Below are 72,089 nucleotides of genomic sequence, written 5' to 3'. Positions count from 1 at the left end.
CAACGGCGACGCCACACCATAACTGTGATTAAGTGTATCAGTCTCCGTTCCTTCGGTAGACATACATGTGCATGGGAGGTAAAAATGTTCATGTAATTCATTAAGCCATAATCAGGCACTGAATATATAACTGCATGATTTGTTATAATTCAATTCTTTTGTTTCTAATTGGTCAAGCACTGAATATCTAACTGTGGACTTGGCAATAACACAGCGGCGGCCTGGGCAGGGGCAAGGCCGCAGCCTCAGCAGGACAGCCACGGCGGTAGCTTGAGGCCTGAACAGGGGCACAACTGGAGCCAGGCAGGGCACCGGCGGTAGCCTGGGCAGGAACATGTTGGCGCTAGATTGACGAGAGATACACGACGAAAATATATGTACGAGGAGGTACATGAATACTTCTACATGTAAGATGTTGAGTTGGAGTACATGAAAAAACCTCTTGCAAGAAAAACCGGGTCCAACCTATTAAACAGTCAAGGGTTGTATTTTGAACGGTTTAAGAAATTAAGGGATGAAACTTGAACCAACTCAAATATAAGGGTTGGAAAGTGAACTTTGAGACAAGTTCAAGGGTGTAAATTGGACTTCTCTCTCAAGAAACAATGATCGTCCCGAACTGGCCAAGCACCACTTCCTACGACGCCAGCTGGCAAATCAATCCGTCGCCTCCTCTCTTCATTTTCTTTCCGCTCTCTCTCCCCAAATCCGTGGCTTGACCGCGTTCATCCTTTCCATTAATTCCTCTCTCTCCCGAACTCGAAACATTGGTGGCATTGCCATGGTGGAGTGGCATTCCATAGGACTTAGAGCATCTCCAACAGGCGCGGCAAAACGCGCGACGACAAAAAAAACCGCCAGTTGGCGCGCGCGAGCGCCCGCGCGAACCCCCAGCGGAAGCAGGAAAAATGCGCGCACGGTAAAAAATTTGCCGCGCCCGCGCTTTTGCGTCATCCCGCATGGGAAAGTTGCCGCGTCCGCTGCCGCACGCACTATAAAGGAGAAGCGACGCGCGGACACCAACCGCTGAAGTTTCCGCGTGTCTCCACCTCTGTCTCTCTCCCTCTATCCACCGCGTGTCCACCTCCCGCGCCGACGCTCTGCCTCTGCCGGCAAGATGCCTCCGCGCCGCCGCTCTGCCTCCGGCTACCGCGGCGTCCGCGCGCGGCCGAGCAGCCGCTTCGATGCGGAGATCCGCTCCGGCGAGGAGTGGATCCGACTCAGAACCTTCGACACCGCCTACGACATCGTCGCCTGGCGCCTCGGTCGGCCCCGCCGCCAAATGAATTTCAACGATGGTTGGACGCGCGAGCAGGTGGAGATGCTCGCGCCGCCATCGCCGGTCGTCACGACCGAGCAGCGGCGCCGCGCCCGCGAGCTCGAGCAGCGCCTGCACGTGGCGGAGCAGGACGAGCGCCTGCGCCTCGAGTGGGCGCGCGCGTTCCCGGAGGACGTCGCTGCCATGGAGGCATTTTACGAGCAGAAGAAGGAGGACAAGGCGAAGACGGCGGCGAAGAAGAAGGCCGACCGCGACAGGCGCCGCGCTGAGTCGGTGGCGAGGAAGGCGGAGAGGGCGGAGAAGGCGGCGCGGAGGGCGAAGAGGGTGGAGGAGAAGAAAAGAGGCGCCGGGCCGTCGACGAACGTGCCCACCTCCTCCTCCTCCTTTGAGTGGACGACCACTCTGGTCTCCGACACGACTCCGACTAGCGGATCGTCGGACTTCGATTGGGAGGACTCCGAGTAGTTTAGTTTAGTTTAAATAAAATGTCGGTATTTGTCAAACTTTTAATATATTTCATAATTTTCAGTTAAATTTTCGTAATTTTAGTTGATTTGGTTGCTCCGTTTCAAACGATATACGAAACTAGCCGTTCGCGTGGCGCCGCGCGCTGTATTTTAGCTCGTCCGACGGAGGTCCAATTTTACCGCCCGCGCACGCGCTGCATTTTGGCGCGTCCAGCGGGGCAAAGTTCGGCCAAACGCGCGGTAAACATTTACAGCGCGTCGGAAGGGAGGTATAGCGCGCCGAAATATTGCGCCCCTGTTGGAGATGCTCTTATAGAGGGATTTATAGGACTTGTTTGGTTCTAAATTTCTTTCTTAACAATACAAGGAATTAGTAGAGTTTAGGCTGTTTTAGTACTTAGCGTGGGTTTAGGCTGCAGATTTTTTTTCTTTTGTTTTTGAACTTGAGACATCTTAGCTCTGATACCATTAAAAATTGGTGCACTAGTCAATTGAACCAAAAGTCGAACTGATGGAAAGAGACTAGACAATGTATTTATATTCAATAGATATATGATTGTTCATAGAAAGAGAGTTTTGAATATTTGTCATGTGCCCCTGTGTATTTTTGAGAGGAATTAGTTTTGCCTTTGTGCTGGAACATGTGTAAGATCGTCCAATTAGGTCACAACTAATCACGCCAAGAAATTTTGTAATCCCCACGAACATTCGTGCTCAAGAAAGGAAAAGCACTCGGTTCTAGATGTGTAGACCATCTCATGGTTCATAACCTTACAAGGAAAGCACACATGTTGTGTTTCACAAATGTTTGTGTCTAGCTTGTAATCCTAAAACCTAGACATCACACCAAAAATTCCTAACAGTTGGGTGTGATAAAACGCTACTGTAATACCCCAAATTTCAATAAAAAGAAAGTTAGAGAATTTCAGAAAGCAAAATTTCAAACCAACAAAAACTTTTTAATATTGCATATAGTACCATGCATAGGACTTGTGCATTTGAGTGATATGCCATGATGATTGTTATTACTTGTATTTGATATGCTCTAAAACCCTGAAGATCACCAACCAAATAAATCAAAGAGGAAGAAAATCCAATAATTGAAAAACCCTAAAAACCCTAACATATGCCCTATGGCATTTTTATAAATTTTGACCCTAGACCTATTTGGTCTTCACCACTAGTTGAATAATGTTACTAAACACTTATTACAACTTTTGGAATCAAAGAATCACAATTCAAATGAAATTCAAACACAAATCCCACTCACATATGATAATGGTCAATTTTGACAATTCTAGTCTGATCACCACTTTGAGCCCTTGCCATTCATTTTTCCCAAACCAACTCTTGCTAACTCTTTGCATCATTTCAAAGTCAACATCAAGGTGAACAACTTTGGTGAAGAGCACCATGCCAAATTCATCTTTGATCATGAGCAAGACTCATCCAAAGTTCAACTTTCTCACATATGCAATATTCTCCACTTAGCCAATTTTGCAAATGTTTGAATTCTAAAAATTCCACCACCACCTCAAAACCTCTCTGGTCATTTACAACTTATATCAACACTCACTTTTCAAACACATGCACCATTTGAATTAATTCAAATTTAGACATTTTTCACAATTTCCAAATATGGCACTATTTACACACTATAGCAAATAGTGATCTAAGCCAACAAATCTACTCTAACCTGCATCATTTGGTCCCCTGGTGACATAGGCATCCCAAATGGGCCTGCCGAAGATGGTACCCGGGGTTTACTGAAGGCCCAATACCCGAAGAATAAGAAGATTCGGGAGCCCAAGATTTACTAAGGAAAGATAGAGTTGTAATAGGAAGTGTTGTTTGTAATCTGGCGGGATGAGTTAGAAACCGTCCCGGACTCTGTAAACTTGTATAGCACGAATCCCTCGGCTCCACCTCCTATATAAAGGGGGAGTCGAGGGACGAAGAATCAATCGAATCATTGTCTGCAAACCTTAGTTTTCATAATCGTCGAGTACTTTTCGGCTGAAACCTTCGAGATCTACTTACCCTCTACTTCCAACTAAACCCTAGCCTACAATCCATATGCATTGACAAGTTGATACCTTGTCAATTGGCGCCGTCTGTGGGAACTAGAGGCGTAAGGAGCTGATCTCGATGGCACGCTCAAGATCTTCGACATCGTCAACCGCAAGCAACACAATGGATCGAGGTAAACAGATCGCTGCTGGTCTTGTCGATTTTGTTCCTCACCCACCCTCCCGTTTGGATGCATATGCGTATCTGGCGGAGCCCATGGAGATGACGTTCGGAAGGTTTCACTTTCGCGTCGAGAAGGAAGGATCGTATCGTGTCGAGATTCCGATTTCGTCGGGATCGTCGGTGGTCGATTCAGATTTTTCAAGCTATGCATCGTCAACCGAGTCAGGAGAAGAAGAAACCTCGGCGACACGTTACGTCAGCACCAGAACAAGAGAGAAACTCGCCAAGATCTTCAACGACATGTCGTTTGAGTCATCTGCGGACTCATATATAAGCGATGGCTCAAGCGATGTCGACAGTTACGACTTTATCGACAAATCTCTCACAGTGGGCAAGGTCTTCATCAATCTCAACGATGATGTCACCAAACCCAACGTAGATCTGAGTACAAAGTATCATCAGATTTACGCCATTGAAGATCAAGAGGAGACATCCGAGGCTTTCGACAGTCTGGGAAATCCATACGTCGATCCCTCCAATCTGCGGCAAGGCCTGGGCAACAAATACGTCGGGCCAGAGCCGCGAGATAGAGTTCAACTTTCACAAGCAGCGTGGGACAGAGCCGCGAGAGCTATGAACGGCACAGAACCAATGGCTACCACAGCCACACCAGAAGAATTGCAAGCATATCAATATAGGCTCGCACGAGCTGCCAGGGAATTGGAAAAACAGACAGCTGAATTGAACAGGAGGAAGGAGGCAGCTTCTGCATCCAGCAGGAGAAGGGCAGATCTAAGTCGACAATCTAGAACTACGGGTGATAGCCACCGGGAGGCGCGGAACAGAGCAAGATCAAGGCTGCAACATATACCCGAAGCAGAAAGAGAGCACTTGGTCCAAAACCTCGACATGTCCTTTATGTCGATAGATACAAGAGGAAATATCATCCCTAAGACACCAGAGGCTGGGTATATGGCGACACATGCTTTTATCCTTGCATCTAAACCACCTCCAGGTGATCCAAGGGAAACACTATACAATATGGCGGTAGCAGGAGTTGGAGCTATGGGGACAGCGTTTGTATCAACGCCTCCCGAAGGAGCGGCAAGACAAAATAGTCCACGACCCGCAGCAGCAACAGCGGCAGCACCTGAAGGACCAAGTGGAGCAAGAGACACAGCAGCACAAGCAAGAGTCGACAGAGCGCGGCAGAGCAGAAGGGATCATCGGCAATCTCCGGAGCTGACCGACGAAGATATGTGTGGCTTGCCATGCTTCACGAGGAGAGTCCGGAAAACTCGAGTCCCCTCAGGATTCAAGTTACCCGATAATTTCAAGAAGTTCGACGGCCTTCTATTTCCATAGGACTGGCTAGTCGACTATCTAGAGACGGTGAAGCTGACAGGAGGAACTAGGGCAACAGCCATGCAAAGCATCCAGGTGCATTTGAGTGGAGCCGCACGATCTTGGATAAAGAAACTCGCTCCAGGATCCATCGACAGCTGGGAAAGTTTCGAGGATGTGTTCGTCAAGAACTTCAGGTCCACGTGCAAAAAACCCGCGTCGTTAGAGGAGTTGAGAGCGTGTCGACAAAAGCCAGATGAGCCAATGAGGAAGTACATCCAGAGGTGGAATATCATCAAAAATTCGGCAGAAAATATATCTGACGAGAGAGCAATAGATGCGTTTGTCGTAGGAGTCAGGCGTGGAGATTTTGTCGAGGACTTGGGAAGGACCAATCCAAAGACAGTATCCGCGTTAATGGAGATAGCAAATAAATGGGCAGATGGAGAAGACGCTGTCCACAACAAACGACACAGGTCGCCAGAGGAGGACCGCGGTCGAAACTATCAACCGAGGCGAAGATTTCCTCGGCAGTACCAGAATTACGACGCTCCAGGACAAATTTCGGCAGGTTTTCGGACAAACACAGGAGGAAGCAACAGAGATGATTACCAAAGAAGCAGTGAACAGCGAGGTGATAACATGGATGATTCACGCAACAGGCAAAATAGCGGGCCTAGGTTCCCAAGACCTTTTGTCTCCCCTGAGGAGATGATGAATGGACCGTGCCAGATGCATTTTTTCCTCGACAAAGAACGGTAAAAGACAGTCAGGGCACTTGCAGAAAGATTGTCGAAATTTTCAAGCAATGTTGCGGTATGCAGAGAACGCTAATGCGCGGGCAGCACAAAGAAATCCTCGAGAACCCAGAAGCGAGATTCACTTGCCGCCTCCTCCCGTGATTACAGATGACAATCGGCATCAGCTCAGAATAGCGGCAGCACCTCCACCACCACCTTATGTTGATCCTAACTCCAACGGAGCAGTGTCGATGATTCAGAAAGGAAGGCCGTCTAATAGAGCTCAGAAAGTAATCTCACGACAGGTGTTTATGGCAGAGAAAATGCCTCCACCAACAGTTGAGTACCTTAATTGGTCAGGACAAGATATCGGCTTCACAATAGCAGATCATCCGCAGCAAGTTCCTCGACCAGGGCAGTCAGCACTTATTCTGCCAGCAGTTATCGCGGGATTTGATGTCTCTCGAGTGTTCATAGACGGCGGCAGCAGCTTAAACCTTATGTATGCAGATACATTGAGGAAGATGAACATATCCTTAGCAAACTTGAAACCAACAGACACAAGGTTCCACGGCATCACACCGGAGAAACCAAGTTATCCATTGGGAAAGATCAATCTCGACGTTCAGTTTGGGACCCGAGAAAATTATAGAATCGAGAGGCTCGAGTTTGAAGTCGTGGATTTTCCGTCGCAATATCACGCTCTGTTGGGACGACCAGCATATGCTAGATTTATGGCAGTGCCACACTATACATACTTATTGTGGAGGTTGCCTGGACCAAAGGGACCAATCACAGTTAAAGGAAGCTTTGCCTTAGCCGATAAATGCGACAAGGATTTCCACCGGTTGTCAGAAACTTTCGGGATGCAAGCTGAGTACTTGGCGTCAAAAAGCATGACTGATTACGACGCATCGCCAGACGTTGGAAGGCCAAACAAAGAATCAACTTTCAGTACCGAGAAAAATTCAAAAGAGGTGCAGATTCATCCGACAGATCCAAAAAAGACGACATCTATCGCAAACGACATGGATATCGCATAGGAAAGCGCGCTTGTTGAGTTCCTCCGTGAGCACTGGAAAATCTTCGCATGGTGTCCAGCCGACATGCCAGGAGTACCCAGGGAACTTGCCGAGCACCACCTAAACTTGGATCCACTAGCGAGACCAATCAAACAACCTTTACGGCGTTTTTCGGAACCAAACCGCAAAGCCATGCTGTCAGAAATCAATCGACTACAAGAAGCTGGTTTTATCAAAGAGATATTCACAGAAGCCACATGGGTAGCAAATCCTGTGCTGGTGCCGAAGAAAAACACTAAGGTCCTTCGCATGTGCGTCGACTTTACGTGTCTCAATAAACATTGTCCAAAGGATCACTTTCCCCTCCCGAGGATCGATCAAATTATCGACTCCACGGCTGGATGTGAACGTCTTTCCTTCCTGGATGCATATTCTGGTTATAACCAGATCAGATTGAAAGAAGAAGATGAAGTAAAGACCGCGTTTATTACACCTTACGGCGTGTTTTGCTACAGAACAATGCCCTTTGGTCTAAAAAATGCGGGAGCAACATATCAAAGGATGATGCAGAAGTGTTTGGCGACACAGATTGGGAAGAACGTGCAAGTATACATTGATGATGTCGTCATAACATCAAAAAAGGGGGCAACGCTGATCGAGGATCTCAAGGAAACCTTCGACAACCTTGATAAGTTCTGCCTCAAACTGAACCCGACGAAGTGTTCCTTTGGCGTCCCAGCAGGAGAACTTTTGGGGTTTCTAGTCTCAGCAAGAGGGATTGAAGCAAATCCCGACAAAATACAGGCTATCGTAACAATGAGGAAGCCAACAAAGTTGAAGGAGATACAACAGCTAACGGGGCGAGTCGCAGCTCTGAGCAGATTCGTCGCTAGGCTGGGAGAAAAAGCACTGCCGTTCTACGCTTTGATAAAACAAGGAGATAAATTCCAGTGGAACGAAGAAGCCGACAGAGCTTTCGAGGATTTGAAGCGCACAATTTCGACACCGCCAATTCTGGTGGCACCAAAAGAAAGGGAACCTCTCCTGCTATATATCGCAGCCACGCCCCAAGTGGTGAGCACGGTGCTAGTTGTCGAAAGGGAAGAAGAAGGAAAACTCCACGGCGTGCAGAGGCCAGTATACTTCGTCAGCGAAGTTTTATCGCCATCAAAACAAAGGTATCCGCAGTACCAAAAGATAGCATATGGAGTGTTCACGACAGCACGAAAATTGTGCCACTATTTTTCGGCACATCCAATCATAGTGGTCAATGAAGCTCCCTTGTCAAATATACTGAACAACCCAGAAGCTACGGGTCGTGTCTCCCTTTGGGGAATAGAACTTTCCCCTCGGGACATCACGTATGAAAAAAGAAAAGCAATAAAATCGCAAATACTGCCGGACTTCATCGCAGAGTGGATGGAGTTGCAAAATACAGGACCTCCAGACTTATCGAGAACCTGGACCATGAACTTTGACGGGTCCAAGAGACTAGAAGGGGCTGGCGCAGGAGTAGTACTCATATCACCTGAAGGCGACAAGTTGAAGTACATCCTTCGGATGACGTTCCCTAACGCATCTAACAATGAAGCAGAATATGAGGCTCTCATACACGGGATGAAGATGGCGAAAGCCTGCGGTGCAACTCGACTAAAAATCTTTGGCGACTCACAGCTGGTGGCACAGCAAGTTATGAACCAATGTGACGCAGTCAATGATAGCATGATGGCATACAAGGAGGTATACAACGAACTCGAGAAGTTGTTCGATGGATGCGAAGTAAACCATATTAGCAGATTGAGCAACGACGAAGCCGATGTTCTTGCAAACATCGGGTCGCAATGCCTTGCAGTCCCGCCAGGTGTATTCTGGGAAGAAATAACAGAGAGATCCACTAAGTCGACAAAATCAAAAAAGAAGGAGAAGAAACCCTCGGGGGCTACCAAGGAAAAGCAAGAGGACGAAGAAGAAGATCAGGACCTGGTCATGGTGATACAGATACCGTGGATGCAGCCGTACATATCATACATCCTGAGGAAAGAAATACCCGACGATCCAGTTGAGGCAAGGCGAGTAATTTGACGCTCCAAAGCTTTTACGGTGGTCAAGGGAGAACTGTATAAGCGAAGTATTTCAGGCGTCTTGCAAAGATGCGTCACACCCGAAGAAGGAAGAATAATTCTGAAGGATGTACACGAAGGAATATGTGGCCACCACGCAAGTAGTCGAGCTATCGCAGCCAAGGTTTTTCGGGCAGGATTCTACTGGTTGACAGCAATCGAGGACGCTAAGGACATAGTAAGAACTTGCGACGCATGTCAAAGATTTGCCGCAAAACCTCACTCTCCAGCAGCAGAGCTAGCACCAATACCATTGTCATGGCCCTTTGCTCAATGGGGACTTGATATGGTGGGTAAGTTACACAAATCCTGGCCAGGAGGAAAGGAGTACATGCTAGTAGCTGTCGATAAGTTTACAAAGTGGATAGAAGCGAAGCCGATAAATTCACCAGATGGAGCATCCGTAGTAAAATTCGTAAAAGGCCTCGTCTTCAGATTTGGAGTGCCCCATAGCATCGTCACAGACAACGGCAGTAACTTCACATCCCATGAATTCAAAGATTATTGCGAAGAGGTGGGTATCAAGCTGAACTTTGCGTCAGTAGCACATCCTCAAACCAATGGGCAAGTCGAGAAAGCCAATGGTATCATCTGCAATGGCATCAAGAAGCGCTTGTTAGGACCACCGGAAAAAGCTCGACATACCTGGCCGTAAGAACTACCAAGCGTGTTGTGGACCATCCGAACAACACCAAACACAGCAACGCAGGAAACTCCGTTTTTTCTGGTTCATGGAGCAGAAGCAGTACTACCAATCGAGATAGAGCACAATTCTCCACGTGTCGCTGAATATGATGAAGAAACATCGAGAAGAGCGCTAGAGGACGACGTCGACGCACTTGATGAAGCTCGAGATGAAGTATTATCTCGGGTAACCAAATATCAACAGGACTTGAAGAATTACCACAGTCGACGTTTGCGGCCAAGATCTTTTCAGGTGGGCGACTTAGTTCTTCGGCTCACGCAAAAAAGTCATGAAAAACTCGAGTCACCGTGGCTTGGCCCTTACATCGTCATGGAAGTAATCGGAGGAGGAGCATACAGGATAAAGGACAAGAAGACAGGGGTGGAGGAGCCAAACCCCTGGAACGTGGCGCAACTTAGGCGGTTCTACGCCTAGAGTCGAAATATAGTCCTTGTAAAACTTCAATGTACTGAAACGCCCGCGAGTTTTCAGACGCACTCTTTTCCTTTTTCGGGGCACCGAGTGGGGCCGGAGAAGGTTTTTAATGAGGCGGGCTCGCGGTGCTGCAATATAATAAAGATAGTGACAATATAACTTTTCTTCTTTATCGACATGACCAAAGTCTTTGCTCCGACGAATTTCAATATAGTTCATCGACAAAAGAAAAACCTTGCCTTGGTATTCAAATACCTCGTGAGTCAATAAAAATACAAAATAGTACTCAATAAAAAGCTCGGGGGCTCATATTCGCCTTAAATATATAAATGCCTTGGTTCAAAACCTCGCAAATATACAAATATAGTAAAGAGTCACCGAAACACTCGGGGGCTAGACAAACAGAGAAATATAATGATTGCTTTACAATATAGTCATGGATTACAAAGAAGAAATATCTACAAGAAGAAAATAACTAGTCTTGATTCAGTATGTCATCAAGAGTAACTCTGTTTTCCTCAGGAGCAGCACCAAGAAAATCGGCATAATGGCCATCGGCAAAAAAGTCGGCATCCATCCGAAGCAGGTCCTCAATCATTTCTTCGGCTATGGGCGTAACCTTCGTGTTAATCCTGTCAACACCAACTCTCCGACGTTTTACCTTTTGGTGAACCTTCTCGACAACCTGGGTAAGGTCAAGCTTCGAGTGGCAGATCTGGAGCATGATAAGAGCAAATCTGGCGCCAGCTACTAGTTGAGCTTTGACAAAATCATGGATACTGCGAGCATCCTTGAACCTTTCCATCAATTCAGGAAGAGTTTTTGGTTGGACGTTCCGAGGAAACATGGAGTTGTAAACCATGGACAAGGTCTTGGTACAGAAGTCAAGGAAATCGCGAGTTTGAGAGGCGCGATCTTGAAATCTGACAATTTGGCGGGTCCTCTCTGGGGTAGCCCAAAACAAAGAACCATGGTCCAGGGAAAGATTAACAAGGAGGCTTGTCCTGGCATTTACCCTCTCTTCCTCGGCAGCAGCATCAGTAAAGGCACCTATCAAAACAAAGAAGTGGAAACCTTTAAGAAACAATAGCATGAAGATGAAAGATATCAGCGGATGAAACAGGCATACCCGACATATCTGCACTGGCTTCATTCATTAATTCGAGCATGAAATTTTCTCGAGTAGTTGCCTTTTCAGCCTCGGAAGCGGCAATTTCCTTAGCAGCCACGGCCTCGTGAGCTTGCTGAAGAGCAATTTTTTCAGCTTCAGATGACTTACGAGATTGCTCCATCATCACAAGTGTTTGTTTCTTCGCATACTGAAGTTGCTGCCGAAGTTCATCCAGCTCTTGCGACAAGGTATCGTCGACAGAGCGGTATCAGCAAAAGCTCTCCTCGCACGGGAAGAAGAAGGCGAAACATTGGAAGGAGCGGAAGATGGAGTATAGTTATCAAATATCAACTGAAATTTAAACAAGACAACATCAAACAACAAGCAAAGATAGAAGTTTTCATTAATCTCTTGGAATAATTACAAGGGCATTACAGTGGAGCTAAGGAAGTACGTGTCGCCAAATGACTACTTTGGCGACAGGAGCAAAAGAAACAGAAAGAAAAACAGAGGCATGCAACTAGACCTCCGGCCTTGACGAGCTAGGAGTCGACGATGGCTTAATCCCGAGATACGCCAAGATCTTCTTTGTGTTGGGCTTGGCCGCCTTAATCAGCGACTTCCACCTTGATCGCTCTATTTGCTCGGTGTCGCCAACTTTCATCCAGTCAATAGTCTGTCGACTGTCAGCAACCAACGCGACAGTGTTCTCAACGGCGACCTTCATATTTTCTTGGCGCATCTTCAGTCCAAGGTCTTCCGGTGTATTGAACATCTTGGCAAGGTTGAGGAAAGTCGCAGGCTCCTCCTTCTTCGGGAAGAAGTAGGGGAACAATGCCGACAATACTGCGTTAGCGTTCGATACACCTTCACGAATCTCGGACCCATGAAGCTCCAGATAGGAAAGTGCGTCAAGGACCGGATCATCGACAGGATTCGTCAGATCAAATTCCTGGTTTGTTTGGACTGTCAAGGAAACAAAGTATTAGTGAAAAGACAAGAAACAAAGATTCTCATAAAAATAGAAGGGAGCAGTAAAATTACCGAAAGTGCGGCGACTCTGAGTCTTCAGGCGCTTGAGGATTCCTTCTTCACGAGAAGCTTGCGCAGCTTTATGCTCATCTAAAGCAGCTGTAGCATCCTTAAGCTTTTTCTGCAGTTCCTCGACACCAGCAGCTTTCGCCTTGGCTTCATCAGCTTCGGCCTTGGCTTTGCTAGCAGCGAGGTCCGCTTTCTTGCGAGCCGCCTCACTTTGCTCAAGTTTTCGAGAAAGTGCGTCGGCGCGTTCGTTAGCCTCTGCAAGTTTCTCTGTCGAGATATGAAAAAAAGAGAGAAGAAAGATCAAAAATCGCGACAAGCAACAGGAGTAAAAAATCAAGGAAAAACAGCAAGTACAAAAGTCGTTACCTTCGGCTCTATTAGCATATTCACGGTACCCAATAAATTGGGAACCGATGCGGAGAAGATCCTTGATCATAGGCTGTTCAACGTGAACACAGAAAGAAAAACATCGGCATGAAAAAGAGAAAAGGTGTGAAAAAACAAAATAAGGAAAATATAGATGTCGACAAGCTTACATCATCTAGGAGCAGAGTCGACGAACTGCCCAACTGAGGGGCAGGTTCAACAATCTTTTCAACCCTTGCCCTTTTTGGTGAAGGAGCAAGGGGGCTTGATGGCGGAGTAGTGGTGACGACGTTTTGTTGAGGAGGCGACGTTTCTTCTCCTTCAACTAGCGTGTCTGAGACAAGTACAGTACGTGACGTGCTTGTCCGAGGAGCCACGTCAGTAGTTGGAACTTCTTCCTCGTCATCACTATTAATCAAAAAATCGGCAGCATAAAAAGCAAGACAAGATAAATATTTCGAGTACAAAAATAGAGAGAAATAAAGACGACTTACGAGCTGACGAGGGATTCAACATAAGGATCGTAAGCTGCCTTCGGATGAGAAGGAACAACTTCTTCAGCCTTAGAGGTGCCAGAATCTTCAACATCAGTCCTTTTCCTTTTGTTCTTTGGAGAAACAGCAGGAGGAAGGGATTGCGTCGATTCACTGGCTTCAGACTCAACTTCTTTTTCATGAGAAGCCGTAGATTTGTGAGAACCCGCGACTTCACTTTCACGAATAGAAGAACCTTGAGTATCTTCGGCAACGATGGCCTGTTCCTCGACTTCTCCACCCTCCGGAAGAGGAGGAAGGGAAGTCATAGTAGGATGGTTCTGTAAAAAATAGTGACCAGAAGGAAAATTAAAAGAGATGACAATATAATGAGATGCAGAGAAAATGCAAAACAAGGTAAAAACTCGGCAAGACAAAATACCTCGGGGAGTGGATTGGCGGCGCTGTACGGTTCCACGCGACAAGAGGAAGGAATTGGGTCTTTACCCAGGCGAGAAAGTCTTCGAATCAACTTCTCCAAGTCCTTGGGGGAAAGATCACCGGAGATTCTGTTGGCGTCATTTTTACCACAATACGTCCAAAGGGGATTTTTGCGAGCCTGAAGAGGCTGCACTCTAATCCTAAGGAAGTAGGCAGTGATTTGAACACCAGACAGCTCTTTGCCTCGAGTGTTTTGAAGCTGGCGAATACGAGACATGAGTGCCTCTGTCGCTTTTTTCTCTTCCTCGGAAGCTTCGGCATCCCAGGAGCGGCGGCGCTGAATTCTGGCACTTCCGTCGAAAGGAACTATGTTGTGCTCAACGGAGTTGGCGCTTTCTTCGTGAATGTAGAGCCACTTTTTGCGCCATCCTTGGACAGAATCAGGAAATTTGACGTCGAAATAGTCGACATCAGTACGAACACAGATAACAACGCCACCTATGTTATAAGTGACGTTGTGGGAGCCATTGCGGCGGAGGCAGAAAATGCGTTTCCACAGAGCCCAATTGGGAGGGATTCCGAGGAAGCATTCGCAAAGTGTGATGAAGATAGAAATGTGAAGGATGGAATTGGGGGTCAATTGGTGCAGTTGAATCCCATAAACAAAAAGAAGACCGCGGAGGAAATCGTGGATTGGGGTCGAGAGGCCGCGGATGAGATGATCAACAAAACTAACCCGATACTCCATTGGAGGCTTGGGGTAGCTTTCTTCGCTAGGAAAGCGGATGGCGTCCTCCTTCTTCATGAGGCCAAGCCTCTTCAGCATGTTGGTGTCTTGGTTGGAGATTTTGGATCTCTCCCACTCAAGATCCTCGGCGGCCATCTTGGATTCCGGAGTGCTGTGGCGAGTCAGACGCGCGCGCGGTGGCATCAACGGCAATGGCAGAGCAATGTGTGTGAGTGCGGAAGATCAGAGAAAGATTGGGCGCAGGAGAAGTTTTTGCGAAGAGGAACAGGTGAGCGGCGCAAGCGAGGGGATGAACGGAGGTTGAAGAAAGGTTTATATAAGAATTGGGTGAAGCAGTGTGCCGTTGGATGAAGAAATCGTGTGGTGAGAATAGACCCTCTAGATACAAGGGTAAAAAGGTATTTTTACTGAGATAGGCGTTACCGTACGTGCGCCAGAAAAAGCGGAGGACGTGTGTCCCCCACTTGCACGACGTGTCAACGTGGTGGAAGCAACGGACCCACAGGGCAGAAAAATCACGACTATTCGAGAAGGATGAAGTAGATTTGATTAAGGGAAGCATGTCGACAAGAAAAATAAAAGAAGATTGGTGACAAGAAGAATTATTCAATACTTCGGGAGCCTTTGATCAAAAACAAGTTTTTCCCCAAATGCTCGGGGGCTACTTCGATAAAAAGTAAAATTTCGACTATGGCAATATAGAAATTGCGGGAGCCTACAACCAAGCACAAGTTCTTGGCTGTAGCCTCGGGGGCTACTCCCATCGGGAGCGCTGTTCGCGCACCCGAGAGATAAAAAAGAGAGAAGAAGAAAAAGATCATATTGGGAAATAATGACAATATAGCGACAAGGTGGACTAAAATGTTGAGCCTACAACCAAGCACAAGTTCTTGGTTGTAGCCTCGGGGGCTACTCCCATCGGGAACGCTGTTCGCGTGCCCGATGAAATTAACAAAGGAAAAATAGAAAAGCAAGAGAGTATATTTCGAGTTATAGTTAACTCTACATATACTCCCATCGGGAGAGCAATATAAGTCATATTTGACTCGATAAAATGTGCCATTCCAACAGCCGGAAAAGCACTCGACAATATATTCTCAGAATGCCGAAGTTGCGATCAATTTCTGAATGCCGCAAAATTGCGAAGGTAAGACCCCAGATCCGTTCTGCTGGGCGCGGCATCGCCAAAGACTGCGCTCTGCTACTTTTATCCGTATCAACAGATACGAAGAAAAATCCTAACGGACGCGTTAGGTACCCGATAAATTCGACTGGGACTCGACAGAATGGTAAGACCTTAAGCGGCACCTGTCGAAGTTTACACCAGTATCCCGAGATCATGTCCAGGGACGTGATTTTGAAGTAGGTTTTTGCGGATTGCCACTAGAGCAGTTAACTAGTACCTGATCCGTCAGATGAACTAGCCCCAACTACCATTATCCCTGTACAATATAGAATTTTATGTGAAGAAGTATAAAAAAGTTAAAGCTTCCGAATAAAAATAAACAGTGGAGATTTTCCCTGACTCTACGATTCAAGCAAAATCTCGGGGGCTACTGACATAGGCATCCCAAATGGGCCTGCCAAAGATGGTACCCGGGGTTTACTGAAGGCCCAATACCCGAAGAATAAGAAGATTCGGGAGCCCAAGATTTACTAAGGAAAGATAGAGTTGTAATAGGAAGTGTTGTTTGTAATCTGGCGGGATGAGTTAGAAATCGTCCCGGACTCTGTAAACTTGTATAGCACGAATCCCTCGGCTCCACCTCCTATATAAAGGGGGAGTCGAGGGACGAAGAATCAATCGAATCATTGTCTGCAAACCTTAGTTTTCATAATCGTCGAGTACTTTTCGGCTGAAACCTTCGAGATCTACTTACCCTCTACTTCCAACTAAACCCTAGCCTACAATCCATAGGCATTGACAAGTTGATACCTTGTCACCTGGTCCCCTCTCACTCTCAATGCAGCATAGAAACCCTAGTGGTGCATGCATAGCATGCATGCACACACCATGCCGGCCATGGCCACCTTGCCGAGCCTCCCCTCTCTCCCTTGCTCTCCAACCCTGGCCCTGGTGCCCAAGTTCACCACCGTGCCTCCCTACACCACCTAGCAACCGCCATTGTCGAGGTAGACGCCGTAGCTCGCCGGAGATCGCGCGCCCAAAATCGCCCAGCATGCCGCTCGTGTCGCTCGTGGCGCGCCACAGACGCCCACTGGCCACGCGCCGCGCCACCACCTCGAGCACGCCCTGGACCCCCTGCGAGTACCTTGATCATCACCGTGACACCGCGACGCCGTTGGACACGCTCTCGACCATGACCCGCACCCGCCGTCGCCGGAGAAGCCAACCCTGGTCCGCCGCGGGCGCGACAGACACGGAAGCCACGCGACATAACCAGGCCCTCCCCGACCACGTTGTCGCCACCATTAGCTTCGCCTGGACGAGGAGAACCCGACAGCATCGTCGCCTAGCTCGATAGACCGCCGGAGACGCCGCGCCCTTGTCGAGTTCGCCGCAGAGCCTCAGGCACTCGCTCGCCTATAAAAGGAGGCATCGCCTCGTCGATTCCTTCACACCACCACTCCTCCCTCTCCTTCCTTGATCTCCCAGCCACCTCGCCGCTCCACATTGACCACCAGAGCCGCCCAATTTCTACCTCACTGCCGCACGCCGCCGTGGAAGCTCGCCGATGATTGGAGCCACCTCAGGCGACGCCACCTGTACCAGGAGAACCGCCGTCGTCCACATCTACCTCGAGCATACTGCCATCCCTTGCTGGAGCCGCCGTAAGCTCTCCCACCCCCTACCTGCGCCGCCGGCGAACTTCCCTCTCGCCGGGGACGACGAAGAACTTGAGCCGTTCGATTGGATTCTAATCCAACGCTCCCCTTTAAAACATACCGATTCGGGTTGTAATAGTCGCTGGCAGGCGGACCCCACCCTGTCAGGCAGCCCACGCGTCTGTGGACCATGGTGGGCTGGACTGGGCCGTTTTATTTCGAATCTGGCCCAGTTTCGTTTCCCGCCGGCCCTCTTAATTCAAACTCCTTTTAAACAATTCCAAATAATTTCAATACTGCCCAAACTTTGAAAATCAATAGATTCAAATTGGCTTAACCAAATTCAATGAATTTTATATTGTTGGAAAGCTAGTAAAATGATCTAACCAATGCCACTGGTCCCATGGCCAGATTCTTTGTAGAATTAATGTGATAAAAATAACAAGACATGGACTTTTCCCTTTTCAAATAATTCTTAAAAATCAACCAAAATAGATATTAAGTTAATTCCAACTCTAATAGCTCACATTTGACTTACACTAATTGTTTATGCAATAAAATGGTGTGGTCACTTTGTATGATCATGCCATAGTTTAATGAATGGATATTATGGCTAGTTTAGCTAGTTGATATTGTCCAAAACTATTAAAGTAAATTATGTGGAGTCTTACACTTCACTTAAACTTTTCTCACATGAATTCATGGGATGTTTGGACCCCTGGTCCCAAACTCTCTTATATGAATTACTGGAGATTTAAATCAAATGTAGTGTTATTTAAATAGTATGAGGTGATCTACCTCATTTAGATCATTTTCACAAATGATGATGATGAACATTTGACTTAGGTCAATACGAGTCCATACATGATTGTTTGAGAAATTAAATCTTAAGAAGATTTCAATGAGAGGAAATTATTTCTCAAGAACCCTATGGAAACTATCATTTACATATGAAATACAAAGAAGTGAATTCTACTTAACCCCCACAACCCACGCACCCTAGTGAATTTATTTGTGTGCATAGAGTAGTTTGTGTGTTATATGTGATGTATGGAATAGCCATTTAATTAGTGAGTAATTATACTCGTATTCAAATTTAGACGGTAGCACCGGAGAGTACGCCGAAGAAGAAGGTTGCTACCAAGAGGAAGAGGAGGGACAGTTTGAGAACTACCAAGGCAAGCTATTATTCTTGCAAAGTGCAAAGCCCCTTTGGGGCAAGGCACTCTTACCTTTTCTTACATGAGCCTATCCCAAGTTTTTACATTACAAGTTTTTACTTGTTTTCTAAATGAGTTACTTTTATAGTTAACTTTGGTCAAAGTACAAGTTGGTTACTAGAGTAGTGAGTTAGTCTCTTCCAAGCAAAGCAAGATAGCACCCCTCATGATTTAGAGCTAGTGCTAATGAAATAAAACTTGACTACTCTAGATGGGAACAATGTGAATTTGAAAGGAATTTGAAACCTTGGAATGATGATGCATTCCATTGAATGATTTTTGAAGGTGAATATGAACAAGAGAAGATGGTGATTTTTGATAAACAATGATGTTGGTTTGAATGCGATACCTTTCCAATTATTAAGTACCCCCACAATACCTGATTATGGGTAGGGCTTAACTGGAAGTTTATGCGTCTTAGTATGGGTTCCCTCTAAACAAGCGTCATCGGGGTTATGCCGAAAGCTGCCTCTACCACAAAAGAAATGATATGATATGATGCGAAATGAGGTGAATGTCCGGCCCAAGCCCTGTGCAGTTCCCAGGTTGACAGTTGGTCTTCACTGGGAGGCCAAGCTCATGGGGAGAGGTGCTCATACTAGGATTCGTAAGTGAAAGGTTATGGTTGATGATCCGCGTACTGTGTTACGATGATTCGGGGAAATCCCGACGGATGAAATCAAATGTTGTGGCACAAGTGTGCAACCTCTGCAGAGTGTAAACCTATTCGAATAGCCGCGTCCACGGTTACGGACGGTTGGAAAGGCCATACAGTTCCCAATGTCATATCTTTGAAAATGATGTTGAAAGATGATGGTGAAATGACTTGTGGTGAATTGAATTGAAATCACCACTCGAATGGTGGGAATGACACTAATGTTCCCACTTGAGTTAGTTAGCACTGGAATAAGCTTTTCTCAAACTTTGTGAACTAAAACTAGCTTTATGCAAATAAACTAGAGCTTAGCAAACCATACTAGAATGTCTAGCACTTACATTAGTATTAGTTTGCGAGTACTTAAAGTACTCACGGCTTTGTCCCTGGCTATTCAAATGGCCAGAGTATGAAGATGACCAAGGAGATGACCAGCAGGACGCCTACGACAACTAAGCGCCTTCCGACGTCAAGCGTTGGCCTGTGGACTAGAGAGTCCTTGTATCTTACGCTTCCGCTATGTTGAACTATGAACTTGTGTTTGTTCGTTGATCAATAGATCAACTATTCGTGTAATATGGAGCATGTGATTCCAAATTTGTAAGACTTATGGTTTGTAATGAATGATGACTGTGATACTTAACTATTATGCCTCGCAACAACAATATTCCTGGGATTGCGATGTATGACATAATAGGCATTCGGACTTAAAAATCCGGGTGTTGACAAGTTGGTATCAGAGCCATTGTTTGACCTTAGAAGACCTTAGCTAGAATGGGCGTTCTAAAAAACTTAACTTTGAAATCAAATGAAAGAAACTATTTGTGAAAATTTGCTACACTCTTGTCTTTGAGACTTTGCCAAAATTTGATGAATCATGTCTATCTTATTAGAATCAACTTAAAATTTTGCCACACTTTGCACTCTCTAACTTACTCATCCAATTCTCTTTCAGATGGAGCCGAATGAACCCATCAACACCAAGTTTTACCAGCTTGGGAACGGAGGAAGCTTGATCTTCGAGCACGACCTCAACGCCGTCTCTGACTTCCTTGGGCGCCCACACCCCGAGTTTCACGGGGTTCAGCTGGACGACACGCCCGGAGGAGAGTTGCAGTGGGTGATCACTGCTGACTTAAGGGGCAAGATGGAGCCTCCCACTTCGGAGAGGATCCTCTTCTCCTTCCGCGAGAGCAACTGGCTCGACGGACTCGCACGTGGCCTACAGGAGGCACTTGCGCGCCTCTGTGGACAGAACGTGGTGCGCATCCTCGCCTCTCGCTACGCCCACCTTGTGAGGCGTGATGCCGCAGGAGTGCCCATGGAGCTGCAGCCGCACCCGGAGTTGAGGCACCATGCTGAGCACCTGGACTTCATGCTCTACCAGACTCAGAAGGACCTCGACGCCTCCCGCGCTTACGCGAACCAGACCCATGCTCACATCACCGAGTAGGGTGAGGCGATCAAGCTACTCAACAACGACCGCAAGAGCCTTCGCCAGCAGCGTGCCAAGATCGCGTCACTTGAGGCCACTGTCAAGGCCCAGGAGGATCAGATTCGCCAGCTGGAGGATGACGATGGAGGCATCGACATTCAGGGAGGAGACGCCTTCCTGAGCGACGACAACGACTTTGAGGAGGACGAGAACACCGAGGAGGAGGACTACGAGTTCCTGGAGGCAGGACCCGACGACTATGTCCCGATCGATGTCGATGATGAGGAGTAGCTGCACTAGTTCCACTTATAGTAGGTGTGAGTTGTATCCCGTCCCTTGTATCGTAGCATGCGAATGGTTCTTAAAACCATTGGAGTATGTGTGTAGTTTGTACTATGTGTTGCATGAATGAATGAATGTTATGTTTGTCATGAAAAGATTACAAGTTTTCAAATTGTTTTCAAACTTAACCAAAATGAACCATAGAATGTTCCCTCTTATCTCATGATCTTCTATATCTTCAGATGGCCCCTCCCAATCGCACCAACGACGCGATGCTGCAACTACTGCAAACCATGCTTGCAGACCGGGAAACCGAAAGAGCCGAACGCCAAGCCAACCTCACCGCCTTGCAGAACATCGCCAACCAAGGCCATGGAAATCATGACCACCCCGGATCCAAGCTCAAGAACTTCCAAAACACCAACCCTCCGGTGTTTAGCAAGACCGAGGAGCCCCTCGACGCCGACGATTGGCTCCAGACTATGGAGAACGATCTTGAGGTAGCCGGAGTAGAAGCCAATGAGAAGGTTTTGTTCGCCACACACTATCTCGCTGGACCAGCCCGCGCTTGGTGGACAAGCACCCGTGCCATGAACGGAGGACAATTCATGACTTGGGAGGATTTTAAACTCAAGTTCAGCAAGTACCATGTACCCCCGGGTCTTATCAAGAAGATGAGGGATGAATTCCGTGAGCTGAAACAAGGTCGCATGACGGTGGTTGAATACCGCGACAAGTTTCTCACTTTGTCGAGGTATGCCCCTGATGAGACCGACACTGTTGAGAAGAGGAAGGAGAGATTCCCGAACGGACTGCATGATGAGATGCAGACTGTCCTCGTCAACATCCCTTTCGCCGACCTCGAAGCCCTTGTTGACTCCGCCATCCAGATGGAGGGCAAGTTAAACCAAGCCAATGAGAACCGCAAGCGCCGCATGGCGAATCAGAGTGGATCAAGCCACCCCCAAAAGTTTCGCCCTAGCTCAAGCGGAGGTTTCACTCCGAGAAACAACAAGCCCCAGATGCAGAACTCTCGCCCCGGTTATCAGAACCGGAGTGGAGGAAACTCCAAGCCAGGAGGCTACAACAACAACTACAACAACTACAACCGCGCCCCACCCCGAGCCCCTAACAACAACAACACCACCACCAACACCGCCCCCAGAACCGGAAGCAATGTCGTACCCGTTGCGAACAAGCAGGACAAGACCACTATCACTTGTTATGAGTGCGGTGTAGTGGGGCACTACTCCAACGAGTGTCCCAAGCGTCTTGCCAATCTCGCTGGCAACACCGCTGCACCTGCTCAGCAGCAACGCCGTGTCTCCACCGGCAAGAAGTTCGCCCCCAACAACCCCAACAACCGCAATGGCCGCCTCTACCACATGAACGCCGAAGAAGCCCAGGAAGCACCAGATGTTGTACTGGGTATGTTTTCTGTCAACCACATCCCTGCCAGAGTGTTGTTTGATTCCGGAGCATCTCATTCTTTTGTCACGGAAGACTTTGCATCAACAAGTAAAATTCAACCCCTCAGCTTGAAGCATGTTATGATAGTTCAAATCCCCGGATCAACCACCAAAGCCAGAAAATTTTGCAAAAATGTGCCAATCAAAATCCATGATGTAGATTTCTATGCCAATCTCATCATACTTGGAACCAAAGGTTTGGAAGTTGTCCTAGGAATGTACTGGATGTCCAAGCACAATGGATTGATAGACTGCGCCAAGAAAGCCATAACCATGACTAGCAGCACCGGTATCGTAGTTGAGCACGTCTCTGAAAAACTACCCAGAAAATTTACATGCAACCAAAGTGTATCCAAGCCAACTCTGGATCAAATCAGGGTCGTTTGTCGCTACCCTGATGTGTTTCCGGATGATCTACCCGGTATGCCCCCGGATCGGGATATCGAGTTTATCATCGAGTTAATCCCCGGAACTGGACCCATAGCCCAGAGAGCCTACAGCATGAACGCAACGGAGCTTGTGGAACTGAAGAAGCAAATAGATGACATGTTAGCCAAAGGTTTGATTCGACCAAGTGCATCCCCCTGGAGATCCCCCGTCTTGTTTGTCGACAAGAAAGATGGTGCAAATCGTTTATGCACGGACTATCGTAAGCTTAACGATGTCACCATCAAAAACAAATACCCCTTACCCAAGATCGAAGACTTGTTTGACCAACTCACCGGATCCAGAGTTTTCTCCAAGATTGATCTTAGAACTGGATACCACCAACTGAAGATCCGAGCCACCGACATTCCAAAAACTGCCTTTACCACCAGATATGGGTTGTATGAGTACAACGTCATGTCGTTTGGACTGACCAATGCCCCCGCTTATTTCATGAATCTCATGAACAAGATCTTCATGAACTTTTTGGACAAGTTTGTCGTTGTATTCATCGACGACATCCTCGTCTACTCCAAGTCCGAAGAGGAACATGAACAACATTTGGAGATTGTCCTAGAAACCCTTAGACAGCACAAGTTATATGCCAAGTTTAGCAAGTGTGAGTTTTGGCTGGAAGAAGTTGGATTCCTCGGACACATCTTGTCTGCAGGAGGAATTGCCGTAGATCCCGCCAAGATCAAAACTGTTATGGAATGGCAAGCCCCAACCACCCAAACTGAGGTCCGCGCTTTTCTTGGATTAGCCGGATACTACCGCAGATTTGTAGAAGGTTTTTCGAGCATCGTTCGACCAATGACCCAACTGCTAAAAAAGGACAGAAAGTTTGAGTGGACCGACAAATGCGAAGAGAGCTTTCAACAGCTCAAGAGTAGATTGACAACAGCCCCAATCCTGATCATGCCGGATATCGCAAAGCCCTTTGACGTATATTGCGACGCCTCCAAGACTGGACTTGGATGCGTGCTTATGCAAGAAGGCAAGGTTGTATCCTACCTTTCAAGACAACTCAAGCAACATGAACAGAACTACCCAACCCATGACCTCGAGCTTGCCGCCGTGGTCTTAGCCTTGAAAGTTTGGCGTCATTACCTCATGGGTAATCGATGCGAGATCTACTCCACCACAAAAGCCTCAAATACATATTCACCCAGAAAGAGCTGAACATGAGACAACGCCGATGGATCGAATTGATCAAGGATTACGACATGGAGATTCACTACCACCCCGGCAAGGCCAATGTGGTAGCGGATGCTTTGAGTCGACTGCCGTGCCAGTTGAACTCCATGCTCGCAACCGAACAGCCCAGCTTGCACCAAGAGTTTGAACAATTCAGACTTGAACTTGTTAGTGAAGGATTCCTAGCCAGCATAGAACTGCAACCCACCTTGGTGGGTCAAATCAAGGAAGCCCAGAAGGACAACGCTAGCATTGACGGAATCAAAAAATAGATAGCCGCAGGAAAAGCCCCCGGATTCACCGTAGACGAAGCCGGAGTGCTTTGGTACAAAGAACGTCTCTGCGTACCATCGGACTCTGACTTGAAACAAGCCATCCTGCAAGAAGCCCATGACACCCTTTATTCAATCCACCCCGGAGGTACCAAGATGTACCAGGACCTGAAAGAACAATTTTGGTGGCATGGAATGAAGAGAGAGATCGGTAGCTATATCGCTAAGTGTGACATCTGTCAGAGAGTCAAGGCAGAACACCAACGACCCGCCGGACTGTTACAACCCCTCCAGATTCCGGAATGGAAATGGGACTCCGTAGGAATGGACTTTATCACCGGACTGCCCAAATCCAGCAAAGGCAATGATTCAATATGGGTAGTGGTCGATAGATTGACCAAAGTCGCCCATTTCATCACCGTCAAAACCACCTATCAAGGCCCAAAGTTAGCTGAACTTTACATCTCCAGAATAGTCGCTTTGCACGGAACCCCCAAATCGATAGTGTCAGATAGAGGATCACAGTTCACCTCAAGGTTCTGGCAGAAAGTGCATGAAGGACTAGGCACTCGCCTAAATTTCAGCACTGCCTATCACCCTCAGACCGACGGACAGACTGAGAGAGTAAACCAGATACTGGAAGACATGCTTAGAGCATGCGTACTGGAATACGGATCCAAGTGGGAAGACTGCCTACCTTACGCAGAATTCTCCTACAACAATAGCTATCAAGCCAGCCTACAGATGGCCCCCTTTGAAGCCTTGTACGGAAGGAAGTGCCGTACCCCCCTGAACTGGTCAGAAGTCGGAGAGAGCCAAGTTTTCGGCCCAGATGTTCTTCGTGAAGCCGAAGAGAAAGTCCACAAGATCCGCGAGTACCTCAAAACGGCGCAATCCAGACAGAAGAGCTACGCCGACAAGAGACGTCGGGAGATGACCTTTGAGATCGGAGACTTCGTCTATCTCAAGGTATCCCCCTTGAAAGGAATGCAAAGGTTCCAACTGAAAGGAAAGCTTGCACCCCGCTATGTCGGACCTTTCCAAGTCCTCAGCTGCCGAGGTGAAGTATCTTATCAACTGGAGTTGCCTGAAGAAATGTCGGCTGTGCACGACGTGTTTCACATCTCACTTCTCCGGAAATGCCTTGAAGTCCCGGAGAAGACCGAAGTGTTCAAGAACATCAATCACCGATCGGTGGATATCAACAAGGATCTGACTTACCGCGAAGTGCCGATTCGCATCCTAGAAGAAGCTTACCGAACCACCCGCACCCGAAGCATTAAGTTTCTGAAGATCCAATGGAGCAATCATACCGAGGATGAAGCCACATGGGAACGCGAAGACTTCATGAAGAAGGAGTGCCCAGATCTCCTTAGTACCTAACTTTCTTTTCGATCTCGGGACGAGATCTTTTGTAAGGGGGAAGGGTTTGTAATACCCCAAATTTCAATAAAAAGAAAGTTAGAGAATTTCAGAAAGCAAAATTTCAAACCAACAAAAACTTTTTAATATTGCATATAGTACCATGCATAGGACTTGCGCATTTGAGTGATATGTCATGATGATTGTTATTACTTGTATTTGATATGCTCTAAAACCCTAATGTGATCATATGAAGATCACCAACCAAATAAATCAAAGAGGAAGAAAATCCAATAATTGAAAAACCCTAAAAACCCTAATATATGCCCTATGGCATTTTTATAAATTTTGACCCTAGACCTATTTGGTCTTCACCACTAGTTGAATAATGTTACTAAACACTTATTACAACTTTTGGAATCAAAGAATCACAATTCAAATGAAATTCAAACACAAATCCCACTCACATATGATAATGGTCAATTTTGACAATTCTAGTCTGATCACCACTTTGAGCCCTTGCCATTCATTTTTCCCAAACCAACTCTTGCTAACTCTTTGCATCATTTCAAAGTCAACATCAAGGTGAACAACTTTGGTGAAGAGCACCATGCCAAATTCATCTTTGATCATGAGCAAGGCTCATCCAAAGTTTCAACTTTCTCACATATGCAACATTCTCCACTTAGCCAATTTTGCAAATGTTTGAATTCTAAAAATTCCACCACCACCTCAAAACCTCTCTGGTCATTTACAACTTATATCAACACTCACTTTTCAAACACATGCACCATTTGAATTAATTCAAATTTAGACATTTTTCACAATTTCCAAATATGGCACTATTTACACACTATAGCAAATAGTGATCTAACCCAACAAATCTACTCTAACCTACATCATTTGGTCCCCTGGTCCCCTCTCACTCTCAATGCAGCATAGAAACCCTAGTGGTGCATGCATAGCATGCATGCACACACCATGCCGGCCATGGCCACCTTGCCGAGCCTCCCCTCTCTCCCTTGCTCTCCAACCCTGGCCCTGGTGCCCAAGTTCACCACCGTGCCTCCCTACACCACCTAGCAACCGCCATTGTCGAGGTAGACGCCGTAGCTCGCCGGAGATCGCGCGCCCAAAATCGCCCAGCATGCCGCTCGTGTCGCTCGTGGCGCGCCACAGACGCCCACTGGCCACGCGCCGCGCCACCACCTCGAGCACGCCCTGGACCCCCTGCGAGTACCTTGATCATCACCATGACACCGCGATGCCGTTGGACACGCTCTCGACCACGACCCGCACCCGCCGTCGCCGGAGAAGCCAACCCTGGTCCGCCGCGGGCGCGACAGACACGGAAGCCACGCGACATAACCAGGCCCTCCCCGACCACGCTGTCGCCACCATTAGCTTCGCCTGGACGAGGAGAACCCGACAGCATCGTCGCCTAGCTCGATAGACCGCCGGAGACGCCGCGCCCTTGTCGAGTTCGCCGCAGAGCCTCGGGCACTCGCTCGCCTATAAAAGGAGGCATCGCCTCGTCGATTCCTTCACACCACCACTCCTCCCTCTCCTTCCTTGATCTCCCAGCCACCTCGCCGCTCCACATTGACCACCAGAGCTGCCCAATTTCTACCTCACTGCCGCACGCCGCCACGGAAGCTCGCCGACGATTGGAGCCACCTCAGGCGACGCCACCTGTATCAGGAGAACCGCCGTCGTCCACATCTACCTCGAGCATACTGCCATCCCTTGCTGGAGCCGCCGTAAGCTCTCCCACCCCCTACCTGCGCCGCCGGCGAACTTCCCTCTCGCCGGGGACGACGATGAACTTGAGCCGTTCGATTGGATTCTAATCCAACGCTCCCCTTTAAAACATACCGATTCGGGTTGTAATAGTCGCTGGCAGGCGGACCCCACTCTGTCAGGCAGCCCACACGTCTGTGGACCGTGGTGGGCTGGACTGGGCTGTTTTATTTCGAATCTGGCCCAGTTTCGTTTCCCGCCGGCCCTCTTAATTCAAACTCCTTTTAAACAATTCCAAATAATTTCAATACTGCCCAAACTTTGAAAATCAATAGATTCAAATTGGCTTAACCAAATTCAATGAATTTTATATTGTTGGAAAGCTAGTAAAATGATCTAACCAATGCCACTGGTCCCATGGCCAGATACTTTGTAGAATTAATGTGATAAAAATAACAAGACAGGGACTTTTCCCTATTCAAATAATTCTTAAAAATCAACCAAAATAGATATTAAGTTAATTCCAACTCTAATAGCTCACATTTGACTTACACTAATTGTTTATGCAATAAAATGGTGTGGTCACTTTGTATGATCATGCCATAGTTTAATGAATGGATATTATGGCTAGTTTAGCTAGTTGATATTGTCCAAAACAATTAAAGTAAATTATGTGGAGTCTTACACTTCACTTAAACTTATCTCACATGAATTCATGGGATGTTTGGATCCCTGGTCCCAAACTCTCTTATATGAATTACTGGAGATTTAAATCAAATGTAGTGTTATTTAAATAGTATGAGGTGATCTACCTCATTTAAATCATTTTCACAAATGATGATGATGAACATTTGACTTAGGTCAATATGAGTTCATACATGATTGTTTGAGAAATTAAATCTTAAGAAGATTTCAATGAGAGGAAATTATTTCTCAAGAACCCTATGGAAACTATCATTTACATATGAAATACAAAGAAGTGAATTCTACTTAACCCCCACAACCCACGCACCCTAGTGAATTTATTTGTGTGCATAGAGTAGTTTGTGTGTTATATGTGATGTATGGAATAGCCATTGAATTAGTGAGTAATTATACTCGTATTCAAATTTAGACGGTAGCACCGGAGAGTACGCCGAAGAAGAAGGTTGCTACCAAGAGGAAGAGGAGGAACAGTTTGAGAACTACCAAGGCAAGCTATTATTCTTGCAAAGTGCAAAGCCCCTTTGGGGCAAGGCACCATGATTCTTACCTTTTCTTACATGAGTCTATCCCAAGTTTTTACGTTACAAGTTTTTACTTGTTTTCTAAATGAGTTACTTTTATAGTTAACTTTGGTCAAAGTACAAGTTGGTTACTAGAGTAGTGAGTTAGTCTCTTCCAAGCAAAGCAAGATAGCACCCCTCATGATTTAGAGCTAGTGCTAATGAAATAAAACTTGACTACTCTAAATGGGAACAATGTGAATTTGAAAGGAATTTGAAACCTTGGAATGATGATGCATTCCATTGAATGATTTTTGAAGGTGAATATGAACAAGAGAAGATGGTGATTTTTGATAAACAATGATGTTGGTTTGAATGCGATACCTTTCCAATTATTAAGTACCCCCATAATACCTGATTATGGGTAGGGCTTAACTGGAAGTTTATGCGTCTTAGTATGGGTTCCCTCTAAACAAGCGTCATCGGGGTTATGCCGAAAGCTGCCTCTACCACAAAAGAAATGATATGATATGATGCGAAATGAGGTGAATGTCCGGCCCAAGCCCTGTGCAGTTCCCAGGTTGACAGTTGGTCTTCACTGGGAGGCCAAGCTCATGGGGAGAGGTGCTCATACTAGGATTCGTAAGTGAAAGGTTATGGTTGATGATCCGCGTACTGTGTTACGATGATTCGGGGAAATCCCGACGGATGAAATCAAATGTTGTGGCACAAGTGTGCAACCTCTGCAGAGTGTAAACCTATTCGACGGTTACGGACGGTTGGAAAGGCCATACCGTTCCCAATGTCATATCTTTGAAAATGATGTTGAAAGATGATGGTGAAATGACTTGTGGTGAATTGAATTGAAATCACCACTCGAATGGTGGGAATGACACTAATGTTCCCACTTGAGTTAGTTAGCACTGGAATAAGCTTTTCTCAAACTTTGTGAACTAAAACTAGCTTTATGCAAATAAACTAGAGCTTAGCAAACCATACTAGAATGTCTAGCACTTACATTAGTATTAGTTTGCGAGTACTTAAAGTACTCACGGCTTTGTCCCTGACTATTCAAATGGCCAGAGTATGAAGATGACCAAGGAGATGACCAGCAGGACGCCTACGACAACTAAGCGCCTTCCGACGTCAAGCGTTGGCCTGTGGACTAGAGAGTCCTTGTATCTTACGCTTCCGCTATGTTGAACTATGAACTTGTGTTTGTTCGTTGATCAATAGATCAACTATTCGTGTAATATGGAGCATGTGATTCCAAATTTGTAAGACTTATGGTTTGTAATGAATGATGACTGTGATACTTAACTATTATGCCTCGCAACAATAATATTCCTGAGATTGCGATGTATGACATAATAGGCATTCGGACTTAAAAATCCGGGTGTTGACAGCTACCAGCCCTACTTGTCTCGTAGATCAACTTCATCGGTTGTGTTCCATACCATAAAAAACAAGTATGTGCACTACAGTTTTCTGAAAAAACATGTATGAGAAGTATATAAGGTCACAAAGAATTATTGGGGATAAGGTACTCTTTCTAGGACGAATAGCTACTAAGATCAGCTATTGATATGGACAAAGTAGTAACTCTAGATTTTGCGGAGTTTACATGCTTTTTCCCACATTTCCATTACACTATCCGGACAAGATCTCTTGAGCTGAATGTAGCCTCTGCTGCCCACCACATCATCTATTTTATTACAAGAAGCAATAAATCGAATGCAAGCATCTTTTAGTCCGGAACAACTATGCTGAAAGCCAATACAGTTGCAACAGACTCAGCATCGAGGTCTTTGCAGAGGATGTTTTCACACATAAGCTTCAGCCTTTCCATGGCATAACGATCCGCAGCCACAAGCAGGTGTCTTGTCATCTCTTTCTTATCGTCTCCCTCCAAGTCGTCATCCATCTTGGGAGGTAACGAATCGGTATAGATGAAGTGGAGCAAAACCTTGAAGATGGCAGGCTGCATATCATCAATGATGACCCGGTTTGAGTCCTTCTCCTTCATCGGCCCGTAGAGCAGAGCCTTGAAAACCGGCGACCGCATCGCTAGGACGAGCTTGTGGGCGGGGAGTTCCTCTCCTTGGACCTCGAACGTCACATCTGCGCCCTCCTTTGCATCTAGCAGCTTCCCGAGTTGCTCTGTGATGTCGGACGGTGGCACCTCGATATGGTCCTCCATAACATACGGCTCCTTGATGACGGTCGTGACGCATTTGAGAGTGAGACGGTCGTCAACAACATAGTCCGATGCTTCCACCGTGACCCTGTCTATGGTGCGCGAGACAAGGCAGTCTGAATTGGAAAAATTCTCCGTGAAGGCCACCAACGAAGAGAACCGTTTGGTCCTCCAGTCGAAGATGCTGATTGTGCAGGATACCCGCGCCCGTTCTTCGTTCGGGTCCATTTCGACCAGCTCCAGAATGAGTGTTATGGCGTCCTTGTTATCTTCCGTAGGTCCGTCACGTCCGTCCGGGTAATAGCGGATGCACCACTCATGGCCGCCAACAGTGAAGCATGACGACTGGATGTAGTGGCCGACGCCCATGCCCCTGTGAAGGCTGTGATCGAGTATCTTGAACAAGTGCTCGCCCTGCTCCGACTCCACTGTGCACGTCGATGCGCTCAGCAAGATCGACATTTCAATTCCTTGGTAAGAGATCTGAAAAGAGGTGTAGATCGATCCTTGAGGTGATTTCTTTCTCTCTTTCTTTTCAAGACAACCCCTCATATTTATATACTCCGTACTATATCTACGTAGTACCTGCGTTGATAGAATCGAATTAGGAATCACACATGATGTACTATACTTGGTACGGGAGTCTGTCGAACGGTCGGTGGCTGGCTCCGTAACCGAGTCGAGCACGATCAGGGCACGATCGTTTCCTCTGCATGCCATCCGTAGGACCGTCGAGACCTGCTTGCCGTTAATTAACTGGCGCGCTGCTCGTGTAACGGCCTCCTGACGGATTGTGTGGGTCCTCCCGGGGCGTGCAGCAGGATGTCGAGGAAGCGGTCGACGATCAGGAGGCGGACCTACAAAAAAATCTTGGACGGGCCAAGCTATAGCAGAGCATAAAAAACACTAATTCTAAACCATGTATTTTCAGAGGCAACTAGGCATTAGTCAATACTGATTAAGGCTTATTCTATGTATGACGTGAGCTTTCTTTCATGGCAGATCTGTGGAGACAGATAATCACAAAACCAAGCATGGGTGACTATGTGAAAAAACTAGATATGTTATCGTTTCATATTGGAAGCAGACTGCCCGTGCCAGTATCTCTGAGACAGGAATTGCTTGACATTGATGGAATCTCCTATCGGCTACAGCGGGAGATTCAGATACTGAAGGAATTTAATCTTGTACGATGTAAAAATTGCCTGGTAAATGATTTTTTTATCTTCATACTATTTTTTGCTTTAGTTCCTGATCATAATTTGACCTTCTTCATTTGACGCCTCAATCTTTTTTTTTTTGAATAACAACAGGAGAACTGTTATATTCATCGCAATAGAGGAGAAGGTCAAGACGACCGGTTGACCCAGTTTATGAGGAAAACCAGGCCGAAAAACCGTAGGGGCCAGAAAACCGCACAAACAACAGAGCCTCGTCGCCCACACGACACAAAGCCACCATTGCACAAAACAAACACATCCGTACCCGGAGGCGCCACTCCGGCTTCCCCTGCTCGGTTACGAGCCGCAACGCCGCACGGACTAGACGCCTCGTAGCCCAGGCTACACTAGACGACCATCCGCAGACCACGAACGTCGCGCCAAAAAGATCCGGGGCTGCCGCCCCGGCGTGCCAGCTGACCGATCGTTTGATCGCGCCGACCGGGCCGACGGACTCGCTACCCACCTAGCACAAGCACGCCACCCTTGCCTTGCTAGACCACGACCACACCCCATATGCCCGCAGTTGCAAGGCCGTTCGAGGCCGCCGCCTCGACGCACCATCCACCATCCGGAGCCGCTGCCCCGGCTTCCACCAACTTCGGCCGCAAGGCAACCATGCCTAGTTGACGCAAACCTGCCACACCACAGGTGTTGGGCCTCCAAAGGCGGCGCCTTCAAGAAGGTAGCGGCATAGATGTCGCCATCGCCCGCTCCCGAGGAGCTTAGATTTTCACCAGGAGAACGCCAGACACCCGCGACGGCAGGAGATGTAGCTCACGAAGACGCCTTCAAGAAGGAGTACGGCTCCCGTGGGCACCATCATCATCGGTACCTACTCAGAACAGGTGCTAAGCTTTCGCCTGGCATGCCATCTCCGCCGTCAAGCTCACTTGAAGCTCGGGTAGAAGGAGAACAACCAACAAAACATGGGACCTTGCCGCCAACCACCAAACGCCAACACCCGATGCAGCAGGCCAGCAGCCAAGAGCAGCACCTCACTCCGCATCCAACAACTGCCGGAGCACCAGAACGGGACGGGAACTGTTGAAGATCAGGTCACCAGCCGCCGCGCCGTCGAGCAACCGCACCATGGGCCCGCAGAGGCCCAGATCGGCCCTGCCCACAGCGACCCTGACACCTCCACCGCGCCAAGGATCTCTCAGGCCACCAGCGCGCTTGCGCATCTACGTGCGGAGCCAGATCCACGCACAACCACCGCCGGCCGCAGCCGCCGCATCCCTAGGCCGCTCGCCCGGCGCCGATCTAAAGCCGCCCGCTCGCTTGAGCGCGTCCGACCCGCCACGACGCTCGCTTGAGCGCCACCGGCCACAGCCGCACCAACGCTCGCTTGAGCGCGGCCGTCCATGACGCAGCAGCCGGAGCCCCACGCCGCCCTGCGCCCAAACCAGGCGCCGGCCCGCGCCTCCGGTCGACGAAGCTGCCCCGCGCAGCCCGCCTCTGGAGCGGGGAAGGGAGATCCCGACGCCGCCCACGCCGCGCGGGCTTTGCCCGGCGACGCTTGCCGGCGGCGGCGAGGGAGGAAGGTGGAGGCGGAGCTTCTCCCGACGGCTAGCTAGGTTAGCGCCCAGGTCGCTCGCGGGGAGCGACCGAGGCACCTCTCGGTCTTCGTGAGATTGACGCCTCAATCTTGATTGCACTAGTTCTGTTGTGTGGTTTCTTAATCTTCACTGCTCTGGTCCCGCGTACTTGTATTGGGGGGTTGTTGGGTGTACCTGTTCTGTGGTTTGCAGTTGCAGCCACAGGTCTATACTTGGTATGCTGGAGCAAGCCGCAGCTACCTGATAAACAACAGATGTGACATAAAACCATATTGCTTCATGTAGGCATCTATGTTGTGCCTAGGGTTTTCATCAACCTTGCCACCAAGGTTTCCAGAAGATGAGGTCTAGATTTTGTTTTAAATGGACCGGTCTCTAAAATGTTGCAATTTTCTTTTGTGCACATTGGGTGTTCTGAACCACCATGTAAAAAGACCAGGAAACAATTCCGAACAACTGGTTCTTCTACCCCTAAATAACTAAAACTCACTGCGGATTTTGCTGAGTTGATATTTGGTGTTGGCTTTGAAAATAAAGTCCAGTTGTACCCGTTAGTTATTTCCTTCAGGAAAACAGTATGTTGATCTATTCTTTATTTAAGATTTTGGAGAGTGGTCCTGGCCGGCTCTTTGGGACACTGGCTATGCATTTTAGCAAAATGCATAACTAAACTTATATGTAAATTCAAGTTAGTTTTAATATTATAATTGATAATTGATATGGCAATTGTAGGGATTCGTTGCATAGAAAACAAAAATTTCCCTACCGCGAACACGCAATCCAAGCCAAGATGCAATCTAGAAGACGGTAGCAACGAGGGGATGATCGACTCACCCTTGAAGAGTTCCAAAGCCTACAAGATGAGGCTCTTGTTGCTGCGGTAGACGTTCACTTGCCGCTTGCAAAAGCGCGTAGAAGATATTGATCACGGCGCCACGAACGGGCAGCACCTCCGTACTCGGTCACACGTTCGGTGTTGATGAAGTCGACGCCCACCTCCCCGTTCCAGCGGGCAGTGGAAGTAGTAGCTCCTCTTGAATCCGACAGCACGACGGCGTGGTGGCGGTGGTGGTGGAGAAACCCGGCGTAGCTTCGTTAAGCGTGCGGGAGAGAAGGAGGAGTGGGGCGGCTAGGGTTTTGGGAGAGGGGGCGCCGGCCACTTAAGGGGTGCGGCCACCTTGTGGTGTTGGGGTGGCCGGCCCCCTGATACGTCTCCGACGTATCGATAATTTCTTATGTTCCATGCCACATTATTGATGATATCTACATGTTTTATGCACACTTTATGTCATATTCGTGCATTTTCTGGAACTAACCTATTAACAAGATGCCGAAGTGCCAGTTGCTGTTTTCTGCTGTTTTTGGTTTCAGAAATCCTAGTAAGGAAATATTCTCGGAATTGGACGAAATCAACGCCCAGGGTCATATTTTGCCACGAAGCTTCCAGAAGACCGAAGAGTCAACGAAGTGGGGCCACGAGGTGGCCAGGAGGGTGGCCGGCGCGGCCCCACCCTTGGCCGCGCCGACCTGTCTCCTGGGCCCCTCGCGATGCCCCCTGACCTACCCTTCCGCCTACAAATAGCCTTCGTCGCGAAACCCCCAGTACCGAGAGCCACGATACGGAAAACCTTCCAGAGACGCCGCCGCCGCCAATCCCATCTCGGGGGATTCAGGAGATCGCCTCCGGCACCCTGCCGCGGAGGACTCTACGCCGCCATGGTCGCCTCCGGAGTGATGTGTGAGTAGTCTACCCCTGGACTATGGGTCCATAGCAGTAGCTAGATGATTGTCTTCTCCTAATTGTGCTTAATTATCGGGTCTTGTGAGCTGCCGAACATGATCAAGATCATCTATCTGTAATTCTATATGTTGTGTTTGTTGGGATCCGATGAATAGAGAATACCATGTTATGTTGATTATCAATTTATATCTATGTGTTGTTTATGATCTTGCATGCTATCCGTTATTAGTAGATGCTCTGGCCAAGTTGATGCTAGTAACTCCAAGAGGGAGTATTTATGCTCGATAGTGGGTTCATGTCTCCGTGAATCTGGGGGAGTGAGAGAAACCTCTAAGATTATGGATGTGCTGTTGCCACTAGGGATAAAACATTGATGCTATGTCCGAGGATGTAGTTATTGATTACATTACGCGCAATACTTAATGCAATTGTCTGTTGTTAGCAACTTAATACGGGAAGGGGTTCGGATGATAACCTGAAGGTGGACTTTTTAGGCATAGATGCATGCTGGATAGCGGTCTATGTACTTTGTCGTAATGCCCAATTAAATCTCACTATACTCATCATAATATGTATGTGCATGGTCATGCCCTCTCTATTTGTCAATTTCCCAACTGTAATTTGTTCACCCAACATGCTGTTATCTTATGGGAGAGACACCTCTAGTGAACTGTGGACCCCGGTCCAATTCTCTATACTGAAATACAATCTACTGCAATACTTGTTCTACTGTTCTCTGCAAACAATCATCATCCACACTATACATCTAATCCTTTGTTACAGCAAGCCGGTGAGATTGACAACCTCGCTGTTTCGTTGGGGCAAAGTACTTGGTTTGTGTTGTGCAGGTTCCACGTTGGCGCCGGAATCCCTGGTGTTGCGCCGCACTACATCTCGCCGCCATCAACCTTCAACGTGCTTCTTGGCTCCTACTGGTTCGATAAACCTTGGTTTCATACTGAGGGAAAACTTACCGCTGTACGCATCACACCTTCCTCTTGGGGTTCCCAACGGACGCGTGCTGTACGCGTATCAAGCTCTTTTTCTGGCGCCGTTGCCGGGGAACTGAAGAAAAGTTACACCACGAAGATTTCTAACTCCCACGTCAACTACACGCCAGCAGCTCTTTTTCTGGCGCCGTTGCCGGGGAGATCAAGACACGCTGCAAGGGGAGTCTCCACATCCCAATCTCTTTACTTTGTTTTTGTCTTGCTTTACTTTATTTACTACTTTGTTTGCTGCACTAAATCAAAACACAAAAAAATTAGTTGCTAGTTTTACTTTATTTTGCTATCTTGTTTGCTATATCAAAAACACAAAAAAATTAGTTACTTGTTTTACTTTACTTAATATCATGCATGTTTTTATTTCACTAGTTAAGCATAATGGAAAACAACAAAAATATGAGAGATCTTTATGAACTTTATCTTGAATTAGGACATGATGTGTTTGAAGAGAGAATTAAAAAACCCATGGAACTTTATATGCATGCTAATGGGAATGTTATTACTATGAATGCTTTGAACACTATTGTTGCTAATGCTATGGAAAATTCTAAGCTTGGGGAAGCTGGCTTTGATGAGCATGATCTTTTTAGTCCCCCAAGCATTGAGGAGAAAATTTTCTTTTATGATTACAATATGCCTCCTATATATGATGATAGCCACTTTGTTGAATTTGCTCCCACTACAACTAATAAAATTGATTATGCTTATGTGGAGAGTAATAATTTTATGCATGAGACTCATGATAATAATGCTTTATGTGATAGTTATATTGTTGAGTTTGCTCATGATACTACTGAAAGTTATTATGAGAGAGGAAAATATGGTTGTAGAAATTTTCATGTTACTAAAATGCCTCTCTATATGCTGAAATTTTTGAAGCTACACTTGTTTTATCTTCCTATACTTGTCACTTTGCTCTTCATGAACTTGTTTATTTACAAGATTCCTATGCATAGGAAGCATGTTAGACTTAAATGTGTTTTGAATTTGCCTCTTAATGCTCTATTTTGCTTCAAATACTATTTCTTGCGAGTGCATCATTAAAATTGCTGAGCCCATCTTAATGGCTATAAAGAAAGAACTTCTTGGGAGATAACCCATGAGTTGTTTTTACTACTGCACCTTTATTTTATATTTGTGTCTTGGAAGTTGTTTACTACTGTAGCAACCTCTCCTTATCTTAGTTTAGTGTTTTATTGTGCCAAGTAAAGTCGTTGATAGTAAGGTTCATACTAGATTTGGATTACTGCGCAGAAACAGATTTCTTTGCTGTCACGAATCTGGGCAAAATTCTCTGTAGGTAACTTAGAAAATTATGCCAATTTACGTAAGTGATCCTCAGATATGTACGCAACTTTCATTCAATTTGAGCATTTTCATTTGAGCAAGTCTGGTGCCTCAATAAATGTCGTCATTACGAACTGTTCTGTTTTTGACAGATTCTGCCTTTTATTTCGCATTGCCTGTTTTGTTATGTTCGATGGATATTTCGATTCCATTGACTTTCAGTAGCTTTGTGCAATGCCCATAAGTGTTAAGAGTGATTATGTCACCTCTGAACATGTATATTTTGATTGTGCACTAACCCTCTAATGAGTTATTTTGAGTTTGGTGTGGAGGAAGTTTTCAAGGATCAAGAGAGGGAGATGATACAACATGATCAAGGAGAGTGAAAGCTCTAAGCTTGGGGATGCCCCGGTGGTTCACCCCTGCATATATCAAGAAGACTCAAGCGTCTAAGCTTGGGGATGCCCAAGGCATCCCCTTCTTCATCGACAACATTATCAGGTTCCTCCCCTGAAACTATATTTTTATTCCATCACATCTTATGTGCTTTGCTTGGAGCGTCAGTTTGTTTTTGTTTTTGTTTTGTTTGAATAAAATGGATCCTAGCATTCTTTGTGTGGGAGAGAGACACGCTCCGCTGTAGCATATGGACAAGTATGTCCTTAGGCTCTACTCATAATATTTATGGCGAAGTTTCTTCTTCGTTAAATTGTTATATGGTTGGAATTGGAAAATGATACATGTAGTAATTGCTATAATGTCTTGGATAATGTGATACTTGGCAATTGTTGTGCTCATGTTTAAGCTCTTGGATCATATGCTTTGCACCTATTAATGAAGAAATACATAGAGCATGCTAAAATTTGGTTTGCATATTTGGTCTCTCTAAAGTCTAGATAATTTCTAGTATTGAGTTTGAACAACAAGGAAGACGGTGTAGAGTCTTATAATGTTTACAATATGTCTTTTATGTGAGTTTTGCTGCACCGCTTCATCCTTGTGTTTGTTTCAAATAGCCTTGCTAGCCTAAACCTTGTATCGAGAGGGAATACTTCTCATGCATCCAAATCCTTGAGCCAACCACTATGCCATTTGTGTCCACCATACCTACCTACTACATGGTATTTCTCCGCCATTCCAAAGTAAATTGCTTGAGTGCTACCTTTAAATTTCTATCCTCCACCTTTACAATATATAGCTCATGGGACAAATAGCCTAAAAACTATTGTGGTATTGAATATGTACTTATGCACTTTATCTCTTATTAAGTTGCTTGTTGTGCGATAACCATGTTCCTGGGGACGGCATCAACTACTCTTTGTTGAATATCATGTGAGTTGCTATGCATGTTCGTCTTGTCTGAAGTAAGGGAGATTTACCACCTTTATGGTTAGAGCATGCATGTTGTTAGAGAAGAACATTGGGCCGCTAACTAAAGCCATGATCCATGGTGGAAGTTTCTGTTTTGGACATATATCCTCAATCTCATATGAGAAAATTAATTTTTGCTACATGCTTATGCATTAAAGAGGAGTCCATTATCTGTTGTCTATGTTGTCCCGGTATGGATGTCTAAGTTGAGAATAATCAATAGCGAGAAATCCAATGCGAGCTTTCTCCTTAGACCTTTGTACAGGCGGCATAGAGGTACCCCTTTGTGACACTTGGTTAAAACATGTGCATTGCGATAATCCCGGTAATCCAAGCTAATTAGGACAAGGTGCGGGCACTATTAGTATACTATGCATGAGGCTTGCAACTTGTAAGATATAATTTACATAACACATATGCTTTATTACTACCGTTGACAAAATTGTTTCTTGTTTTCAAAATCAAAGCTCTAGCACAAATATAGCAATCGATGCTTTCCTCTTTGAAGGATCTTTCTTTTACTTTTATTGTTGAGTCAGTTCACCTATTTCTCTCCACCTCAAGAAGCAAACACTTGTGTGAACTGTGCATTGATTCCTACATACTTGCATATTGCACTTGTTATATTACTTTACATTGACAATATCCATGAGATATACATGTTATAAGTTGAAAGCAACCGCTGAAACTTCATCTTCCTTTGTGTTGCTTCAATGCCTTTACTTTGAATTATTGCTTTATGAGTTAACTCTTATGCAAGACTTATTGATGCTTGTCTTGAAGTACTATTCATGAAAAGCCTTTGCTTTATGATTCACTTGTTTACTCATGTCATTTACATTGTTTTGATCGCTGCATTCATTACATATGCTTACAATAGTATGATCAAGGTTATGATGGCATGTCACTCCAGAAATTATCTTTGTTATCGTTTACCTGCTCGGGACGAGCAGAAACTAAGCTTGGGGATGCTGATACGTCTCCGACGTATCGATAATTTCTTATGTTCCATGCCACATTATTGATGATATCTACATGTTTTATGCACACTTTATGTCATATTCGTGCATTTTCTGGAACTAACGTATTAACAAGATGCCGAAGTGCCAGTTGCTGTTTTCTGCTGTTTTTGGTTTCAGAAATCCTAGTAAGGAAATATTCTCTGAATTGGACGAAATCAACGCCCATGGTCCTATTTTGCCACGAAGCTTCCAGAAGACCGAAGAGTCAACGAAGTGGGGCCTCGAGGTGGCCAGGAGGGTGGCCGGCGCGGCCCCACCCTTGGCCGCGCCGACCTGTCTCCTGGGCCCCTCGCGACGCCCCCTGACCTACCCTTCCGCCTACAAATAGCCTTCGTCGCGAAACCCCCAGTACCGAGAGCCACGATACGGAAAACCTTCCAGAGACGCCGCCGCTGACAATCCCATCTCGGGGGATTCAGGAGATCGCCTCCGGCACCCTGCCGGAGAGGGGATTCATCTCCCGGAGGACTCTACGCCGCCATGGTCGCCTCCGGAGTGATGTGTGAGTAGTCTACCCCTGGACTATGGGTCCATAGCAGTAGCTAGATGGTTGTCTTCTCCTAATTGCGCTTAATTGTCGGGTCTTGTGAGCTGCCGAACATGATCAAGATCATCTATCTGTAATTCTATATGTTGTGTTTGTTGGGATCCGATGAATAGAGAATACCATGTTATGTTGATTATCAATTTATATCTATGTGTTGTTTATGATCTTGCATGCTCTCCGTTATTAGTAGATGCTCTGGCCAAGTTGATGCTAGTAACTCCAAGAGGGAGTATTTATGCTCGATAGTGGGTTCATGTCTCCGTGAATGCTGGGAGTGAGAGAAACCTCTAAGATTATGGATGTGCTGTTGCCACTAGGGATAAAACATTGATGCTATGTCCGAGGATGTAGTTATTGATTACATTACGCGCAATACTTAATGCAATTGTCTGTTGTTAGCAACTTAATACTGGAAGGGGTTCGGATGATAACCTGAAGGTGGAATTTTTAGGCATAGATGCATGCTGGATAGCGGTCTATGTACTTTGTCGTAATGCCCAATTAAATCTCACTATACTCATCATAATATGTATGTGCATGGTCATGCCCTCTCTATTTGTCAATTGCCCAACTGTAATTTGTTCACCCAACATGCTGTTATCTTATGGGAGAGACACCTCTAGTGAACTGTGGACCCCGGTCCAATTCTCTATACTGAAATACAATCTACTGCAATACTTGTTCTACTGTTCTCTGCAAACAATCATCATCCACACTATACATCTAATCCTTTGTTACAGCAAGCCGGTGAGATTGACAACCTCGCTGTTTCGTTGGGGCAAAGTACTTGGTTTGTGTTGTGCAGGTTCCACGTTGGCGCCGGAATCCCTGGTGTTGCGCCGCACTACATCTCGCCGCCATCAACCTTCAACGTGCTTCTTGGCTTCTACTGGTTCGATAAACCTTGGTTTCATACTGAGGGCAAACTTTCCGCTGTACGCATCACACCTTCCTCTTGGGGTTCCCAACGGACGCGTGCTGTACGCGTATCACCCCCTCCCCTTGGCCCTCATTATATAGGTGGAACACCCAAGAGTTGGTCTACAAGTCTTCGAATAAGACCCCAAACCAAAACCTTCCATATCACATGAAACCTACCCAAGCTAGGACTCCCACTAGAGGTGGGATTCCCACCTTCCCTTGGGAGGGGGTGGCCGGCCACCTTGGTGGAGCCCAAGGTGGACTCCCCCCTCCTAGGGTTGGCCGGCTGTCGAGGGTACTCCTCGCCAATGCCCTCCGATAGGGGCTTAGGGTTGATGGAATCCTGCAAGCTGACACGAGACATCGGTTCACAGACAAGCGGGGAGAGCGATTTACCCAGGTTCGGGGCCCTCGATGAGGTAAAACCCTTACGTCCTGCCTGTCTGTTCTTTATTATGATGACAATGGGTTACAATGGGGTGCCGAATAGTTCGGCTGAGATCTCGTCGAGATTGCTATCGCTAGGGTTACCTAGCTCTAAGCTTTTGCTGGCTATGATCGCTAAGATTGTTCGTATCCCTCGGCAGCCCCTCTCCTGGCCTTTATATAGGAGGCCAGGTCTCAAGAGTCCTAACCGAGTACGACTAGGTTTACAGTACTTTTAGATCTAATCTTTCCTTGTTTGGCTGCTTCCTTGTCTTGCCCGCCAAGGTTTCCTCCGGTGCGCTGTCCAGGTGGCCCATCTAGCCTTCGGGTGTCTTCATGGGCCTCCAATTAGTCAATACATGATAGGACAACGTTGGTTACACGAAGGGTAGTGCCCACGTCAGTAGCCCCCGAGTATCTAGCCGAAGATAGTTCGGGTAGAGACTAATGCATGTCTTCTCCTGATGTTCTTCTCCTGATGTTCTTTATTCATCTTGAATTTGCTCCGTCTTCATTTTATCGGGTGCGCGTCAGCGCTCCCGATGGGAGTAGCCCCCGAGTCTAGGTACGGATGCTTGCAATCCGTGCGTAGACTCAAGTTGTACCACTCGAATATTCTCCTCTGTCGATGTTTTCCACAGGTCTTCATAGGTTATCCGATATATTTTCTTTATGCAAAGGATAATGAGTAACGTGCCCAAATTTTGTTGGTTAACTGCCGATGGCAAAACAACGTTACCCTACACAGAATCAAGTCCCCGGGCATGATCCTGGAGTGCAAAAAACTTTTATCGGGTGTGCATCATGCGCTCCCGATGGGAGTGTAGCCCCCCCGAGTGTTTGGGTGCAAGCGCTTGTAACCGAGTGCAGACTCAATCCTTCTTCCTTCGACTGCTCATTCTGTCGAGTCTTCATTTTATCGGGTGCGCGTCAGCGCTCCCGATGGGAGTAGCCCCCGAGTCTAGGTACGGATGCTTGCAATCTGTGCGTAGACTCAAGTCTTTCATCCGATAACTTTTCATTTTTCCTTCGAATGCCTCAAGTTTTTTTTTCTTTTATGATGTCACTGTTGACGTGTAACTGCTGTGGGCTGATTGACAGGACTTGACCTGACGGGCCCACCCTAACTCTGCGCGAGCAGTTTTTAGGGCTTGATCATTGCACGCGTGGTGACCGAGGTGCCTCCTCGATTTTCGCACAACGTGGAAATAGTGGGCCGCCGGTTCCTCCCCTCCTTCAAGCGCCACGTGCTTACTTAGCTCTTAACTTCTCCTCAAAATCTCTAAAGGGCGAAAAACTCCTAATCTCCTCCACGGTTCCCGTAGCATCTCCTCATTCTTCCCCTTCTTCCTTCCTTTGCCGCTGCTGCGCCGCCACCGCAGCTTTTCCAATCTTCATCAGATCTCACAATGGTGAAGAAGAAGAATCCTGCCGCCGCCGTCAGCTCCACCAGCGGAGGCGCCGCCGCCAAATCCCCCTCTTCTCTTCCGAAGGGGAGCGCTCCAGGCGCTCCTCCCCCAGCTCCGGCGCCGCCAGCGCCGTCGAGCTCAATGGTCAAGCCCGGAGACTGGGTAGCATCAACCGTCACCAAGCGTGATGAGAAGAGATCCCGAAGCCTAGGATTGATATCTTCCGATGTGGGAGATGTGATCCTTCCAGGTGCGATTTCTCGGCCTGATCCCCCTGCTGGCTTTACTGTGATGTTCTTATCTTTCCTTCACCGAGGCCTTTCACTCCCCACTCATGGATTCCTCCTCCATCTCTTGCGAACGTACGAAATTCAATTATGGCAACTTACCCCCAACTCAATCCTCCATGTTGCTGTGTTCATCACCCTTTGCGAGGCGTTTCTGGGTATCGAACCTCATTTCGGGCTGTGGAAAAAGATCTTCTATGTGAACAGATACAGCAGTAGTAATGGGTACTTTGTCACCGGAGGAGTAGGGTTTGTCGCTCGTTCAGAGGTCAATTACTTTAATTTCCCAATGAGAGAGTCCGTGCAAGGGTGGAGGCTGAAATGGTTTTACATCAAGGACTCCCTGTCACCCGAATCTCGGCTTCCTTGCTATGCCGATGTTTCCGAAGCCAAACCCAAGAACTCTTGGAAGAATATTCTCTCACCCGACGAAAGAGCATCAGCCGATGAATTATTTGCCAAATTTCTTCGAATCAAAGAGGCTGACGGCCAAACTATGATCGGCACAGAGGTGGTAGCGGTATTCTTGAAGCGCCGAGTCCAACCAGTCATGGCCAGAGTTCACCCGATGTGGTTGTACTCAGGTCCAAAGGATGAAACCAGGATTAATGCTGCCGATCTGTCGGAAAAGGAGTTGCTTGATGAAGTCCGTCGCCTCACTTCCTTTAACCAGGAAGATTCGATTCCGCTGATTTCTTCTTATGCTCCCCTTGATGCTGATCATCCGCCATCAAAGGTATTTTTCTTTCTTCACGTCCCTACTATGCCATTTTTTCTTAGCCGACATAATTACCATTGTTCTTACTTGTTATTTTCTTCGACAGATCCCCATAGTTTCTGGAAATATGCATGATTCACCAGATGATACTTCTGAAGGGGGAGGCTCCTCAATCCCCGCAGATTTTCACACTGTCGAGCATACAGGCCTAGAGGATGAATACAATGGTCCGATAGATTTTGAAGTTGCCCACACCGGCCCTCCCTCCTTAGCCGATGATGCTGGTATCGTGGATGGATCAATGCGTAATGACGATGCTGATCATGATACCTTTGTTGATGCAGCTGCGGAGGAGGCCAGGGCTTCACCTGTGAAGAGATCAACCGGCGGTTTTGCCGATGAAGATGACCTTTTTGACATGTAAGTAGTTTCTTTTCTGAAGTTATACTTTGCCCTTTTATTTTTCTTACTCTCTTTATAACCATCGTCGACGTTTCACCTTTGCAGCGACGAAGGATTTATCGAGCCCCCGTCTAAAAAAGCCAAATCTGATGCTGCCTCGCCGGTCGTAGTGGCTTCCGAAGCTTCGTCTCCTAAGGCTGCCCCTATGGCTCAAGCATCGACTGCTTCTTCCCTTTCCAAAGGGAAAGGCGCCTCTCCAGCTGCTGCCACCGCAACTCCTCCTTCTGTAAGCCTTTTTCTAACTGTGATGCAAATCTCTTGGAGCGTGCTTTGCTTGACAATTCCTGGTAAAATATCCTTCTTTCTTAAGGACTTGCGAGGCGTTATTTCCTCTTTGGAGGCCTTCGCCTCCCAATTCACTTCTCTGGAAGCTGACAAGGCTCGGCTGCAAGAGGAAGTCAAATCTTCCTCCTTGAAATTGGATGGCGCAGTCAAGATAGCTGCCGAGGCTCGCCAAGAGGTTGACTCTCTGAAGGTGGAGCTGGGCAAGCTGAAAGAGAGGTTGAAGGAGGAGGAAGCATCCACGCTGATGGCTGAAGCTCGGGCAGCCGAAAAGGATGAAGTCCTTCATCAGTCTTCTTTGGCCTTACTTGGTAATTTTTATACACCTCTGTCGATTGATGTACTTATGGATTCGATCCTTTTGCCAATGTACTTTTCTTTCTTTCTTTTTCCTGCAGGTTTACCGAATATCCCTGTTGATGCCCTGGACAGAGTTCCAAACAACTCTCCAGCAAATGCTGTGTCGATGATTCTTGCCTCCCACCAGCTTACGCGGGAGCTTCTTGTAAAGGGGAAGGGTGCCCTGGCGCGGATGCACTCGATGATTTTCCCCAAGATCAAGCAGGAGAAAACCCTGGGGCAGATGGTTGATACCTTCGCGGTTGACACCAAGGAGGTTATCGAGGTATTCAAGCGTACATCGCGCAGTAATGGTGCTATCCTTGCCTTCCAGCTTATGATGGGTTACGGCTTTAAGGGTGGCATTGAAGGGATGACCAAGGAGCTGCCGAAAGAGCTAGACGGGCAGCTTGTTGATCTAAGCGCTTTTAAAGCGTCTGCCCTTACTTGTGCCCGCTAGCTCCTTGAACTGGTTTCATCGTCGGCTGGACCTAGTTTATCGACTCAGACCCAAGCCCCTTGATTCTTGTAGCAAACTTATGCTTCAGCTGATGTGAAACATTGTTCTGCCGCAAAACTTATGCTTCTAATAAACTCCGTGCTAGCAATGTTGTTAGCACACTTTTGTTATGATATTTCTTCTTGTACTTCTCCCGATGGGAGTTACTTCGGATGCTCAGCTGTACCATGTCCATCATCTTTTTGTAACGGTGTTTCCTGCAGGTCTTCCCAGTGCCCTCATTTGTTGATGACTCTTCGGGTGGTCTTCCTGAAAGTGATCGGATCCAGCGTATGAAGGATCGGATTACGCAGATGGAAAAGGACCTGCGCAGCACTTATGCCTTAGCTGCTATTGTCAATAAGAAGAGCGAGATTGTAGCCGACGTGGAACGGTACACTCTTGCTGAGCTGCATAAAGCTACTGAGAGTTTAAACTGTAAGTTTCCTGATTCCTTTGCCCTTTTGTCAACAACACCTTGCCTGACTCTTTACTGATTCTTTTGCCAGTTATAGCGTTGAACCATGCGGAAGAGAACAAGCGGATACACGAGCGAGTGCATGCTTTAACCCAGCTTTCCACATCCGAAGAGATTTTCTGGCGGGATCACTCGAAGGCTTCGGCTGTTGCAAAATTTCAGGATCGGGTTCAACAAGTCCACCAATTCTTTGATAAGTGCTACAAGGCTATGAGGGTGGTTTGGAAGACAATGTTTCCTTTGAATGCAGTTCCCCCCACGCTTTTGACTTTGATGTCCGAGTTCGGAAACGCCAAGAAGGTTCGGGACTTGGTACGAGCTCAAGTTTTCGCAGGGGCCAAGTGTACGCTTGCCCTTGTGCTTGCTCGTTATCCCTCGGCATGTTTGCTATCTATTGCCAATGCAACTGGTGATTTTAAAGAAATGTACCCGAAGGTTTTAGTGCCCGCCAATATAATTGTCGACAGGCTTGAAGAGGAGTCAAATGTACCTGAAGAAAGGGAAACTCCGCAAGGGTGACGTTAGGATGTAAAGTTATTTTTGTAAAATGAATTGCATTGGCTAATCCATCCAAGTGTTAGGATTTGTTAAGCCGAAACTTGTTACTTGGTTAATACATGAATATGTATTTTCACCCTGCCGTTAGCAAATTTTTGAAGGAGCAAATCTTAATTGCCCGTTGTATATTGGTTGGTCAGCAAATCATTATGAGTGATCAGCTCGTGTTGCAGTTTTTGCTAAACCTGTTGTATGCGCAACTTTGCTTTCAACCGATTGTAAGTTTCGACAGTCACTCCCGAATATTTCGGGTGCAATGATTCTGCCAATGAGCCCGTTGTTCTTTGATATTTCCATAAGTGTAATCTCGAACGTGGGTTGTTTTATGTTTTCCAAACTCTTGCTTTTTGCGGCACTCGTAGAGGCATCTGAAGCAGAGGGAAGGATTAATGTCCTTGTTTTTCTTTGCAGCACTCGTAGAAGTTTTTCCCTTGGGGCGCGATCTTCTGACGCGCGTTACGTTGTACCGTTACTTGTAAGCAAGGTTCACGGTGGCGTGGTCACAGATGCTTTAAATTACTGCAATGCTTAACAAGAATCGAAACTTAAGTGCTCATTGATAGGGTAAATACGAAACTAGAGGGCGAAAAAGGGAGGCCCTGTGTAAAGTAAAGGGAAAAAATTTAAAGACTAAGGAAGTGCTTTATCAAGGAAGGGGTTCTTCTCATCTTCAGCAACATCTTCTGATCTCTTTGTCATGCTAGTGGTTGCTGCGGCGTTGTTGATTTCGCCAGGGGCTTGGGCAGCGATTGTCAGTGCCTTGATGCCTCTTATATCTTCTGCATCGGCAACTGCCGAAGCTTGTACTGCCGAAGCTTTTGCTGCCGAGGCTTCAAGGCCAGGGTTGGCTGGCTGCTTCTTGATTTCTCTGTCGAGTTTTTCCTCCTTGATTTCTCATATCGTCAGTTTGGGCGGAGGGTCGACAGTTTCCCGTTGTGGCCCAAACTTTGCAGCAATCCTTTGGAAATCACGATCACAATTGTCCGAGCGTGAGAAACTTCCATAGACTGTGATGTTCGTCCCGTTGTTCCCAGGCATCTTCAGCTTGAGGTATGCATAGTGCGGCACAACCATGAACTTGGCATAAGCTGGTCTCTCGAGTATGGCGTGGTACTGTGATTCCCAGTTCACGATTTCAAACTCGATCTTCTCCTTCCTGAAATTGTCGGGTTTGCTGAAGACAACGTTCAGGTACGCTTTGCCAAGAGAGTACGCCGGTGAAGTAGGGAGGATCCCATGGAAGCAGGTATCTGATTCTTCTAACATTCTCATGGTGATCCCCATACTTTGAATTGTGTCAAGGAATATCAAGTTGAGTCCACTTCCTCCGTCCATGAAGACTTTGCTCATCTTGAACCCTCCTATCTGCGCTTCAACCACTAGGGCAGCGTGTCCTGGTTTTGGTATAGTCATCGGGTGATCCGCTCGGCTGAACGTGATGTTCTGAGACGACCATTCGACATACTCAGGGATGTTTGCCATGACGCTTTCTGCCAGGTTGATTTCTCGGGTGAGCTTCTTCATTTCTCTCCTTGAGACGCCTGTCCTGTGGATCATACTCATCTGCCCACGTGGTGGTGGAAATGCCTTGTTGGGTTGATGAGGTTGAGCTTGCTGGACCTGGTGTTGCAGTGGGGGTGGCGGTGGTGGCGGTGGTAGCTGTTGCTGGCCTGCCTGCTGGATGAGTTTATGCATATCGATGAACTGCCGACAGTCCCTGAGCAGGTGGCTAGACTTTATTTTGCCATCCTTGGAATCGGTATACGAATGCAGGTAGCAGGGGGCGTTGATCTGCTCAGCGTAGGGTAGTTCTGGAGTTCTCTGTTGTCGTGGTTTAAAGTTGCCACGATTCCCAGAGTTGTTCCGATTACCGTCCTGTCGATCATCTCGCCTGTCATCGTACCGATCATCCTGCCGATCAGAGTAGCCTGCAGCCACCAAGTTGTTGTCATCATAGCTGCGGTTCTTCCTCCTCTTGTTGCGATCCCTTCGACCTCCCGAATCATGCTTCGGCTGGTCATCTTCTTCGTCGTCGCTGCGCTGTCGTGGCTTACGAACGTTGTCTTCGCCATCAGCCCAGCTGTTGGCGATTTCCATTAACTTGGTTATGGTTTTCGGCTTCTTTCGTCCAAGTTCTTCTATATAACTTTCACGTCGGATGCCATCACTGAAGGCGTCGATTGCTCTGTCGACAAATACGTCTTCCGCAGCGTTCAGGAGCTTGGTGAATCTCCCGATGTATGCGCGCATCGACTCCTTCTGTTTTTGCTGGCAATGTCGTAACTCTTCAATCCCGACGGGACTTTTGTAGGTTGCTTGGAAGTTGGCGACGAAGGCTTCTACTAGGTCGTCCCAAGACTTGATGGAACCCTTCGGCAGACCTCTCAGCCAGGCTCGAGCTGAGTCCTTTAGGTAAAGCTGCAGGCACTGCATTGCTGCTATCTGGTTTCCATTTTGCAGAATCACCGTCTGCAGATAATCCTCTATCCAGGATCTCGGCTCCTGCTGCCCATCATACTTGGCGGCGTCGATAGGGGTGGGTTTGAACTTCTTAGGTGGCATCGCCTCCCGAATTTTGTAGCTTAAACAATCGGCCCCCCGAAGTTCGCCGTCGTTCTCCTGGGTCTCATCCGAAGAATCGCTGTCGAATTCCTCTCTGAGGGCGCGTCGTCGCCTTGCTTTGTCGATCCTACTCTAAGTAATTTCGTCCCGAGCGTCTCTTGCGCGATGCTTTGAGCCGCTGGCCTGCAACGTGGTCTTCTCCTTCCGTGGAACTAGATTGTCTCCTAATATCGCGAGGGTTTCTAAGGCGCCACGGTGAGCCTGAGCCATTGATCCTTCGGGACGCTGATTAATGAGGTATGCTGCAAGGTTGGCTGTTGCTCCCGCGACGGTTTTTGGCCGTGGCATGCCCGCGGTGTCCGTAGTCATAAAGGACTTAGTCAGGTTTGACGTTATCTCCCTTGCATCATCTTCCGAAAGCCTGGACATTCTTGATCGATGTTTGCCTCCGTGGGTACTTCGAGAGGCGCTTCCTTGCGAACCCCTCCGTCGCTCGCTGGATCGGTCTGCCGCAGATAGGCGTTTCTCGAGAGTGGCTTGCTCCTTAGATAGGCGCTCCCAATTTTTCTCTAATATGGAGCGGTAAGCATTGAGAGTGCCAACCGTGGTTCCCGCCGGAAGCGGTGTGTTGTTAAGTACGGCTGCCTTGGCTGCTGCCCACTCCTCCTCTGCGATGGTGTGGTCGCTGTTGTTGTTACTGGCGCTGTTTTCAAAACTAGCTCGCCTGCTGGAACGAGGGGTGCGTTCTTCGTCTCCCCTGTTAGCTACATAGACTTGGAGGGGCGCCACTCTTCGGGTGTCTCCTTGGGTGATGCTGCCGATGCTGTCCTCTCCCGATGAATAATAGGCATTGCAGATGAACGGCGTGTCGCTTGACCCTAGCCCGTGCCTGGTGTCGCAGTTCATGCAGTAGTACGAGGTTAGCTCCGAGGACATGGGATCATCAGATCCGACCGACATAGAGGATGCCGAACGGGGAGTCGAAGGCGCGGACGGACTCAATGGGCTTGTCAGGCCAGCCGAAAGGTCGAGTGACGATGACGCGCTCGGACTCCTCGATCTGGAGATGGGAGATTCCAGAAGCCGAAGGATTCCTTCTGAGTTGACGTTGTAGTGGACGCTCCCGAAAGTCATCTCCATGTTGCCTTGTAGGCCGGAGAAAGTCGGGCGAGATGAATCGCTATGTGGGGTGAATTCGTAGGAGCCGAAACGAATCGGGCTTCCCAGACGAGGCGATGATGGTGTTGATGAAGCTACCGATGACATGACGGGTTCAGCCTATGTCCGATCTTGTGCCGACAGGTTTCCCACAGACGGCGCCAATTGTCGAGGGTACTCCTCGCCAATGCCCTCTGATAGGGGCTTAGGGTTGATGGAATCCTGCAAACTAACACGAGACATCGGTTCACAGACAAGCGGGGAGAGCGATTTACCCAGGTTCGGGGCCCTCAATGAGGTAAAACCCTTACGTCCTGCCTGTCTGTTCTTGATTATGATGACAATGGGTTACAATGGGGTGCTGAATAGTTCGGCTGAGATCTCGTCGAGATTGCTATCGCTAGGGTTACCTAGCTCTAAGCTTTTGCTGGCTATGATCGCTAAGATTGTTCGTATCCCTCGGCAGCCCCTCTCCTGGCCTTTATATAGGAGGCCAGGTCTCAAGAGTCCTAACCGAGTACGACTAGGTTTACAGTACTTTTAGATCTAATCTTTCCTTGTTTGGCTGCTTCCTTGTCTTGCCCACCAAGGTTTCCTCCGGTGCGCTGTCCAGGTGGCCCATCTAGCCTTCGGGTGTCTTCATGGGCCTCCAATTAGTCAATACAGGATAGGACAACGTTGGTTACACGAAGGGTAGTGCCCACGTCACCGGCCATGGGAGGTGGAGTCCCTCCGGGACTCCGCCTTCCTTAGTGATTTCTTCCGGACTTTTCTAGAACCTTCTAGAACCTTCCGGATCATTTTAAATCTAATAAAATGACTTCCTATATATGAATCTTATTCTCCGGACCATTCCGGAACTCCTCGTGATGTCCGGGATCTCATCCGGGACTTCGAACAAATCTTCAAACTCCATTCCATATTCAAGTTCTACCATTTCAACATCAAACCTTAAGTGTGTCACCCTACGGTTCGCGAACTATGCGGACATGGTTGAGTACTCTCTCCGACCAATAACCAATAGCGGGATCTGGAGATCCATAATGGCTCCCACATATTCAACGATGACTTTAGTGATCGAATGAACCATTCACATACGATACCAATTCCCTTTGTCACGCGATATTTTACTTGTCCGAGGTTTGATCATCGGTATCACTCTATACCTTGTTCAACCTCGTCTCCTGACAAGTACTCTTTACTCGTACCGTGGTATGTGGTCTCTTATGAACTTATTCATATGCTTGCAAGACATTAGACGACATTCCACCGAGAGGGCCCAGAGTATATCTATCCGTCATCGGGATGGACAAATCGCACTGTTGATCCATATGCCTCAACTCATACTTTCCGGATACTTAATCCCACCTTTATAACCACCCATTTACGCAGTGGCGTTTGATGTAATCAAAGTACCTTTCCGGTATAAGTGATTTATATGATCTCATGGTCATAAGGACTAGGTAACTATGTATCGAAAGCTTATAGCAAATAACTTAATGACGTGATCTTATGCTACGCTTAATTGGGTGTGTCCATTACATCATTCATACAATGATATAACCTTGTTATTAATAACATCCAATGTTCATGATCATGAAACTAATCATCCATTAATCAACAAGCTAGTTAAGAGGCATACTAGGGACTCTTTGTTGTTTACATATCACACATGTATCAATGTTTCGGTTAATACAATTATAGCATGGTATATAAACATTTATCATAAACATAAAGATATATAATAACTACTTTTATTATTGCCTCTTGGGCATATCTCCAACAGTCTCCCACTTGCACTAGAGTCAATAATCTAGATTACATTGTAAGGTACCTAACACCCATGGCATTCTGGTGTTGGTCATGCTTTGCCCTAGGGAGAGCTTTAGTCAACGGATCTGCTACATTCAGATCAGTGTGTACTTTGCAAATCTTTACTTCTCCATCTTCGATGTACTCGCGAATCGAGTGGTAACGCAGCTTGATATGCTTCAGCCTCTTGTGTGACCTTGGTTCTTGTGCATTGGCGATGGCACCCATGTTGTCACAGTATATGACTAGTGGGTCCAATGCACTAGGAACCACACCGAGCTCTACAATGAACCTCTTCATCCATACCGCTTCTGATGAAGCCTCTGAAGCCGCTATGTACTCTGATTATGTTGAAGACTTCGCCACCGTGCACTGCTTCGAGCTTGCCCAGCCATCGTAGCACCATTCAATATAAACACGTACCTGCATCGTGACTTAGAGTCATCAGGATCAGTGTTCCAACTTGCATCGGTGTAACCACTTACAATGAGCTCTTGGTCACCTCCATAACAAAGAAACATATCCTTAGTTCTTTTCAAGTACTTCAGGATATTCTTGACCGCTGTCCAGTGTTCCATTCCTGGATCACTTTGATATCTGCTAGTCAAACTAACAGCATGTGCTATATCCGGTCTAGTACATAGCATGGCATACATGATAGATCCTACTGCCGAGGCATAGGGGATATTACTCATCCTTTCTCTTTCTTCTACCGTAGCTGGTCCTTGAGTCTTACTCAAGACCTTGCCTGGTAACATAGGTAAGAACCCTTTCTTACTTTCGTCCATTCTAAACTTCTTTAGAATCTTGTCCAGGTATGTACTCTGTGATAGCCCTATTAGGCGTCTTGATCTATCTCTATAAATCTTGATGCCTAATATATACGATGCTTCACCAATGTCTTTCATTGAAAAACTATTATTCAAATAACCTTTTGCACTGCTTAATAGTTCTATATCATTCCCAATCAATAATATGTCATCTACATATAATATCAGGAATGCTACAGAGCTCCCACTCACTTTCTTGTAAATACAGGCCTCTCCATGACACTGTATAAACCCGAAGTCTTTGATCACCTTATCAAAGCGTCGGCTCCAACTTCTTGATGCTTGCTTCAGTCCATAGATTGAACGCTGAAGTTTGCATACTTTGTCAGCATTTTTAGGATCGACAAAACCTTTGGGTTGTACCATATACAACTCTTCCTCAATGTCTCCATTAAGGAATGCCGTTTTAACATCCATCTGCCAAATCTCATAATCGAAAAATGCAGCTATTGCTAACAAAATCCTTACAGATTTTAGCTTCGCTACATGTGAGAAAGTCTCATCGTAGTCAACTCCTTGAATTTGTCGGAAACCTTTTGCGACAAGTCATGCTTTATAGACAGTAATATTACCATCAGCATCTATTTTTCTCTTGAAGATCCATTTATTCTCGACAGCCTTGCGGCTATCAGGTAAGTCTACCAAAGTCCATACTTTGTTATCATACATGTATCCCATTTCGGATTTCATGGCTTCTTGCCATTTGTTGGGATCTGGGCTCATCATCGCTTCTTCATATGTCGCAGGGTCCTCATCATTGTTGTCCACAATAATGACATTTAGACAAGGATCATACCAATCAGGAGTGGCACATTCCCTTGTCAATCTGCGAGGTTCAGTAGTTTCCTCGTTCGAAGTTTCATGATCATTATCATTAGCTTCCTCTGTTGCCGGTGCAGGCGGTACAGGAACAGTTTTTGGTACTGCGCTACTCTGATCAACGAGTAAATATTCATCAATCTCATCGAGTTCTACTTTTCTTCCAGTCACTTCTTTAGTGAGAAATTCTTTCTCAAGAAAGGTTCCGTTCTTAGCAACAAAGATTTTGCCTTCGGATCTGTGATAGAAAGTGTACCCTATAGTTTCCTTAGGGTATCCTATGAAGACGCATTTCTCCGCTTTGGGTTCTAGCTTGTCCGGTTGTAACTTCTTTACATAGGCTTCGCAACCCCAAACTTTAAGGAACAACAGCTTAGGTTTCTTATTAAACCATAATTCATACGGTGTCATTTCTACGGATTTTGATGGTGCTCTATTTAAAGTGAATGCGGCTGTCTCTAATGCATAACTCCAAAATGATAATGGCAAATCAGTAAGAGACATCATAGAACGAACCATATCTAAGAGAGTTCGATTACGACGTTCGGACACACCGTTTCGTTGTGGTGTTCCCGGCGGTGTCAATTGTGAAAGTATTCCGCATTTCTTTAAATGCATGCCAAACTCATAACTCAGATATTCACCTCCGCGATCAGATCGTAAAAATTTAATCTTCTTGTTACATTGATTTTCTACTTCACTTTGGAATTCCTTAAACTTCTCGAAAGTTTCGGATTTATGTTCCATGAAATAGATATACCCATATCTACTCAGATCATCTGTGAAGGTTAGAACATAACGATAACCACCGCGCTATGCTACACTCATTGGTCCGCACACATCGGTATGCATGATTTCCAATAAGTCAGTAGCTCGCTCCATCAGACCAGAAAATGGAGTTTTAGTCATTTTCCCATTAGACATGCTTCGCATCTATCAAGTGACTCAAAGTCAAGTGATTCAAGTAATCCATCGGTATGGAGTTTCTTCATGCGTTTCACTCCAATATGACCAAGACGACAGTGCCACATATAAGTAGAATTATCATTCAATTTAATTCTCTTAGCATCAATGTTACGTATATGCGTATCACTACTATCGAGATCTAACAGAAATAAGCCATTCTTTTCAGGTGCTCGACCATAAAAGATATTATTCATAAAAATAGAACAATCATTATTCTCAGACTTGAATGAATAACCGTCTTGCATTAAACAAGATACAGATATAATGTTCATGCTCAACGCGGGTACAAAATAACAATTATTTAGGCTTAAAACTAATCCCGAAGGTAGATGTAGAGGAAGTGTGCCGACAACGATCACATCGACTTTGGATCCGTTTCCAACGCGCATCGTCACTTCATCTTTCAATAGTCTTCATTTATTCTTTAGTTCCTGTTTTGAGTTACAAATATGAGCAACCGAATCAGTATCAAATACCTAGGTACTAGAACGAGAACCAGTGAGATAAACATCTATAACATGTATATCAGATATACCTTCTTTCTTTTTCTTGACAAGGCCGCTCTTCAGATCAGCCAGATACTTTGAGCAATTACGCTTCCAGTGTCCCTTCTCCTTGTAGTAATAGCACTCAGCATCAGGCTTAGGGCCGTTCTTAGGTTTCATAGGAGGCGTGGCAGCTTTCTTGCCACCCTTCTTGAATTTTTCCTTTGACTTGCCCTGTTTCTTGAAACTGGTGGTCTTGTTGACCATCAACACTTGGTGCTCTTTCTTGATCTCAATCTCAGCAGCTTTTAGCATGCCAAGGAGTTCAGATAACTCCTTGTTCATGTTCTGCATATTGTAGTTCATCACAAAGTTCTTGTAACTTGGTGGCAGTGATTGGAGGACACGATTAATCCCCAGTCTATTAGGAATCACTATTCCCAAGTTGACGTGGGCACTACCCTTCGTGTAACCAACGTTGTCCTATCCTGTATTGACTAATTGGAGGCCCATGAAGACACCCGAAGGCTAGATGGGCCACCTGGACAGCGCACCGGAGGAAACCTTGGCGGGCAAGACAAGGAAGCAGCCAAACAAGGAAAGATTAGATCTAAAAGTACTGTAAACCTAGTCGTACTCGGTTAGGACTCTTGAGACCTGGCCTCCTATATAAAGGCCAGGAGAGGGGCTGCCGAGGGATACGAACAATCTTAGCGATCATAGCCAGCAAAAGCTTAGAGCTAGGTAACCCTAGCGGTAGCAATCTCGACGAGATCTCAGCCGAACTATTCGGCACCCCATTGTAACCCATTGTCATCATATTCAAGAACAGACAGGCATGACGTAAGGGTTTTACCTCATCGAGGGCCCCGAACCTGGGTAAATCGCTCTCCCCGCTTGTCTGTGAACCGATGTCTCGTGTCAGCTTGCAGGATTCCATCAACCCTAAGCCCCTATCGGAGGGCATTGGCGAGGAGTACCCTCGACAATTGGCGCCGTCTGTGGGAAACATGTCGGCACAAGATCGGACATCGGCTGAACCCGTCATGTCATCGGCAGCTTCATCAACACCGTCATCGCCTCGTCTGGGAAGCCCGATTCGTTTTGGCTCCTACAAATTCACCCCACATAGCGATTCATCTCGCTCGACTTTCTCCGACCTACAAGGAAACATGGAGATGACTTTCGGGAGCGTCCACTACAACGTCAACTCAGAAGGAATCCTTCGGCTTCTGGAATCTCCCATCTCCAGATGGAGGAGTCCGAGCGCGTCATCGTCACTCGACCTTTCGGCTGGCCTGACAAGCCCATTGAGTCCGTCCGCGCCTTCGACTCCCCGTTCGGCATCCTCTATGTCGGTCGGATCTGATGATCCCATGTCCTCGGAGCTAACCTCGTACTACTGCATGAACTGCGACACCAGGCACGGGCTGGGGTCAAGCGACACGCCGTTCATCTGCAATGCCTATTATTCATCGGGAGAGGACAGCATCAGCAGCATCACCCAAGGAGACACCCGAAGAGTGGCGCCCCTCCAAGTCTATGTAGCTAACAGGGGAGACGAAGAACGCACCCCTCGTTCCAAAGAAAGTAGCTAGTTTTGAAAACAGCGCCAGTAACAACAACAGCGACCACACCATCGCAGAGGAGGAGTGGGCAGCAGCCAAGGCAGCCGTACTTAACAACACACCGCTTCCGGCGGGAACCACGGTTGGCACTCTCAATGCTTACCGCTCCATATTGGAGAAAAATCGGGAGCGCCTATCTAAGGAGCAAGCCACTCTCGAGAAACGCCTATCTGCGGCAGACCGATCCAGCGAGCGACGGAGGGGTTCGCAAGGAAGCTCCTCTCGAAGTACCCACGGAGGCAAACATCGATCAAGAATGTCCAGGCTTTCGGAAGATGATGCAAGGGAGATAACGCCAAACCTAACTAAGTCCTTTATGACTACGGACACCGCGGGCATGCCACGGCGAAAAACCGTCGCGGGAGCAATAGCCAACCTTGCAGCATACCTCATTAATCAGCGTCCCGAAGGATCAATGGCTCAGGATCACCGTGGCGCCTTACAAAGCCTCGCGATATTAGGAGACAATCTAGTTCCACGGAAGGAGAAGACCACGTTGCAGGCCAGCGGCTCAAAGCATCGCACAAGAGACGCTCGGGACGAAATTACTCAGAGTAGGATCGACAAAGCAAGGCGACGACGCGCCCTCAGAGAGGAATTCGACAACGATTCTTCGGATGAGACCCAGGAGAACGACGGTGAACTTAGGGGGGGCGATTGTTTAAGCTACAAAATTCGGGAGGCGATGCCACCTAAGAAGTTCAAACCTACCCCTACCGACGCCGCCAAGTACGATGGGAAGCAGGAGCCGAGATCCTGGATAGAGGATTATCTGCAGACGGTGATTCTGCAAAAAGGAAACCAGATAGCAGCAATGCAGTGCCTGCAGCTTTACCTAAAGGACTCAGCTCGAGACTGGCTGAGAGGTCTGCCGAAGGGTTCCATCAAGTCTTGGGACGACCTAGTAGAAGCCTTCGTCGCCAACTTCCAAGCAACCTACAAAAGGCCCGTCGGGATTGAAGAGTTACGACATTGCCAGCAAAAACAGAAGGAGTCGATGCGCGCATACATCGGGAGATTCACCAAGCTCCTGAACGCTGCGGAAGACGTATCTGTCGACAGAGCAATCGACGCCTTCAGTGATGGCATCCGACGTGAAAGTTATATAGAAGAACCTGGACGAAAGAAGCCGAAAACCATAACCAAGTTAATGGAAATCGCCAACAGCTGGGCCGATGGCGAAGACAACGTTCGTAAGCCACGACAGCGCAGCGACGATTTAAGAAGATGACCAGCCGAAGCATGATTCGGGAGGTCGAAGGGATCGCAACAAGAGGAGGAAGAACCGCAGCTACGATGACAACAACTTGGTGGCTGCAGGCTACTCTGATCGGCAGGATGATCGGTACGATGACAGGCGAGATGATCGACAGGACGGTAATCGGAACAACTCTGGGAATCGTGGCAACTTTAAACCACGACAACAGAGAACTCCAGAACTACCCTACGCTGAGCAGATCAACGCCCCCTGCTACCTGCATTCATATACCAATTCCAAGGATGGCAAAATAAAGTCTAGCCACCTGCTCAGGGACTGTCGGCAGTTCATCGATATGCATAAACTCATCCAGCAGGCAGGCCAGCAACAGCTACCACCGCCACCACCGCCACCCCCACCGCAACACCAGGTCCAGCAAGCTCAACCTCATCAACCCAACGAGGCATTTCCACCACCACGTGGGTAGATGAGTATGATCCACAGGACAGGCGTCTCAAGGAGAGAAATGAAGAAGCTCACCCGAGAAATCAACCTGGCAGAAAGCATCATGGCAAACATCCCTGAGTATGTCGAGTGGTCGTCTCAGAACATCACGTTCAGCCGAGCGGATCACCCGATGACTATACCAAAACCAGGACACGCTGCCCTAGTGGTTGAAGCGCAGATAGGAGGGTTCAAGATGAGCAAAGTCTTCATGGACGGAGGAAGTGGACTCAACTTGATATTCCTTGACACAATTCAAAGTATGGGGATCACCATGAGAATGTTAGAAGAATCAGATACCCGCTTCCATGGGATCCTCCCTACTTCACCGGCGTACTCTCTTGGCAAAGCGTACCTGAACGTTGTCTTCGGCAAACCCGACAATTTCAGGAAGGAGAAGATCGAGTTTGAAGTCGTGAACTGGGAATCACAGTACCACGCCATACTCGGGAGACCAGCTTATGCCAAGTTCATGGCTGTGCCGCACTATGCATACCTCAAGCTGAAGATGCCTGGGAACAACGGGACGAACATCACAGTCTATGGAAGTTTCTCACGCTCGGACAATTGTGATCGTGATTTCCAAAGGATTGCTGCAAAGTTTGGACCACAACGGGAAACTGTCGACCCTCCGCCCAAACTGACGATACGAGAAATCAAGGAGGAAAAACTCGACAGAGAAATCAAGAAGAAGCCAGCCAACCCTGCCCTTGAAGCCTCGGCAGCAAAAGCTTCGGCAGTACAAGCTTCGGCAGTTGCCGATGCAGAAGATATAGGAGGCAGCAAGGCACTGACAATCGCTGCCCAAGCCCCTGGCGAAATCAACAACGCCGCAGCAACCACTAGCATGACGAAGACATCAGAAGATGTTGCTGAAGATGAGAAGAACCCCTTCCTTGATAAAGCACTTCCTTAGTCTTTAAATTTTTTCCCTTTACTTTACACAGGGCCTCCCTTTTTCGCCCTCTAGTTTCGTATTTACCCTATCAATGAGCACTTAAGTTTCGATTCTTGTTAAGCATTGCAGTAATTTAAAGCATCTGTGACCACGCCACCGTGAACCTTGCTTACAAGTAACGGTACAACGTAACGCGTGGCAGAAGATCGCGCCCCAAGGGAAAAACTTCTACGAGTGCTGCAAAGAAAAACAAGGACATTAATCCTTCCCTCTTCTTCAGATGCCTCTACGAGTGCCGCAAAAAGCAAGAGTTTGGAAAACATAAAACAACCCACGTTCGATATTTCACTTATGGAAATATCAAAGAACAACGGGCTCATTGGCAGAATCATTGCACCTGAAATATTCGGGAGTGACTGTCGAAACTTACAATCGGTTGAAAGCAAAGTTGCGCATACAACAGATTTAGCAAAACCTGCAACACGAGCTGATCACTCATAATGATTTGCTGACCAACCAATATACAACGGGCAATTAAGATTTTCTCCTTCAAATTTTTTCTAACGGCACGGTGAAAATACATATTCATGTATTAACCAAGTAACAAGTTTCGGCTTAACAAATCCTAACACTTGGATGGATTAGCCAATGCAATTCATTTTACAAAAATAACTTTACATCCTAACGTCACCCTTGCGGAGTTTCCCTTTCTTCAGGTACATTTGACTCCTCTTCAAGCCTGTCGACAATTATATTGGCGGGCACTAAAACCTTCGGGTACAGTTCTTCAAAATCACCAGTTGCATTGGCAATAGATAGCAAACATGCCGAGGGATAACGAGCAAGCACAAGGGCAAGCGTACACTTGGCCCCTGCGAAAACTTGAGCTCGTACCAAGTCCCGAACCTTCTTGGCATTTCCGAACTCGGACATCAAAGTCAAAAGCGTGCGGGAACTGCATTCAAAGGAAACATTGTCTTCCAAACCACCCTCATAGCCTTGTAGCATTATCAAAGAATTGGTGGACTTGTTGAACCCAATCCTGAAATTTTGCAACAGCCGAAGCCTTCGAGTGATCCCGCCAGAAAATCTCTTCGGATGAGGAAAGCTGGGTTAAAGCATGCACTCGCTCGTGTATCCGCTTGTTCTCTTCCGCACGGTTCAACGCTATGACTGGCAAAAGAATCAGTAAAGATTCAGGCAAGGTGTTGTTGACAAAAGGGCAAAGGAATCAGGAAACTTACAGTTTAAACTCTCAGTAGCTTTATGCAGCTCAGCAAGAGTGTACCGTTCCACGTCGGCTGCAATCTCGCTCTTCTTATTGACAATAGCAGCTAAGGCATAAGTGCTACGCAGGTCCTTTTCCATCTGCGTAATCCGGTCCTTCATACGCTGGATCCGATCACTTTCAGGAAGAGCACCCGAAGAGTCATCAACAAATGAGGGCACTGGGAAGACCTGCAGGAAACACCGTTACAAAAAGATGATGGACATGGTACAGCTGAGCATCCGAAGTAACTCCCATCGGGAGAAGTACAAGAAGAAATATCATAACAAAAGTGTGCTAATAACATTGCTAGCACGGAGTTTATTACAAGCATAAGTTTTGCGGCAGAACAATGTTTCACATCAGCTCAAGCATAAGTTTGCTACAAGAATCAAGGGGCTTGGGTCTGAGTCGATAAACTAGGTCCAGCCGACGATGAAACCAGTTCAAGGACTGGCGGGCACAAGTAAGGGCAGACGCTTTAAAAGCGCTTAGATCAACAAGCTGCCCGTCTTGCTCTTTCGGCAGCTCCTTGGTCATCCCTTCAATGTCACCCTTAAAGCCGTAACCCATCATAAGCTGGAAGGCAAGGACAGCACCATAAGTGCGCGATGTACGCTTGAATACCTCGATAACCTCCTTGGTGTCAACCGCGAAGGTATCAACCAGCTGCCCCAGGGTTTTCTCCTGCTTGATCTTGGGGAAAATCATCGAGTGCATCCGCGCCAGGGCACCCTTCCCCTTTACAAGAAGCTCCCGCGTAAGCTGGTGGGAGGCAAGAATCATCGACACAGCATTTGCTGGAGAGTTGTTTGGAACTCTGTCCAGGGCATCAACAGGGATATTCGCCGCTTCTGCAGGAAAAAGAAAGAAAGAAAAGTACATTGGCAAAAGGATCGAATCCATAAGTACATCAATCGACAGAGGTGTATAAAAATTACCAAGTAAGGCCAAAGAAGACTGACGAAGGACTTCATCCTTTTCAGCTGCCCGAGCTTCAGCCATCAGCCTGGATGCTTCCTCCTCCTTCAACTTCTCTTTCAGCTTGCCCAGCTCCACCTTCAGAGAGTCAACCTCTTGGCGAGCCTCGGTAGCTATCTTGACTGCGCCATCGAATTTCAAGGAGGAAGATTTGACTTCCTCTTGCAGCCGAGCCTTGTCAGCTTCCAGAGAAGTGAATTGGGAGGCGAAGGCCTCCAAAGAGGAAATAATGCCTCGCAAGTCCTTAAGAAAGAAGGATATTTTACCAGGAATTGTCAAGCAAAGCACGCTCCAAGAGATTTGCATCACAGTTAGAAAAAGGCTTACAGAAGGAGGAGTTGCGGTGGCAGCAGCTGGAGAGGCGCCTTTCCCTTTGGAAAGGGAAGAAGCAGTCGATGCTTGAGCCATAGGGGCAGCCTTAGGAGCCGAAGCTTCGGAAGCCACTACGACCGGCGAGGCAGCATCAGATTTGGCTTTTTTAGACGGCGGCTCGATAAATCCTTCGTCGCTGCAAAGGTGAAACGTCGACGATGGTTATAAAGAGAGTAAGAAAAATAAAAGGGCAAAGTATAACTTCAGAAAAGAAACTACTTACATGTCGAAAAGGTCATCTTCATCGGCAAAACCGCCGGTTGATCTCTTCACAGGTGAAGCCCTGGCCTCCTCCGCAGCTGCATCAACAAAGGTATCATGATCAGCGTCGTCATTACGCATTGATCCATCCACGACACCAACATCATCGGCTAAGGAGGGAGGGCCGGTGTGGGCAACTTCAAAATCTATCGGACCATTGTATTCATCCTCTAGGCATGTATGCTCGACAGTGTGAAAATCTGCGGGGATTGAGGAGCCTCCCCCTTCAGAAGTATCATCTGGTGAATCATGCATATTTCCAGAAACTATGGGGATCTGTCGAAGAAAATAACAAGTAAGAACAATGGTAATTATGTCGGCTAAGAAAAAATGGCATAGTAGGGATGTGAAGAAAGAAAAATACCTTTGATGGCGGATGATCAGCATCAAGGGGAGCATAAGAAGAAATCAGCGGAATCGAATCTTCCTGGTTAAAGGAAGTGAGGCGACGAACTTCATCAAGCAACTCCTTTTCCGACAGATCGGCAGCATTAATCCTGGTTTCATCCTTTGGACCTGAGTACAACCACATCGGGTGAACTCTGGCCATGACTGGTTGGACTCGGCGCTTCAAGAATACCGCTGCCACCTCTGTGCCGATCATAGTTTGGCCGTCAGCCTCTTTGATTCGAAGAAATTTGGCAAATAATTCTTCGGCTGATGCTCTTTCATCGGGTGAGAGAATATTCTTCCAAGAGTTCTTGGGTTTGGCTTCGGAAACATCGGCATAGCAAGGAAGCCGAGATTCGGGTGACAGGGAGTCCTTGATGTAAAACCATTTCAGCCCCCACCCTTGCACGGACTCTCTCATTGGGAAATTAAAGTAATTGACCTCTGAACAAGCGACAAACCCTACTCCTCCGGTGAAAAAGTACCCATTACTACTGCTGTATCTCTTCACATAGAAGATCTTTTTCCACAGCCCGAAATGAGGTTCGATGCCCATAAATGCCTCGCAAAGGGTGATGAACACAGCAACATGGAGGATTGAGTTGGGGGTAAGTTGCCATAATTGAATTTCGTACGTTCGCAAGAGATGGAGGAGGAATCCATGAGTGGGGAGTGAAAGGCCTCGGTGAAGGAAAGATAAGAACATCACAGTAAAGCCAGCAGGGGGATCAGGCCGAGAAATCGCACCTGGAAGGATCACATCTCCCACATCGGAAGATATCAATCCTAGGCTTCGGGATCTCTTCTCATCACGCTTGGTGATGGTTGATGCTACCCAGTCTCCGGGCTTGACCATTGAGCTCGACGGCGCTGGCGGCGCCGGAGCTGGGGGAGGTGCGCCCGGAGCGCTCCCCTTCGGAAGAGAAGAGGAGCATTTGGCGGCGGCACCTCCGCTGGTGGAGCTGGCGGCGGCGGCAGGATTCTTCTTCTTCACCATTGTGAGATCTGATGAAGATTGGAAAAGCTGCGGTGGCGGCGCAGCAGCGGCAAAGGAAGGAAGAAGGGGAAGAATGAGGAGATGCTACGGGAACCGTGGAGGAGATTAGGAGTTTTTCGCCCTTTAGAGATTTTGAGGAGAAGTTAAGAGCTAAGTAAGCACGTGGCGCTTGAAGGAGTGGAGGAACCGGCGGCCCACTATTTCCACGTTGTGCGAAAATCGAGGAGGCACCTCGGTCACCACGCGTGCAATGATCAAGCCCTAAAAACTGCTCGCACAGAGTTAGGGTGGGCCCGTCAGGTCAAGTCCTGTCAATCAGCCCATAGCAGTTACACGTCAACAGTGATGTCATAAAAGAAAAAAAAAACTTGAGGCATTCGAAGGAAAAATGAAAAGTTATCGGATGAAAGACTTGAGTCTACGCACAGATTGCAAGTATCCGTACCTAGACTCGGGGGCTACTCCCATCGGGAGCGCTGACGCGCACCCGATAAAATGAAGACTCGACAGAATGAGCAGTCGAAGGAAGAAGGATTGAGTCTGCACTCGGTTACAAGCGCTTGCACCCAGACACTCGGGGGCTACACTCCCATCGGGAGCGCATGATGCACACCCGATAAAAGTTTTTTGCACTCCAGGATCATGCCCGGGGACTTGATTCTGTGTAGGGTAACGTTGTTTTGCCATCGGCAGTTAACCAACAAAAGTTGGGCACGTTACTCATTATCCTTTGCATAAAGAAAATATATCGGATAACCTATGAAGACCTGTGGAAAACATCGACAGAGGAGAATATTCGAGTGGTACAACTTGAGTCTACGCACGGATTGCAAGCATCCGTACCTAGACTCGGGGGCTACTCCCATCGGGAGCGCTGACGCGCACCCGATAAAATGAAGACGGAGCAAATTCAAGATGAACAAAGAACATCAGGAGAAGAACATCAGGAGAAGACATGCATTAGTCTCTACCCGAACTATCTTCGGCTAGATACTCGGGGGCTACTGACGTGGGCACTACCCTTCATGTAACCAATGTTGTCCTATCCTGTATTGACTAATTGGAGGCCCATGAAGACACCCGAAGGCTAGATGGGCCACCTGGACAGCGCACCGGAGGAAACCTTGGCGGGCAAGACAAGGAAGCAGCCAAACAAGGAAAGATTAGATCTAAAAGTACTGTAAACCTAGTCGTACTCGGTTAGGACTCTTGAGACCTGGCCTCCTATATAAAGGCCAGGAGAGGGGCTGCCGAGGGATACGAACAATCTTAGCGATCATAGCCAGCAAAAGCTTAGAGCTAGGTAACCCTAGCGGTAGCAATCTCGACGAGATCTCAGCCGAACTATTCGGCACCCCATTGTAACCCATTGTCATCATAATCAAGAACAGACAGGCAGGACGTAAGGGTTTTACCTTATCGAGGGCCCCGAACCTGGGTAAATCGCTCTCCCCGCTTGTCTGTGAACCGATGTCTCGTGTCAGCTTGCAGGATTCCATCAACCCTAAGCCCCTATCGGAGGGCATTGGCGAGGGGTACCCTCGACACAAGTCACTGAGTTTCTTCGCATGCCCGGTCATAACGAGCATGTGCTCACTAACGGAGCTGCCTTCTTCCATCATACTGCTGAAGAAATGTTTCGATGCTTCATAGCATTCCACGGCCGCATGAGTCTCAAATATAGCTTTCAGCTCATTGACCAACTCATGAGGATCGTGGTGCTCAAAACGTTTTTGAAGATCGGATTCCGCATCGCACAGGATGACACACTGTACTTGAGAGTACCGAGCTTTCCGAGTTGCGTAAACATTCTTTACTTCCTCGGTTTCAGTTTCTGCAGGAGGGTCACCTAGCGGTGCATCAAGCACATATAGCAGATTTCCGCCAGCGATTAAGATCCTCACATGACGGAACCAGTCGGTGAAGTTGCTACCGTTGCTCTTAAGCTTTTCTTTCTCTAGGAACTGGTTAAAATTGATTGGGGACGCCATCTCTACAACATATATTTGCAAAAGTTTAGACTAAGTTTATGACAAATTGAGTTCAAATTTTAATTCAACATAATTAAAAATCTAGGTGAACTCCCACTCAAAACAATATCCCTCGCATTGTCTTAGTGATCACACGAACCAAATCCACCACACCTAAGTCCGATCATCACGAGACAAGGTGTAATTTCAATGGCGAACACTCAAAGTGTTCATCATATCAATCATATGATTAATGCTCTACCTTTCGGTATCACGTGTTCCGAGACCATGTCTGTACATGCTAGGCTCGTCAAGGCCACCTTAGTATCCGCATGTGCAAAACTGTCTTGCACCCGTTGTATGTACTTGTTGATTCTATCACACCCGATCATCACGAGATGCTTCGAAACGACAAGTCTTGGCAACGGTGCTACTAAGGATGAACACTTTATTATCTTGAGATTTTAGTGAGGGATCATCTTATAATGCTACCGTCACGATCTAAGCAAAATAAGATGCATAAAAGGATTAACATCACATGCAGTTCATATGTGATATGATATGGCCCTTTTGTCTTCGCGCCTTTCATCTTCATCTCCAAAGCACGGACATGATCTCCATCATCTTCGGGCATGATCTCCATCATCGTCGGCGTAGCGTCAAGGTCAATGGCGCCGTCTTCATGATTGTCCTCCATGTAGCAACTATTACAACTACTTTGAAATACTACTCAACATGAAATTTAAAGACAACCATAAGGCTCCTGCCGGTTGCCACAATACAATAATGATCATCTCATACATATTCATCATCACATTATGGCCATATCACATCACCAAACCCTGCAAAAACAAGTTAGACGTCTCTAATTTGGTTTGCATATTTTACGTGGTTTAGGGTTTTCGAGAGAGATCTAATCTACCTACGAACATGAACCACAACGGTGATACTAATGTTGTCGATAGAAGAGTAAATTGAATCTTCACTATAGTAGGAGAGACAGACACCCGCAAAGCCTCTTATGCAATACAAGTTGCATGTCGAACGAGGAACAAGTCTCATGAACGCGGTCATGTAAAGTTAGTCCGAGCCGCTTCATCCCACTATGCCACAAAGATGAAAAGTACTCAAACTAAAGACAACAAGAGCATCAACGCCCACAAAACCATTGTGTTCTACTCGTGCAACTGTCTATGCATAGACACGGCTCTGATACCACTGTAGGGATTCGTTGCATAGAAAATAAAAAATTTCCTACCGCGAACACGCAATCCAAGCCAAGTTGCAATCTAGAAGACGGTAGCAACGAGGGGATGATCGAGACTCACCCTTGAAGAGTTCCAAAGCCTACAAGATGAGGCTCTTGTTGCTGCGGTAGACGTTCACTTGCCGCTTGCAAAAGCGCGTAGAAGATCTTGATCACGGCGCCACGAACGGGCAGCACCTCCGTACTCGGTCACACGTTCGGTGTTGATGAAGTCGACGTCCACCTCCCCGTTCCAGCGGGCAGCGGAAGTAGTAGCTCCTCTTGAATCCGACAGCACGACGGTGTGGTGGCGGTGGTGGTGGAGAAACCCGGCGTAGCTTCGCTAAGCGTGCGGGAGAGAAGGAGGAGTGGGGCGTCTAGGGTTTGGGGAGAGGGGGGCGCCGGCCACTTAAGGGGTGCGGCCACCTTGTGGTGTTGGGGTGGCCGGACCCCTCCCCTTGGCCCTCATTATATAGGTGGAACACCCAAGAGTTGGTCTACAAGTCTTCGAATAAGACCCCAAACCAAAACCTTCCATATCACATGAAACCTACCCAAGCTAGGACTCCCACTAGAGGTGGGATTCCCACCTTCCCTTGGGAGGGGGTGGCCGGCCACCTTGGTGGAGCCCAAGGTGGACTCCCCCCTCCTAGGGTTGGCCGGCCACGGGAGGTGGAGTCCCTCCGGGACTCCGCCTTCCTTAGTGATTTCTTCCGGACTTGTCTAGAACCTTCCGTAGAACCTTCCGGATCATTTTAAATCTAATAAAATGACTTCCTATATATGAATCTTATTCTCCGGACCATTCCGGAACTCCTCGTGATGTCCGGGATCTCATCCGGGACTTCGAACAAATCTTCGAACTCCATTCCATATTCAAGTTCTACCATTTCAACATCAAACCTTAAGTGTGTCACCCTACGGTTCGCGAACTATGCGGACATGGTTGAGTACTCTCTCCGACCAATAACCAATAGCGGGATCTGGAGATCCATAATGGCTCCCACATATTCAACGATGACTTTAGTGATCGAATGAACCATTCACATACGATACCAATTCCCTTTGTCACGCGATATTTTACTTGTCCGAGGTTTGATCATCGGTATCACTCTATATCTTGTTCAACCTCGTCTCCTGACAAGTACTCTTTACTCGTACCGTGGTATGTGGTATCTTATGAACTTATTCATATGGTTGCAAGACATTAGACGACATTCCACCGAGAGGGCCCAGAGTATATCTATCCGTCATCGGGATGGACAAATCCCACTGTTGATCCATATGCCTCAACTCATACTTTCCGAATACTTAATCCCACCTTTATAACCACCCATTTACGCAGTGGCGTTTGATGTAATCAAAGTACCTTTCCGGTATAAGTGATTTATATGATCTCATGGTCATAAGGACTAGGTAACTATGTATCGAAAGCTTATAGCAAATAACTTAATGACGTGATCTTATGCTACGCTTAATTGGGTGTGTCCATTACATCATTCATACAATGATATAACCTTGTTATTAATAACATCCAATGTTCATGATCATGAAACTAATCATCCATTAATCAACAAGCTAGTTAAAAGGCATACTAGGGACTCTTTGTTGTTTACATATCACACATGTATCAATGTTTCGGTTAATATAATTATAGCATGGTATATAAACATTTATCATAAACATAAAGATATATAATAACTACTTTTATTATTGCCTCTTGGGCATATCTCCAACAGCAATGTGACAAGTCGATTTATTATTGTAGGCTCTCATTGCAAGACAGTGACAAGGTGGTAATGTCTAGTGATGACCGAGGAGATCTCTGTGTTGAACCTTTTTGTTGGTTATTGAACATATTGTAAACACCAGAAATTGCTATATATATGTCAATAGGCTGTGTGCATCGATTGATGCAGAGGCCGGGGCTATGCTCCCATATCGAAAAAAATATGTCAACAGGCAAAAAAACTTCCAAGTTTATGAATGTTTTCTTCTACTCCACAATTACAATAATCTGTGGACTTCTAATTCACAACAACAAAATTGCAAATTTAGACTATCCGAGAAAATGAGCAATTCTCTTCATGTTTGCAGGACCTTCAGGAACACAAGGGCTGCATCGCCTCAGCCTCACGCTGCTACATGGCCTAGCCATTACGCCAGGCATCGCCCCGTGCTGCCCACGTACATATGGCACACGTCTCGCCGCCAGCCAGTTGATGACCTCAGCCGCGCATTTGCTTCCTCCGCATGCAAGAAAAGGTGAGATCGAAAGAAGAGAGGTAGTAGTCCTGCCTGCCTAAACCAGCTGGTGAGTGTGACTAGTGCCTTGTGTAAAGTAGTGTACTGCCGATAAAATTTTCACTAGTGTATTTTCTGCATTCACTACAGAATGTCTGGTTGCCAGTTTGACACAAGCGTCTGGATCCAGTGAGCCCAAACCTTTGAATAAATAACACATGTTGCATTTTAAAGTTCCAGTTAGTTCTTAAAATAATTCCACATGTTATAACTATATGTATTGACAGTGAGTTAGTACTCATGTGCTAGTATGTTTTACTGGCTATTGCATCTGCCAGTATATCATGTGAGTTAGAAAAAATTACACCTAGCAAAGTTGATCCCAAGGAGGTCAACTGAGGTTGTATGTACTATCTGTATATACTGTTTAGCAGAGTGATGACAACCATTTTGTTTCTTGCATGGGGATATCTAGTCGCATTTTGGGTTGCTGGGAGTATAATTTTCTTGCATGGGGATGATTATTGTAAAATTGTTTCTTGATTTAGAGGGCAAGTAGAGCTGCGGAGGATCACGGTTAGGTGTCGTGAAGCATCTAGATTGCTAGGTGAAGGTCTCTACAGTGAACTTGTTCAGATTATCAGTTAGTTTAGATTTGCTATGTTTGCATTTGCTAGTGTTGTCTTTGAAGTTCTATGTGATGGTTTGTTGGATTTATATCTATATATGTACTTTTATTAGCAGATGGTGTTCACTATACCACTACTCGAAACATTGGTGCCGTGGTGGAGTGGCATTCCATAGAACTTGTTTGGTTCTAAATTTCTTTATAACGATACAAGGAATTAGTAGAGTTTAGACTATTTTAGTCTTTAGCGTGGGAGTGCAGGCCGCATATTTTTTTTTTGGTTTTCAATTTGAGACATCTTAGCTCTGATACCATTAAAAATTGGTGCACTAACCAATTTAACCAAAAGTTCGAACTGATGGAAAGAGACTAGACAATGTATTTATATTCAACAGGTATATGATTGTTCATAGAATAGAGTTTTGAATATTTGTCATGTGCCCCTGTGTATTCTTGAGAGGAATTAGTTTTGCCTTTGTGCTGGAACATGTGTAAGATCATCCAATTAGGTCACAACTAATCACGCCAATAAATTTTGTGATCCCCACGAACATTTGTGCTCAAGAAAGGAAAAAAGCACTCGGTTCTAGATGTGTAGACCATCTCATGGTTCATAACCTTACAAGGAAAGCACACATGTTGTGTTTCACAAAATGTTTCTGTCTAGCTATTTTTTTGAAGTCATGTTTCTGTCTAGCTAGATTGTAATCCTAAAACCTAGACATCAGACCAAAAATTCGTACCAGTTGGGTGTGATAAAACGCTACCAGCCCTACTTGTCTCGTAGTCGTAGATCAACTTCATCGGTTGTGTTCCATACCATAAAACATGTATGTGCACTACAGTTTTCTGAAAAAACATGTATGAGAGGAGAAGGCCACAAAGAATTATTGGGGATAAGGTACTCTTTCTAGGACGAATAGCTACTAAGATCAGCTATTGATATGGACAAAGTAGTAACTCTAGATTTTGCGGAGTTTACATGCTGTTTCCCACATTTCTATTACACTATCCGGACAAGATCTCTTGAGCTGAATGTACCCTCTGCTTGCCACCACATCATCTATTTTAGTACAAGAAGCAATAAATCGAATGCAAGCATCTTTTAGTCCGGAACAACTATGCTGATCGGCTAAAGCCAATACAGTTGCAACAGATTCGGCATCGAGGTCTTTGCAGAGGATGTTTTCGCACATAAGCTTCAGCCTTTCCATGGCATAACGATCCGCAGCCACAAGCAGGTGTCTTGTCACCTCTTTCTTATCGTCTCCCTCCAAGTCGTCGTCCATCTTGGGAGGTAACGAATCGGTATAGATGAAGTGGAGCAAAACCTTGAAGATGGCAGGCTGCATATCATCAATGATGACCCGGTTTGAGTCCTTCTCCTTCATCGGCCCGTAGAGCAGAGCCTTGAAAACCGGCGACCGCATCGCTAGCACGAGCTTGTGGGCGGGGAGTTCCTCTCCTTGGACCTCGAACGTCACATCTGCGCCCTCCTTTGCATCTAGCAGCTTCCCGAGTTGCTCCGTGATGTCGGACGGTGGCACCTCGATATGGTCCTCCATAACATACGGCTCCTTGATGACGGTCATGGCGCATTTGAGAGTGAGACGATCGTCAACGACATAGTCCGATGCTTCCACCGTGGCCCTGTCTATGGTGCGCGAGACAAGGCAGTCTGAATTGGAAAATTTCTCCGTGAAGGCCACCAACGAAGAGAACCGCTTGGTCCTCCAATCGAAGATGCTGATTGTGCAGGATACCCGCGCCCGTTCTTTGTTCGGGTCCATTTCGACCAGCTCCAGAACGAGTGTTATGGCGTCCTTGTTATCTTCCGTAGGTCCAGCACGTCCGTCCGGGTAATAGCGGATGCACCACTCATGGCCGCCAACAGTGAAGCATGACGACTGGATGTAGTGGCCGACGCCCATGCCCCTGTGAAGGCTGTGATCGAGTATCTTGAACAAGTGCTCGCCCTGCTCCGACTCCACTGTGCATGTCGATGCCCTCAGCAAGATCGACATC

General features: G+C 46.9%; 1 protein-coding gene and 1 pseudogene across 1 annotated transcript; both read right to left on the bottom strand.

Moving 5' to 3' along the window:
• Positions 1 to 30,119: 30,119 nt before the first annotated feature.
• On the bottom strand, positions 30,120 to 31,174 carry LOC127339424 (BTB/POZ and MATH domain-containing protein 2-like; annotated as a pseudogene).
• Positions 31,175 to 71,026: 39,852 nt separating this feature from the next.
• Positions 71,027 to 72,088, bottom strand: LOC139837936 (BTB/POZ and MATH domain-containing protein 2-like). The gene has a single exon (XM_071827260.1). It carries the CDS (start codon positions 72,086 to 72,088, stop codon positions 71,027 to 71,029), a length of 1,062 nt encoding a protein of 353 aa, XP_071683361.1.
• Position 72,089: the final 1 nt, after the last annotated feature.

This window comes from Lolium perenne, chromosome 3, assembly GCF_019359855.2.
Source record: "Lolium perenne isolate Kyuss_39 chromosome 3, Kyuss_2.0, whole genome shotgun sequence".
Lineage (NCBI taxonomy): Eukaryota > Viridiplantae > Streptophyta > Magnoliopsida > Poales > Poaceae > Lolium > Lolium perenne.
This window is presented reverse-complemented; position numbering and strand designations above follow the sequence as displayed.

Excerpts from the sequence above, each read along its gene's own strand:
- LOC139837936 (XM_071827260.1), bottom strand. The coding sequence starts at position 72,088 with ATGTCGATCTTGCTGAGGGCATCGACATGCACAGTGGAGTCGGAGCAG.